The 71933-nt window shown below is 37.9% G+C and overlaps 4 protein-coding genes across 7 annotated transcripts in view; 2 read left to right on the top strand and 2 right to left on the bottom strand.

Annotated features, from left to right (window-relative positions):
* The window catches only part of LOC121950000 (S-adenosylhomocysteine hydrolase-like protein 1), an 11710-nt gene extending 7214 nt beyond the window's left edge, over positions 1–4496 (top strand). For 2 of the 3 annotated variants that reach the window (XM_042495895.1, XM_042495896.1), the window contains exons 7-17: positions 82–188; positions 503–619; positions 707–770; positions 863–951; positions 1077–1147; positions 1228–1322; positions 1412–1510; positions 3415–3483; positions 3980–4058; positions 4147–4267; positions 4359–4496. In XM_042495895.1, coding sequence (XP_042351829.1) covers positions 82–188; positions 503–619; positions 707–770; positions 863–951; positions 1077–1147; positions 1228–1322; positions 1412–1510; positions 3415–3483; positions 3980–4058; positions 4147–4267; positions 4359–4365 — 918 coding nt within the window. In that variant the 3' untranslated portion in view covers positions 4366–4496. Of the gene's footprint in view, positions 1–81; positions 189–502; positions 620–706; positions 771–862; positions 952–1076; positions 1148–1227; positions 1323–1411; positions 1511–3414; positions 3484–3979; positions 4059–4146; positions 4272–4358 lie in introns of those variants that run through there. The other variant, XM_042495894.1, reaches the window with a different exon arrangement.
* Positions 4497–19879: 15383 nt separating this feature from the next.
* On the bottom strand, positions 19880–33019 carry LOC121950399 (ubiquitin-conjugating enzyme E2 H-like). Of its 2 annotated transcripts, XM_042496386.1 has the most exons (7): positions 32743–33018; positions 27083–27159; positions 26395–26469; positions 26267–26306; positions 25456–25508; positions 23128–23256; positions 19881–22437 (listed from the first exon to the last, which is right to left on the bottom strand). In XM_042496386.1, the coding sequence occupies exons 1-7, from the start codon at positions 32793–32795 to the stop codon at positions 22313–22315; spliced, it is 552 nt and encodes a 183-aa protein (XP_042352320.1). In that variant the 5' UTR covers positions 32796–33018; the 3' UTR covers positions 19881–22312. The 2 variants fall into 2 exon arrangements, with proteins under 2 accessions (XP_042352321.1, XP_042352320.1); XM_042496387.1 differs by lacking the exon at positions 26395–26469 and having other exon boundaries at positions 19880–22437; positions 32743–33019.
* Positions 33020–38366: 5347 nt separating this feature from the next.
* Positions 38367–46937, top strand: LOC121949898 (kelch domain-containing protein 10-like). The gene is made up of 10 exons (XM_042495732.1): positions 38367–38578; positions 40601–40693; positions 41316–41537; positions 42735–42889; positions 43025–43173; positions 43791–43875; positions 43960–44026; positions 44125–44172; positions 44274–44413; positions 46413–46937. Exons 1-10 carry the CDS (start codon positions 38494–38496, stop codon positions 46620–46622), a joined length of 1254 nt encoding a protein of 417 aa, XP_042351666.1. The 5' UTR covers positions 38367–38493; the 3' UTR covers positions 46623–46937.
* A 61-nt stretch (positions 46938–46998) lies between these two features.
* LOC121949897 (low affinity vacuolar monovalent cation/H(+) antiporter-like) lies at positions 46999–66487 on the bottom strand. Its single transcript, XM_042495731.1, has 20 exons — positions 66335–66487; positions 62183–62344; positions 61638–61744; positions 61435–61543; positions 58333–58449; positions 58189–58250; positions 57490–57642; positions 56529–56720; positions 56323–56422; positions 55852–55993; positions 55510–55693; positions 54402–54501; positions 53641–53774; positions 53508–53539; positions 53175–53287; positions 52944–53089; positions 52764–52858; positions 52610–52688; positions 52418–52526; positions 46999–50299 (listed from the first exon to the last, which is right to left on the bottom strand). Exons 1-20 carry the CDS (start codon positions 66402–66404, stop codon positions 50226–50228), a joined length of 2280 nt encoding a protein of 759 aa, XP_042351665.1. The 5' UTR covers positions 66405–66487; the 3' UTR covers positions 46999–50225.
* Between the last annotated feature and the right edge of the window lie 5446 nt (positions 66488–71933).

The following is a 71933-nucleotide window of genomic DNA, read 5'->3' as shown; positions in this document are numbered from 1 at the left end:
AACTTGCCTCTCTTGTCTGTGTTTAACTACTGCAGTTAGAAAGGTTGCACTGATGGAGAGTTTATCTTGTGTTTTTCATAGATACTCGATGATGGAGGCGACCTGACCCACTGGATCTACAAAAAGCACCCGAGCTTGTTCAAGAGGATGAAAGGCATCGTGGAGGAGAGTGTTACAGGCATCTATCGGTAAGTTTCACACAAATTTTAAAGCTTGGGTAGACAGAAATTTGGAAAAGATAAAAAAAAAAACAATATCCCACATGTATACTGTGACTGGACAGGGGTTTATCTGAATGTATGATGTCTGTGACAGTGTTTGCTGGAGGTGTATGGTCATTTATTGTTTAGTCTTTGTGATGACTGCTGGAGGGCGACCTTATAGATTTTTTTTGTGTGTGTTGTTTAAATTGTTTTTATGCTATTTTGTGACAATGACACCAAAATTAAAGTGCCTACCCCAGCTTTAAAAGATTTCCCCTCTCCACCTCTGCCTGTTTCAGGTTATACCAGCTGTCAAAGGCAGGAAAGCTGAGTGTCCCGGCAATGAATGTGAACGACTCTGTGACCAAGCAGAAGTTTGACAACCTTTATTGTTGCAAGGAGTCCATACTGGACGGGTAATGAAGTCTGTTTTGAACATAAACATGTAAAATGGCTGGTTGCCGACAGAGCGTCAGTCTGACTGTGCTGAAATCTTCCGTCAGGTTGAAAAGAACCACTGACGTCATGTTTGGAGGAAAGCAGTTGGTGGTGTGCGGATACGGAGAGGTCAGTAAAAATATGAATGTTCCCAGTGCCGCTGTGCACATGTGACATACATTAATGCAGATTTACTGACCTCTTTTTTTCTTTTCCTGTAGGTTGGCAAAGGTTGCTGCGCTGCCCTGAAAGCATTGGGTGCTGTCGTATACGTCACAGAAGTGGATCCCATCTGCGCCCTTCAGGCCTGGTATGAAAGGAGGAAGCTTTTATCAGCAGCACATATGTGAAGTGTGTTTAACTCTTTCAGTGGCACATTTAGCAAAACATGAAATATTTTTAAAAAGTGTGACGCCCTGTCTCTCCTCCTCTTAGCATGGATGGCTTCAGAGTGATTAAGCTGAGTGAAGTGGTCAGACATGTCGACATGGTCATCACCTGCACAGGTAACTGCTGTCCTCCACCATAAAACATTAGCTTTTTTAATAGTATCAGTACAGTCTGCTTCATCTCAGTTTCCCTTCAGGCAATAAAAACGTGGTGGGGCGGGAACATCTGGACAAAATGAGGAACGGCTGCATAATCTGCAACATGGGACACTCCAGCACTGAGATAGATTTGGTATGAACTGTGTGTTTGTGTGTGTTTATGCATGTTTATGTGTGCAAACTTGTATACATGTATGCTTCTGTGTGTAACTCTTTCTTTAGGCAAGTCTGCGGACTTCAGAGATGAGGTGGGTGCGTGTGAGGCCTCAGGTGGACCACATTATCTGGCCTGATGGCAAGAGAGTCGTCCTGCTGGCTGAGGTGATCATACTGTTGTTATTGTTATTATACACCAGCTTTAAAGGATAATGTACAGAGACCTATTTGTAAATCACAGCCCCACAGTCTACTAATCTTAACTACCCTGAGGGGCCTCTGATCGGGGGTCTGATATTTAGTCACTTACAAAATGCATGAATCACTAAGATTTTGGAAGGTTTAGTGGCATCTAGTGGTGATTATTGAGGATTGCAACACAATAAAACTTCTCCTGGTTGGACTTCCTTTAGTGTTTTTTCCAGAACCGGAAATATCCACATCCTCCACATCCACATCCTCTCCACATCAAACTGATCAGGTGATTAAAACTGCTGAAAACACTGAATAAAGCAGTTTCACGTTCAAAAACTATTTATATCGCCACACAGTTGTTTACCTCTGCGCACCAGACAAGTTGCACTTACAGTTTACATCCATGTCTGTGAAAATCAGCACAGTTTTACGATTATTCTTTAGGGTTCTTTAGCCAAAAACAAGTTTTATGAACACCAGATTCTAATGAGGTCCTTCTTGAGTCCAAGTGGATGTTTGTGCCAAATTTAATGAAACTCCCTTAAGCTCAAGTCAAGTCAATTTTATTTATAAAGCCCATTATCACAAATCACAGTTTGCCTCAGAGGACTTTACAGCATATGACATCCCTCTAACCTTAGACCCTCATCTTAACAAAAATTAAAATGGATGCAAGGTCATGGAGACCTTGACCTTTGAAAAACAAATTCTGATCAGCTCATCGTTGAGACAAAGTGAACATTTGTGCAAAATTTGAAGTAATTCCTTCAGGGTGTTTTTGTGATGTTGCTTTAAAAAAAGAATGAGACAAATGTAAGGTCACTGTGACATTTGACCTTTGACCACTAAGATTTTATCAACTCATTCTTGAGTCCAAGTGGACATTTGTGCCAAATTTGAGGAAAGTCCCTTGAGACCATCTTCAGATATTTTGTTCACAGAAATGAGTCAGATGCAAGGTCACAGTGACTTTCACCTTTGACCTTTAGCCACCCAAATCCAATCAGCTCATCACTGAGTCCAAGTGGATCTTTGCTTTAAATCTGAAACAAATTCCCTGGAGTTGTTCCTGAGATATCACATTTACAAGAATAGGCCAGATGGATGTAGGGACGGACAACCAAAAAAAATGCCTCCGGCCATGGCTATTGCCGACACGAAGGCATAAAAAAAACAAAAATGAGAACGTGAGTCAAATTAAACAAACACCTATCTTAAAAAGAGTAATCTATGTTATCAGTTAAACTAATCACGCATAGGACAAACTAAAGACAAAGATACTCTGCTTACCAGCACTGCTGCCTCATGTGATCACCAAGAGGGAGTGAGTAAAAAAGTATGGAGGGTTTTAAACAGGGAGCGCACAGGTGAACTCAGTGAGGTGAACAAAGGGACCAATCAGTGCTGAGGAAAGGATGCCAGATAACTGAGGGAAAAAAGTGTCAAAATAAAGGAAAAAAGGAAACTTTGCTACACTAATGAAAACATAATTCTGCCAATAGATGCCACTAAATACTTTACACTGGACCTTTAAATACACACCTGTCCAGAAATAACAAGTCCTCAGATGCTGTTTTTGTCGGATGGGAAGTGAGTTTTCAGAGCTGTTTCATAACAGTGTTTTGCATTGTGGATCTACTCATAATGACAAATTTAAAGGCTTAATATTGACAAGTTGAGCACCAGGAACAGATTTACTGTTGAAGTAAGCAGCTTTTAATTGCATCAGGACAGACAGAGGAGTACTTAAGGATTATTCTACGTAATTATTTGCGATAATAAACTTAGTAGAAGTATTGAGGTTATCACCAGTGGCTGCTGCCACATCACGTTAATCACTTAATCACTTCCGTTTTTTTATAATTTTCTCTCAGGGTCGTTTGCTGAATCTGAGCTGCTCCACGGTGCCCTCATTTGTCCTCTCCATCACTGCTACAACTCAGGTATGATAATATGTTTTATGTTATTTACTTCAGAGCATAGGTGTATATTACGGCAGAGGATGCAGGGGACACGTCCCTCTCTATATAGATTTATCCCCCCTAATAAAAACATGAAAGAAGGAGAGGAATTGTATTTATTTATTTTATGAGACTTTGACAAAAACGTAGGCATTTATATAATAAATGAATGCATAAACACTCACCAGAATGCAGAATATGAAGTGACGCTCAGAGTTGTCCCATTAGCTCAGTTGGTAGAGCAGGTGCTCCGTGCACAGAGGCTACATCCGTACTGCAGCAGCCACAGGTCCAACCTCGGCCCGTTGCTGCTTTTCATGCTCTCTCTCACTCCCCCCTTCACATTTCAGCTGTCCTATCAAATAAAGGCAGAAAGCACAAAAAATAGTCCCAAAAAAAAAATCAAAAGAATTTTCCCACAGAGGACCGTGTTTCATATGTGCCAGATTTACAAATTCGATTTAACTTTCACCGTCAGGCTCTGGCCCTCATAGAGCTGTACAGCGCTCCAGAAGGACGATACAAACAGGACGTCTACCTGCTGCCAAAGAAGATGGGCAAGTCCTCAGCTTTAGTGTCCTAAAACAGTTATCACCTTCGTTGTTTTATTCACATGTGATAAACCCTCTTTTCTCATCATTTCAGATGAATATGTGGCCAGTCTTCACCTGCCGACGTTTGACGCTCATCTCACAGAGCTGACTGATGAACAGGCCAAGTACCTGGGCATCAGCAAACACGGACCCTTCAAACCCAGCTACTACAGGTGAGCATGCTTTTTATTACACAAAATCAACATATACATATGAGTTTTTTATTTAACAAATGTTTTTCTGTTTGTTTGTTTTTGTTATTAGGTATTAACCATCTGGACATCAAGCTGAGAAGCAACAATAAACCTCACAGTCCTGCAGACAGAACGCTGATGCCCTCTGCAGTCTTAATCTAACCCAGACTCAACAAACTGTTTTGACTCTGATTTATCTGTTTTATGCATTAAACTGTCCCTGGTTATACATGTTCACAGTATGCAGGCTGTAATAATAGTGAATTCTGAATTTAAACTATTAAACATTAATACTAAGAGAACGGAGAGTTATTTATTCTTCTGCTTGAAATAATAACACTGTTTATCAATCAGTAAAACATATGTAGACTTTAAGCTGTCTTCTTAAGGGATTAATTGTCAAATGAATATCTGCTGATTATCAGTAAGGGAGAAACACATTTGTACATATTAGATTATCACATGCCCTGTAGTTCTGATCTATATCTAACATTACTGCATTTACCTAAACATCACTGTAACCATAAATGAATCCTAAGAGTCTATTAACAGTCGATTCTAATTTGAACAACTGTACCTGACTATCAATCATAAAAAATGATGTAATTAAACAGATTTGCTCTTTCTCAAAGCTTTTTCCTGCATCTCTGTCTCACAAAAACAGTTTTAGATTTGTGCCTCCCGACAAAAAATGTAAAAAAAAAAATGAATGAACAGTATTTTACTTCCTCTGTGCTTACAGTTTTTCACACTTGCTAAAATACATTTTTTTTTAAATCTTCCACCCTTTTCTCAAACCTATAAGCACAAAATCCAGTTTTCAAACTACACAACTCTTCTGGCAAAATCAAATAATCAATTTAAAACAGTTTTATCTGTGCTCAAAATAAATGTTTTCAGATCGTACACACACCAGTCGAAATAAAAACACAGCTGAGCTGTCATTTCAAACTGCATCAAAACACAGAAAACAGTGTTCAGGAAATGTAGCTCCAGAAAAAGAGTTTATTATTTATGACAAAATAAATGCATTTTACATTTTTTTCTGAATTGCTAAAACACTAAACACCATTCTCTGAACCAAAGGCTCATTGGCCCAAACCCATTTATTGAATCAATCACTCTTTTGACGAAATTTTAAACAATTTTTACTTCATAAGACACAATTTGCTGGGCTTTTGCCTTTTTACTATTTTACACTTGATGACGTCTTTTTTTTTTTAAACCATATTTAGCATATAGAGAAAATACATGCTATTTCCACTAGGTGCACTGTCACAACAAATTTTGCTGCAAAACATTGACATGCCCAAGGCAGTGATAATAAAAAATAAATAAATAAAATAAAATCATTTTTTTGTTTTCAACTAAAAACACTGTGATAAAAACCTGGCATTAAAAGGCTTAAAATCCTGAAAATGAATGAATATTTGATATTTATGATAAGGACTGATTACCTCAATGAAAGCAGAAAATCGTATTAATGTATAATATTTTTTAAAGCTTGATTTGCGTGTGTAATATTAAAGCAGACCCTAAGGGTTAATCAGTGTCAGCTCAGATGCAGCTCCATCTAACAACATGAGACTCCACTCACACTATAATCATTTCTAGAGCTATAGTTTGGATATAGTTAAACTACTTTATATTGTGAAGTTGATGGTAGTTTGGTAAACTACAGTTTTAATGCCAACATCGGCTGTAATGATTAAATGGGTAAAGGCAAATAATAGAAAAGCTAGAACAGTAAGACCAGAAAATTACATAATTTTCCTGTCATGCAGACGTTTAAACCACGAGAAAACAACACTTACCAAATCACAATATCCAAAATCTTAGTGCAAATCTAGTCTCACATCGTGTTATCGATATAACATCAATATATTGCCCAGCCCTGCTTTATAGATTCCCGTTAAACTATAAATTGTTCTCAACAAACAACCTGATGGTAAAGAAGACCAGCTAGACTGCAGAGCTTCATAATTAACTGTTTCATCACTAGGGGGCGTAAGAGCACTGTTGTCTCTGAGTGATACTGGCAATGAGTATAATTGTTTTTAGTATGAATCAATTAAAAAAAAACCACAAACACCAAAATGTGATTGTTGTGTCCAAGAGATGAAAGGCTGCAGTGTGTTTTCTAATTTCTAACTCTACTTCACTGTCACAGGTCGGGCTGGGTTTCCATGCTCTGAAATAACTCAGTACCAGTAATATTGAAACTTTTCCTGTTAAACAAAACCTGGGGAGGGATCTCTCCTCAGCTGCTCCTCCTGAGGTTTCTACTTTATGTTTTCTTTGGGTTTTTTTGCCGTTAAAAGGATTTTTGGGGGGAGTTTGAACCGCTGTGAGGGTCAAACGGATGTTGTGTGCTGTGAAGTCCTCTGAGGAAAATTGTGATTTCTGATAACAGGCTTTACAAATAACACTGACTTGATAAGAACTGCATTCGATCCATTTTGTATCCTTTTTTTAAAAAAAAAACAAAACACTATTTGTATGGTTTTGCTCACAGTCAATCATAGCAAGCGTCCTCTAACTTAACCCCTTGAAACCTGAATCAACGTAATTTTTTTCGTGCTGTTTTCAAACGCGTTTTACAGATATTTAAACCTTTGCACCCTGAGAACCCTGAGTTCGATTTCTTTATAAAAACATGGGAAAAACGGCAATGAGCAGCTTGGCAAGAAATGTTCCACAAAATGCATGAAATAAGTACATTAAATTATTTAAAATAAAATATAAAATACAATTATTTTTAAAAAGCTAGGGGAAAATGTCTTGCGAAAAAAGCTATGGAAAAACTATATCTATCTTAATTACCTGTTTTAAAAATTATTATAATTTTAAGCAAATTTTCTGGTAATTTCTTGTTTGGTTGTTTTTTTTTTTCTTCTTTTTTTTAATGTTCAGGTTATTATTTTATTGTACTTTCTACAAATTTCTTGTTGATTTTTGAGTTATTTATTCTTACATTGCTCGTTCTTTCTTCCCATGTTTCTTCCCAACCAATTTGCTCCGGTTTCAAAGGGTTAATGTTAGGGCTGTGTCATATCATATTGTTCACAGTAATACTACAATAATTTTCAATATGATAAGAAAAACTAATGTTGTGATAATGGCAGTATTACGCACTGTAACAACAAACATGACTGAGAGCAGAATTGTTACTGGTTGTTCTTTACAGTTTGACAAAATGAGAGATAATTTTTATATTTATATTTTAATATTTTTAACTGAATATTTCAAGGCAAACTGTTACATTTATGCTGACATGTAAAACTATAAAACATTTTGTTGCAATTTTAAATTCTTGAAATTAATAATAATGGAATGTTTTATGTTTTTCAGTATTTTGTTATATCATCAAGAATATTGTGAAATACTCTGAATTATGGTGATATTATTTTAGGGCCATACCGCCCACCCCTGGTCAATGTGACGTGTGATTGGTCCACAGCAGTTTTAGCCCACACAGTCTTTGGTGTGGTAAAGGTCGCATTTTGGCACCTGTATCCTTCCATTTATAAGATGGGTAACAAATGATGAAAAAAAATGTATCAATAAAGTTTTACTGGTTGTAATCAGTTATAGCTATAGGTATTGATATTGATCATCACGTATAGTGTCAGTCTATTTTCATCCCCTGTAATTTGTTTTTTCTTGTCAGACGATTATAGCATTTATCTGTAGTTTCTTCCTGCCTCATTTTTGTGTGTAGTGTCCTCTGTCTCTGCAAAAACTGAGTTATAACTATTAGTGCCATTTTTGTAATAAATATCTTCTTTTACTTCATGCAGTCATGGTCATAATTAAAGGCCACCGCATACAATATTTGTTTTAATCCAATTATTAGCTCATAATATCAGATTTCCTTGTATTTTCTTTAAGTTAAGTTTGGGGAAAAGTTTTATTTTCATATCAGATCCTCTGATACTTATAGTAGCTTCACTGCTAAATTAGCCATCCGTATTAGTTTTGCTTCGAAGACGCTACGTAATTAACCCTGTTCAAGATAAGTCCAGCCGGTCATATGACAATCATTATCGGTTTTCCTCGATAGTTGCATCCTGTCTGTCTCTGATCATGAGTCCTATAAATACCCCCCCGTCCCTGGATTACTGTAATCCAGAGTCTCCCTGTGTTTCCGTGTGTGTGTGTGTGTGTGTGTGTGTGTGTGTGTGTGTGTGTGTGTGTGTGTGTCCTGGTTGGATCTTGTTGAACTGTGCACTGTTTCTTTGGGGCAGCAGACTAAAGGTCGGTCACTAATGCTGCAGGAGAGAAACATTTCTGTGGCTGCTAACAGTCTCTCCTCCTCGTCTTTGTCCTGAAACATATTAATTTATAAACATAATGAATTTAAAATGCTTATACAAATAGTAATAATGCGAAGAACTAAAATTAAAAGATGACACAAAAATGACTTGAAAACTAGCTGTGGGGAGATTATAAAATATTCCAAAAAAAGGAAAAAATGTCCATATTGGATATTTAAAATTATGTTACAGAAAAAAAAGAAAAGTTAAAAAAACAACATACATACACATATATATACATATATATATAATTTAATTTAATTTCTTGCACTTTCTAAAGGCCATTTTCTTGTGTTTTTTTTTTTTTTTTTTTTTTTTTTTATTTCCAAGTGATTTTCTTTTGACATTCTACTAATTTCTTGTTAATTTTTGGATAAAAATCAAGCCAATTTGCTCAGGTTTGAAAGGGTTAAACAGTCCATCAGTGTTCACACCTCATTTTATCCAAAGAGAATTTCACATGTTCCCTGTGCTGACTCTCTACATGCTGAATAGTGTCACTCACCATAATCTCATGTATAATAATAATAATAATAAAACAGGCAAGTGACACATAACACAACAAAAGAACAGCTGAGACAATAGCAATTAGGCAGCCATTAGAGTTAAAGATTAATGAGGAGATCCATTGACTTCCACACCCAATCTAATCTAATGACACCACTCAATCTCCTGTAGTACAAGTAACCCTGTGTGTGTGTGTGTGTGTGTGTGTGTGTGCGTGCGTGTGTGTGTGTGTGTGTGCGTGTGTCCTGAGCTGCTGATAATCCACTGGTTGATGATGCAGCTGACAATGACAGATGGCCTGTGCAGCCTATACGCTGTCGAAGCTGTGTGCTCAGTGCTCAGTTTTAAGGAGCAACCAGGAAGTTGTGTATCAGGATTGTGTGTTTTTACGTGTATGTGTGTGCGTGTGTCCTTGCCTCCTCCCTGTTAGGGATTCTCCCTAAAGAGCTTTGATGCCTTCCCTGCATCACTACATGGTACTAATCAGTTGTACCAGCTGTCAGCGTGTCGGCTTCCCTCCTTCCTCTCCGTGCGTCTGCTGGCACCACTTAACCTCACATCCTCTGCAGCAGTCGGTCATAATGGACTCTCACTGCGTTTATTTGAAACATGATGAACATATCGGCCGCTGACCGCTCTTACTGCTCAGTCCAACCCAAAAAAACCCCACTGCATACACTGTGCTGCCAGTGAAACGTTTTGACTTGTTAAAATGTGTTTGTCTCACTCTTTCCTCCATTAGAGCTCCTTTCTGTTTTTCACTTCTCTCTTTATTTTCACACTTTAAAACTAATGGCTTTTGATAATCTTCCCAAATTTCCCCAAAATGTTTGGGTTAATATTTCTTTTCCATACTGTTATACTTAAGTCACATACAGTGCAGGAGTGTGCTTGGCTATCTGTCCAGTCAGTTTGAACTGTTTGATATGATGGCCCTGAAGTGCAAAACACAACAGCAAATAAAAAAAACACAACCGCAAATCAGAAAACACAACATTAACTTCTAATGGACAGGGTAGGTATCTGCGGGCGACAAGCAGCGATCCTTGTTGAACGTAAATGTTTTTTATTTGCAGTTGTGTTTTCTGATTTGTCGTTGTGTTTTGCACTTCAGGGCCACAGTAGTTTGATGAGTAAAATGAATTTCCGTTTATTTGTGCAATTCAGTTTTAAACCTGCAAGGCAGTAATGTGCCAGAGTCCCGTCTGACTAATGTTAATGCAAATTAATACAAATGTTAAAACGTTTGTTCACACAGGCTTATTTATTAAATTTTTGTTGGCACTTTATACATGCTGTTGTACTATTGACTTTTGAAGGAACAATTTCTTTAATAAAGTAGGGATGCTTTATTTTACATTTGTGTGCCGTCGCTCTGTGTTGTGACTGGTAGGTCTACTTATCTTTTAAACTAAACTGTAAACAAGAATGTAAGACAATGCATTGTTAGTAATTAAAGTGGGTATGGGGAGTAGAGACAAAAATGACAAATTAAAGCTTTGTCAACGTGTGCACCTGCAGCAGCGCTCGTACTTCATGCCATCCTTGCATAAGTAAGTAAGTGTAAGCTATACCAGCTTCAGTTAAAGGTCCATCATGTGGGATTTAGTTTGGTTTAGCATTAAGGTCACAGAACTGAAACTTCTACATTAAATTACTTAGATTTGAGTTATTTACCTTAGTTTTCCTTTAGTTAATTGTAACTTATCTTACATAAACCAGAACGAACTTTCCCCTTTAAGTCAAAACAGAAACACCAAATATTTAAAAAGCTTCTCAATTAAATCATTTAACACCACAAAGAGGGAGGAAAAAGAAAGTTAAAGAAGTTAAGAAATATTCCCTCATTATTTAAAAAGTGTAAAATAAAATGACCCATAAAGACGCCAAGATATTTGTAGTCATCAACAGCAGGAGAGCCATGATCACCAGCAGAGCAGCTCCATCGTAAAGTGCGTATATCGAGATATATACCGTCATGTATCGCGATATAGCATCAATATATTGTGATATCATTTTAAAGCCCTATCACCCAGGACTATAAACACTTTAAAATAAATTTTAAAAAACTAATGTTGCGGGCCTGGTGCGTGGCTTGTGTGCGTAGAAACAGAGCAGTAAAATCAAACAAAGGTACCTGTTAGCTCCCTGTTCTTCTGCGTCCTTTCTCCAAGAAGTTGTCTGGTTCTCCGCTGTGCTCCTTCGTCCAAAACCTCGCATGAATGTCCTCAGTTGGCTTTGTCAGCCAATAAGTGTCCTACTGTCTGAAGACTGTCCGGTATAGCGTACTATGCTACCTAAATAGCTACACACCTGGTGAAACGGCCTTAAACGAAAAGTCCGTGTCGGAATCTTCTGCTGCTAACATAAACTTAACGCAAACTTAATCCCGTCGACGGAAACCGAGTTGACAATCCAGGAATTGGTCCACAAATTGGCATAAACGTCAGTTAAAACGTCCCTTTGTTTTTGTTTACATGCCGACGCTACCTCAATCTTGCTCTACCTGCAGCCTCGTTTCCGGATCACGCGCTCCTCTCGTGCTCACATCAACCAATGGGGACACGGGATTAGACTCGAGCTCAATTACCACAGTTTCACCAGTTAGTCCACATCAAAGAAAAAAACATGAACACTGTACAAGTACATATTTTAATCTTGTTTTACAATATGTGCCATAGATTTTAATTATGAAATAGGCCTGCATCTACATATTTTTACCTTGTTTGTGTACAACAAAACTTTTAATCTGTTGTAATCATTATGAACTCTTCGTGAAATGACTTTTAACCTGTTGTAATTATGAACTCGTATTTAAACAAAGTTGCAAGATACAAGGTACAAAGTGCAAATGTTTAATATTTACATTTACTTTTAACTGGGTTACTATTTTTTTTAATTATTTTTTTAAAATCACGTTGATCGTCGCATGACATTTCTTAAGACAACTTAAGAACTGCTCCACCTTGTCAATGAAGTCTATGAAGTCCAGTAACTGTTTTTTTCTATATTATTTTCTTTATTTTCTGCAAAGGAGATACAAAATACATTTTGTGGCAAATCATCAGCCTTACATTGTTTTTATAAATGCATGTAAATCACAGTCATGAATTAGGAACTTTTTGTTGATAGATGCCATGTTTTTATACTGTTGGTGTACTTTTTTTTTTTTTTTTTTTTTACAAAATATGATTAAAAACATGACAACCTCAGCATATGAGTCCTTTCTTTGTTGGATAAGGCCATATGTGTTACTAAAGCAGCATCAACCAAACAATAGCTATCACCACCAGAAAATAATGGAATGGAAAACATGTTTTTTAAAAATGTGATTAATCATAATTAACTATTGGAAATCTGAGTGCGATTTAAAAAAAAATAATTCGACAGTCCTAGAAAGATATCATTTACATTAAAGTATAAATATAACAAGGCTGTAACATGACAATGGTGTATTTTCTTGGGTGGTAGCAGAGATCAGCAGAATGACTGCAGTGAACAGAAAACTGGCATTGAAACTTTCAAATGTTGAGAATTGCTGTTTGACAACACTAACGTGTAGAATGCAAACTCTCCTCAGGTCATTAAAATACCTCAAATTCACAGAAGAAAACTAAAAACATAACCTCAGCATAATCAATGGAAGCTGCCTCCCTGTAAAGTCTTGTATGATGAATGCTGTGCATACACAAACATAATGAGTTTATGTATTTATGATGTATTTTCCAAAGTGTCTGTGGGGTTTTAATGGTTTGACGCAGCACTAACGGTGAAAATCTGCAGCTGGTTTCACACTCAAACACATGAGCAGCATTGATTTATTGACCGGGGCAGGTGATAGTAAACCCGCTGCTTAATGGACTGTGTTTGTATTAATGGGTTACGGCTCAAAAGTTAAAAGAACCCTTTGGTTCATACCTTCAGTGTTTGAGGTCGAAGATTAAACTTTGATGTCATGATCAGCTAAGTGCAGCCAAGATGACCCCAAAGGGACATCTGAGGGAGGACAGGAGAGAGGCGGGACAAAGACGGTTAATGAGAATTTGAGTATGTAGTTTCTTCTGTTGTTGTTCTTCAAAGAAATGGCCACCTTGCTTCGTTGCAGAGTTTTTGGTGTTCTGAGACCGCAAGAGCGCTCAGGAGGGGATGGTCCGTTTGAACCCCTCACTGCTCCGCCTGCAGTCACTCACATACCCAACAACCCTCACCGTTAACCCTTTAACACCTTTATCAACATCAGTTTTCTTGTGCTGCGTTCCAGCACCTTTCACAAACATCTAAAACATGAGAAAATTGGTTTTATTTCTTTCCAAACCATGGGAGAAAAGATAATAAGCAACTTGGCAAGAACTGTCTAACAAATTAAAGAAAAAATAATATAAGGTGACAAAAAAAAGGCCCATAAATTTGCTATAGGGGGGACTGTTGGACATTATTTAAAAAAAACAAACAGGGGAAAAGTGTTCAGAAAACAAATCATAATTATGGTAACTATATTGTAGAAAAAATACATATTTATTTTTAGCAGTTTTGCAGTTTTGAGGCTTTTTACTTCTATTTTTCGTGTGCTTATTTTCAAGCAATTTTCTTGTTACTTTTTAATAATTTATGCTAATTTCTGGGCCAAATTCCTTGTCATCTTCTTTACATGTTTTTAAAAGAAATCAAGCCAAATTGCTCTGGTTTGAAAGGCATAACTTGCCACCCTGTGACCTTTTGCTCCTAAAATGCACACGCTCCTGAACATAAAATAATCCTCTTCCTGTGATGATTCCTGGGATGGATGATGGAAGTTAAAGCTCTCGGTCAGTTGTTGGCAAGTCTAGAACCACCGGATCCTTCCAGCCCACCAGAGTGAGTTCTACCATTGCCAAACACTGTGGGAGAGAGCACCGTCACAGCCACCAGATCCGAGTGACGAGTCGGCTTCGGGTTACACGGGGCAGCGTCTCAGAGATGGAGCCTCCATGGCAACCAGTGATATCTGAGAGCAGTCGATCAGATCCATAGTTCATCCTCCTCGTCCCTCTCCTCTCTTTATATTTCTGCCTCGCACATAACAGAGTGAACAGCTGAGCATCTGTCTCGTCTCATATTGGCACTACACATGATTGCTCAAGCAACGAGAAACAAAGCAAAAATGTGCTAGTGCCAAAATGGGCAAAGAAGATTTGACTTTTGTTAAAAGTGGACCTGTCTACTCATTTTAGGTGTAAAGCGGACGGGGACGCAGGCAGCGTGGTTCTGTCTCTACTCTGTTTATGGCCCTATGGTAATTCACTGATAGTGTGCTGTGACAGTGAATTCTACCAGTGCCATACACAGAACAGGAGGAGATGTGTGCCTTCTCTGCTTCACATTTGGGGTGTAATTGTCTTTAATTTTGTCAAAATAAAAGCCCTCTGCCCCCATGTCTCCCCCAAAACTCTACCTATGTACATAAGGCAAAAACTTGACCATCTTTTCCTCCAAATCTGTATCCTTTTGTTCTTTCTGTTCAGAGAGGTTAAAACTATGATAGAGGAAAAATTTATGAAATTATGAAGTAGCAGGTAGAATTTAAATGGGATAATTTTCTTAACAATAAGAGATTTAAACTTATACTGTAATTGTCATTATCTATCTTTATTTATACAGTACTGTGAAAAGGTCCTAGGCCGCCTTATACTAATTTTAGCAAGGTTAAAATGATCAAACATACTTATTTCTCTGTAGTCTCTTTACTAAAATACAACCAGGACATACAGGAAATATGTAGACAGTATTAAAAATGCAAATATATCAGAATAAAACAACTTCAGCAGGGTAAAGTTGCAAGTATTTAGTGATACTCCCTTTCCATTTAATATGTCTTAAACTCTCTTGGGTCGAGAATATGAGATTTAAGTGCTGATTCACTGGTGTATTTACACCAGTTTACATGCAAGACACAACCAAGGCTCAGTATTGATTGTTTAGGCTACCTTTCGTCATGGCTGTGTGATTCCATGTTTCACACTAAATATTGACTTCAGTCTGAAAAAAGCCATTTTGTTATGACTCTATTTGTGTTTTAATGTATTGCACATGTTCTCTGTATTCTTTGTTTGTATCTTAATAAACAGACTGAGAAATAAATATCCTCAATGTAACTTTGCTTAAACAGCAAATCTACGTTGGCCCAAGACTTTTGCACCATACAGTAGATTGTTTGTTATTCTGATTAACCACTGGGTGACACCTATTTATTTTTTATTTAAAAAAAGAAATGTCATCAGCACGTGTAATGAGTAAAATAAGTGAAATGGTATGATGACAATAAAAAATAAAAAGTCAGGTCATTTCCTTGTTTTGTTTGTTTTAACTTTCTTTTACATGGGTTTTTTTATTATTTAATTTACTTTTATGTTTTATTTTTTAAATAATTTTTAGATAAGTTTAGAGTGCAAATAAGCAGACAGCATCAGAATCAACCACTGCACAGGACTGGGAGTAAATCCAGCCACGCCACCTGCTACTGGGGCCTACAGTGGTTCTTTTGCCAGTTTCTTTAAGCAAGTCTTCACAGAAGTTGGCATGCATGTATCTTCTTAAAGTTATCATAGGATTATTGTTAGGTTTTGGGACGTTTCTGGCCTCCATGAAATCCCTCCTGATGCTGGTGGAGGAGCAGGTCTACTGCTCAGATTGATTCTGGCTGTAGGGAATGATGCGCTAAGTGATTTTTGAGATGCTCCAAATGGGTCCCAAAGCAGGGCTCATCTTCCCGTTTCCGGGAGAGATCAATAGAGTAAAAAGCTTCAGAGAGAGAGAGAGCGAGAGAGAGAGCATAAACAGAAATCTCCTGGAGTTGCTGCGTTTAGTCGCTCCTCATATCTGGTTACTTTACTACTGATAGTCATAAAGAACAACATTACTCACCTCATTCAATAAAGTCTTTTCTCATTATAATAAAGTCTGCGGTGAAGGATGAAAACTTTATGTAATCACATATTCCTTTTGTGAAATCTTCAGAGGATCACATCTTACAGAGGACAAAAGCTTTAACTTGTGATTTTCAAAGAGCAACTCTTTCTTCCTTTTTTTTTTTTTTTTGATTTGTGATGATCATCAGTCTGGCTAAAGGTCAGAAATACCTTCTCAGTTTACACAAACTCATTATATTAACATGTAAGTGGCATTCGTATTATTATCACTTTGAATGGGATTGCATGCATTTACCAAAAAGTTATCTTGCAACACATATTTGCAGAGGCCTACGCGTGTTGTTTTACACCCAGTGTTGGTCTGATTCTTACCTTATGAAGATAATCCAATATCCTCACAACAACACTTTAGTTATAAAAAGACAGGAAGGAACATCTTTGTTGAGCCAAGCCTCCTCAAATCACCCAGTAGAAGAATATCTTCCGCCTTTCCATCGTATCAAAGATGAGAAAATAGTCTTCGGCTGGTCTGTTGGAGGATAGCTGACTTTTTTTGTTTCTTCTTCAGTCCGCTGGTCCACACTGTACCAGTTAACTCTCCACGTCTCTCCGTCCCTCGCTGCTTGTTTTGCCTGCATGGTAGGGGATTTTAGTAGACAGGTAATTAGTTGCTAAGCATCTTAACCCAGTGGCAGTATAGTAATCCACGCCACCCTCCTCCCTCTCCTTCTGCTGCTTCAGGTCCGCAGCGCATTTCCTCTGCGCCTTTTACGCACAGGACGCGCACTGCAGTGAAGGCGATGAGGGACGCTGGAAACCCCGGTTGATTGGTAATTTAATGTTGCCCAAAGTAGTTTGGTATACTTTAAACAAAATCAGTATAATGGGGACCAAAAATAAACCACAAGCAACCATGCAAGCCTAAATTAAAGCAGGTTGTTGCCACTCAAAATTCGCAACTTCAAAACTTATTATAATTCAAATTTAGCAAATATACGATACAAAAAAATCCTAACCTAAGCCATTTCTACTCATATGCAACACGCCACTTAATAAAATCTTTTCACCAGACAGCAGACCTACCAGCATCCCCCGGGTGTGGCACCCTGCTGCAGCCAGGCCGCTCCGCTCTGTCTCCGGGAGTAAAGTTTCTCCAGGCCTCCTCTGCTGCTCCTCCTTATATATGTGCACCCAAAGGTCCATGCAGGGCTCATTTACCTGCTGTCGGTGATTATTAGACAGATTGCAGGTGGAAAAAGAGGCATCATCCTTTCAGCTGATGTGAATCCGTCAGAGCGGGATAGGGCAGGTTTGGGTTACGGCTCTTTCAAAGTTGACGCTGAAATCCACCCGTGCAGCCTTTGTCCTCTCCATACATTATGAAGGAGGCGCAGCCGGCCGGCAGCGTCTCTGCGCACGCTGCTGCTGCTCGCGTTACTCTGAAATAACTTCACTCATCACCGGCTACAAGTTTATATTTAAATGTAGTATTTAAAAACCGATCTCTCTGTTGAATTACTCGTGAAACTCATCATTATGCGCTTTTTTAAAATGCAGTTGCTGATCTTAAAAAGTAGCTTCACACTCCAATTATAACCCTCAAAAATTGCATTAAAATATCTTTACATCATCCTTTAATGGCTGAATTAATAAAATGATATTCAGTGTTAGAAATCCATCTTCAATTTCTTATTTTCTGAGAATTTCCCCCCTTTGTCTTCTAATTTGAGCTCCGGAACAGAACAGAGAGGAAAAATAATCTAATATCAGTCTCACACAGGAGCTGCACCAACGTACTTATTGTAACTATTGCATTTAAAGTACTTCTCAAACCTTCTGGAAAAATAAGCACAATGGTCAAAAGCCGTTACGCTCCAGCCCTCCAGCAGCCAAATTAAACTGATGTTGAAACAAGAAACCTGAATCTGCTCAGAGAGGCTGCATGGCCACACAACAATGAATATTTCATAAGATCATTATAAGCTACTGTCGGCCTGTGTCTGTTGATGAGCGTCATTCTCCAGCATTTTTACAAGAGGATCACCTTCATTCATGCATTTATTTAAGGTTATCCATATTTGAAACTAGTGACTGTTTCATAAGAAAAACTCCAAATTTAGTTTAAAATGACCTGTAGGACTTTTCATACATTTTCATAATAAACAATGTGTGAAGAAAAAGAAATCCTCCTAATTTCATCCAGGAGAGAAAAAAATGTATGAAAAAACAGTTCTGAGATTATATGTAAAAATCATGACATACAATGTAAAAAAAGGTGATTTACTGAATCTAAACAATGAGATAAATCCAGTTTTTCAAAATGTGTACTTAACATGAGCATTTCATGCGTAACTTTGCATCTATTTTTTTCTTTTCATGGTGCAAATGGGCTTCCACATATGCCCTTTTCACAGTAGAAATTATACTTGACAGACATTATAACTTGTCCAGACCTTTTTCAAAAAAGGTTTTCTGCTGAGTTTTTACTTATCTGCTGTGCGGGTCCAAGGACAGAAGGATGTTGTATGCTGTAAAGCCCTCTGAGGCTAATTATGATTGATGATTTTGGACTTTACAGAAAAATTGGATTGAAATTGAATTGAAATTAGTTTGGCCCTTTGGGGCATGCTTTGTGATTATGCTATAATGACCTTTGACTTGATCAATCTGTACAGCACTTCAGGTTGTGTTTGGGTATAAAAGGTGCTGTATTTGCCTTGTCTTGTCCTAGTGGGAAAGCGAAGGTGTTACTGATAACATTAATGATGGCTCTGTCCTATTTAAAAGTCCCAGTAAGTCCTGACAGTGAGTCAGCGGGCACAATGCAAGACCCTGAAACTGAAGCAGCCAACATAAATAATTGTATTATTTACACCTGTCCTGTTCCTACTGTGACATGTCAAAAGGCCTAAAACAACACTTTCATTGATATCTAAGAAGGTCTAAACAAAAACAACTATGAAAAGAAAAGCAGCAAATCATGAAAAGTGACTATATTATGATAGCCTATATAATTTCACAAATGGTTCATGTAAAACATATAAGCAATGCGATTTAGCAGTTTTTCCTGACCCCCTACTTACACTTTAAAAGTCTGAACAAGGGGGCGTTTAAAAAAAGAATAAAATAAAAATACATTTTTATCTAATTATTGTAGCCCTCCTCCTTCGGACAGGTCAAACGCGCTTCTACAGTCTTTAAGACAGAGAGGCAGGACTGCCATCTAGTGGACAGATAAGAGACCAATACTGGAATCATGAAGTGACTGTTTCCAGAATAAAAAAAACATTTTGATTTTACATAAATGATGTGATTAGTCCCATGTCCTGTGAACAAATCAATTCAACAAATCATACAATTTGAAGTATGGAAGCCCATTTCTGACAGTGTGAGGTGAAAAAAGTAAGTCATTATATAAAAAAGTTTCTTGAAATATGACATAGTAGCCTGTTTAAAAATAATGACTTACTTATCTCGAAATAATAAATAATAAATAATTTTTTTCAAAGAAATTCCCTACAGTAAGTCACAATACTGATTAGATTCTCATTATTTTGAGATATTTAGCCACTATTTTGAGATACTAAATTATTATTTTGAGACATTAAGTCATGATTTTGAGAAATGTTCTTATTATTTTGAGGAATTTTCTTAATATTTTGAGATATTAAGTCATCATTTTGACAAAGACTAAAACTGTAATGACTTTGGGGTTCTCTTTTTATCACACTGGCAGAAATAGGCTCATTTTAATGAAGTGGAAATCTTAAATTAGGAGTTGTTTCTTACCGCAGCACCTGAATCTGACACTTAATTAACACACAAAAGCAAAATAATTTTCTACTAGTTCTTTTTTAATTTTTTTTTTATTTCTTTCTTCAAGTTACAAGGGAAGCACATTTATTCATTTTTTGCTTTTTTAAAAATCAGGGATATCTCAACTTGTATCCTGGATATAGGGTTTAAAAGACAAAAATAAAAACATTCAAACACAAAATTATAGGCATCAAATATATGTGTTTCATTAATAAAAAAAAATACACAATTCACTGATGAATCCAGATGATCCAGCCTGGACAGTGGTTTGTTTTTTTTGTTGCAAATGACAAATGAGTGTGACATCATGTAGTCCTAGGACCTACTCCAACATATATTTGGTTACCGAGGCAAATTAGAGCCATTTTAATTATAGGCTGTTCAACAAATACATTTTTATGCCTTGTCAAAAAAAACCAAACTGTGACATGCTAGTTTTAGCAACCTATGTTAATTCTCAAATGAAGGTAAACCCTTTTAAAGACACCATGGAAGAGATTCCTGATATCACTTTGGAAATTATAAAAGGGATATTTAAGTCAATTTTTGAATATAATCAATTTCTCTCCAAACAAGAAGAAGAAGAAGCCCATTTTAATGGCGGTAAAGTAAGTTTTAGATTTCCTTCCAGAAATAACAAACAATACAAACTGATCTGAGCATGTCACAAACATGCATCAAGCTTCAAGCCCGTGCTTAGACACATACCAGTGTACCATCACGAAATTTAACAGTAAACTGTCACTGTAACGCCTCCTCTGCATGGGTGCGAACGAGCACACGAACCTCTCCGGGGTAAACTGAAGCTTTTAAACTCTTACGATGAAAAACTAAAATCTGTCTGAATTTAAATTTAAACCAATCTGCCACTCTAGTGTTTGACACTCTAAGGGACATTATTCATTTATCCTCTAACCTCCATGAAAACTCTTCATCCCCAAATCCAGTGTGAGGAGGATTTCCTTTTTTTCGGCGGGGAAACAATTATGAAACTCAGCTTGTAGATCCGCTAGATTTTGGTCCCACTATTTCTGAAAACAACAGGCCATCAACAGCATGAAAAAGTAAATGTGACATTGTTGAATGGCTGAAAACAAAGAGCACTTCTGTCTGACGACGTACATCATCTTTGATGGACACATTTTCATTAGAAGGGGGGTGCAAGTGGAGCAGGGGTGCAACACGTCTCTGAAGGATTTGATTCAACAAAGAGTCATCCCACAGACAAAGATGTATTAATGCTCCTCATCTTTACAGGACAATTAGTCTTTAAACTAGTGTGTTATATAAGTATCAAACAATACATTATGATAGGATTCACCACCCGCAAGAAAAACAAAACAAAAAAAACTAACTATCCCTACGCAAGTCAAACACCTATTATAGTTCAACACAAGCAATAGGCAAAGTTAATAAGTTCAATAATTCAACAAGGACCTGGATAATCTCCACCGAACCTCGCCCGGCTCACACGGAGGCTGAGCGCACAGGCGTCCCCCCCATTTCTACATCTCCACAAAGCCCTACACAACTTTAGTTCTGTGTCATGCCACAATATACAAAGATACTCAGAGAATGACAAACACTTTCCTAAAACGGAGAGGAGGAGGAGGAGGAGGAGGAGGAGGAGGAGGAGATGGATGCTGAGGAGGAGAAGCATCAGGACTGCGAGACTTCTCTTATGATTTCTGCTCTGGGGTCAGTTCGACACAGGTTTTCAATACGCCATGATTCTCCCTGCATTACATTCATGCACACACACACACACGCACGCACGCACACACACACACACACACGTGCTGTGGCGTTGTTATGGTTGATGCATCGAGTGTGATGTGTCAGCAGGTTTGCACAGAGGGCAGTCCTGTCACAGAGGCCGTCTGCAGTCTGTACACGATGAGCACATGATCGCGCTGCGGCCTTCAGCTCCTCAGAGGTGATGATTGTTATGGCGACGCCTCAGGGCGGCAGTGTCAGAAAAAACGAAAGGAGACGCTTAAATGGAAAACAAAAATTCCACGCTCTTTTGAGGTTGACACTGCTCAGAAATCGTGGATTGTCATCCTGCAGTCCTCTGTCGGCGAGGGAGAGATGTCCGATGATGTAGAAACGTGTTCAGTAAAGAAAAATATCAGTCTTCCGTCCTCCTGCGCTGGTCTCACTGCTCAGTCTGGACTTGGTAAAGCAGCGTGAAAGCCTCGACTGAAGCCACCAAAGATCGCGGAAAAGAACGATGATCTCCTCTCTGATCTATACAGGCTCTCGGGGTTGAAGAGGAGGGTGAAAGGGCAGGTGGTCATGAATTCCTAAGTAAAGGTTATTATTCTGCAATATCGTACTGCAAATCCTTGTGTAGCAATAAAAATCCTTGTGTTGCTGTAAAAAATTGTCTTGTTTAAATATGAATATAGTGCTGAGTTTCTGCTCTTTAGGAAACGACAGTCTGTTGTGAGGCGAAACGGACAGGACCTCCCCCTTCACTACAACTCCATGTCCTGAGCCTCGTCCTCCGAAAAGTCTGACATGGAGCTCTCGGAAGAGGAGTCACCCCCTCCCTCCTCCTGCTCCTTTAGAGCCTCCTCTGTGGCGTACTTCTGAATGTACTCTGAAAAAAAAGACACAGAAACTCACTGTGACTGTGCTCTCAACTCCAGGTCCACTTACTCACGTGTTCAGGCGTTTTGAAATATATCATTAACGTCAGACAATAGTGTGCTATTAACTTGGATATCTGTATAACTGATGAATTTAATCTGCTGGGGAAAATCCCAAGAGGAGAAGTGGAGGTCGGGGATGTGTATCTCATTAGAATATTAAAGAAAACTGCACTTAGACATAACAAATAAACTGACTTTAATTAATTAAATTAATTTAATTCCTTGTGTAGAGAGGTGGAGAGAATTAGTAGAACTGATAAATGAAATGGAAAAAGGTACATATAACATAAGAGGGAAAGGGTATGAGGTGGTGGTCCAAGTGGGAGACAAACAATGCGATAATAATAGATATTAAAGTCAACAGCCAAAAGAGGGAGCACATTGTGTATGTGTGTATTTTCTCTTTTCTCTTCTTCTCTCAACATTATTACCATTACTATGTGGATGTTCTTAGTAGCTGCTGTCAGGGTTTTTTTTTTTTTTTTACTGTTTCTTTTGTTTTGGTTTAGTTTGGTCTGCTGTTTATTGAGAGATTTATTATATGTTTATTAATGACTTAAATATGTATCACTGTGGCGTCTCACTGTTTTCAATTCAGAAAAATAAAGTTTAAAAGAAAAAAGAAAATGGTGTGCTACCTTTGATCTTGTGTTTATAATCCTCTGGCCGGTGCAGGTACATGGCAGCTGCGTCCCCGTTCAGGGGGTCGATGGGGTTGGGGTAGGCGAGCAGCTGAGGGAGGAATGACTCAAAGATGTTGGTGAGGTCTGGTGGATGTGGAGATAAAGATTGGTCAGTACAGAGAACAAAACTCCAGAGAAATATCAGCCGGCTGGATGAGCTCTCATTACTCTGACTCATTCACTCATGTGCGTAGTTACAACATGACCCGCTAGAGGTCGCTATTGTAATGAAGTGTTGATTTCAAACAGATCAGGATGAGAAATAGAAAAACTTGACTATAAAACATATAATTATAAATATGTAAAATGTGTTGAACATGTGAAAAATATAAAACTGTAAGCGGCTTTCCACTACGGATCTGTGCAAATCTTTAGCGATATTTTAAAATGTTGATTAAACGTAATTGTGAGATGACATGAAACACGGGGATGGAAGTATAAAACATTATTGGGTTTATTTCTATTGCAGCCACCGCACCAGCCGTCAATATTTCAACTAAAGACGACTTATTGCGAGCAATTATAAAAAGGCAAGCCCCTTACACGGGAGCGACCACGTATGAGGGATTTCTGGGAGGTGATAGTCCACAGTTTCACAGAAGAATTGTGGATCCAAAACTTTCGGATGATCAGCTCAACTTTTTAAGAGTTATGTGATGCATTAACACCTCTTGTAGCTCCTGCTACAACATGCCCGAAGGAGCCTAAAAATGCAAAGCTCTAGCATCATGTGACTTATAAAAGCCAAAAAAGTGTTATAAATTGTGAATAAATTTTTTTCCCAAATTTATGTGTTTCCATTAGGCATATTTTATATTCGCAGTTCAATTTCTGCAATTTATGGGTTAATGGGAACCGGCCATATGTGCCCTCTGCTGTAATACAATGTAAAAATCAGATAAACCACCAGGCGGCTGTAGATGCCCTTACAGGTTACATCCACGTCTGTGAAAACACGAACACAAAAGATCTATACAATCAGCACAGTTTCAAGGTGGTTCTTGAGGGTTCTTGAGTTATGGCCAAAAACCTGACCTCGAACCTTTGACCTTTGACCACCAGATTCTAATAAGTTCATTCTTAAGTCAAACTGGACATTATTGCTAAATTTGAGGAAACTCCTTCAAGGCCATCTTCAGATATTGCGAAAATGAGACGGATGCAAGGTCACACTGACCTTCACCTTTGAACACCAAATTCTAATTAGCGCATCATTGAGCCCAGTCTAACATCTGCACCAAATTTGAAGAAATTCCCTAAAGGTATCTCGAGTTATCACATTCACAAGAAAAATTTGAATGCAAGGTCAGAGTGATCTTGACCTTTGACCACCAGGGGTATCTTGAGGTATTCTTAAGATTTTACCATTATTTTTGTGTATCTCGTTATACACTCAGTTACGGAAGAGCTCTTTTGGTCCGTCAGCTTCAAACAACTTTCAGATAATACAAATTTGCTATATAATTAAATATTTGCTAGAACTAAACAATTACCGATTAAACATCAATTAAATATGCTGAAACTCACTTCATTCAATATAACGTTTTAATAATTCCGTAATAAAACCCTGAATCCTTTTTCAGTCAGGCTTCAAATAAGATTACTGACTTCATTATTTCATTTGTTCAGCTGCTCAGTCTGTTAGTCATCGGAGCTAACGATTATCATCTGTGCTAACTGCTCATCACTCCAGCGTCACACCACCCCCCAAAATAGGCCAATACTTATCAAGGTGTTTTCAAATACACAACAAGTGTCTGGCTGAGAAACAAACAAATACACACAATTGTCTCTCTTCAGCCGTGATAAATCTCGGACCTCTCGCTCTCTCCGTCTTTAAAACGCGGATGGTTTAATTTTAAAAACAGATGTAACCCTTATCATGAGGTCCACTTTTTAAAGACGTACTGTTGCGATCAGTTTGTCTCATAACTTAATCATAATAACTATGAAAGGCCCAAACACTAAATCTGGGCTCTGTTGGACAGACGTTTGGTAACACTCACAGGAACAAACAGAAACAAAGTGAAACAAAAATCCCCTCCAGGTGAGTTTGTTCACCAAGCTGTGTTTAGAGTCCTCTCAGCTTCAGGACCTTCTTATCTATCACTGAATGACCTCAATACATGCCGCAGTTATCACTGAAGTGTAAGCTGATTAATGCGAGATGCTCTGCCTAAAGCCGCACTGTTTTTTGGTTGGCTATCACTGTCAGTCAATTTAACCGAGTGACCGGTGAAACTGCATGAAGGTATCACGGTGAAAGCTGTAGCTGTGACTTACCGTAGAGAGCTGTCCATGTCTGGTTAATGACGTCTAAACACACGGTTCCTGACCTGAAAAAGACGCAACGCTGAGTACAAATGTAACAGCCCAGCATACGTAGTCAGAGCAAAGCAGGGGAGTCTGGGGTGAAACGAGCAAGATAAAAACATCAGCTTTTCCTCCACAGTATGAATCATTTCTTAAATGTCAAACAAACATGAGGATAAGCTTCAGGCAACAACATTCACAATTATAAAATTGTTTCTATGCAACTCTCAGGCTGTTGCCATAAAAATTAGTTCAATCTGTGCCATGTTAACTGCTTAAACGTGTAACTACAACTATCATGTCTTTCCTATTTTGTTACATTACAACCTGTAATTTAAATGGATTTTTATTTGGATTTTTTTTGTAATGGACCTACACAGAAGTCTAAATTGGTGAAGTGACATGAAAAAAAATCAAACATTTTTGCTATGACGTCCCTAATTAAGACCTGGAGCTACCAATCACCTAAAAAAGTCACATTATTAGTTAAATAAAGTGCTGCATGACCTTAGTTTATATACATGTAAGTAGCTCTGAAAGGCCCCAGAGTCTTGGTGCGTCATAGCAAAGGGGTTGAATAGATATGTACGCACCATTTTTAATTAGTGTATTTTCTATGAGGGTCCATTACAAAAATAAATAAAAACCCATTTATATTACAGGTTTTAATGCAACAAAATGGGAAAAACGCCAAGGGGAGTGAATACTTTTGCAAGACAATGTACACTTCATGAAATCAATCACTGAAGAGTGATATCTAAAATACTGAAGGCTCACTTACGCTTCATCGATGTTGGGATGAAAGATTTTATTCATGAATCCTGTAGAAAAAAAGAAGGAGCAGGATTTAATAATTATAGAGTCAAATTTAATATGGAGATTTTAAGACTTCACCACAACATTTTGTACCTATTGATGGTGATTTGAAGGGGTATTTATCTGGTAGGTCCACTCTGACCTTCCACACACCTCCTTCGTACGCCGCTGGAAAGAAAAGAAATATCTATATGCTGGACTGAAACACACAAAACTGTTTTATCCAGGATGTAAAACAAATGTTTAAACTTTCAACAAAGAGTGTACTCTATGCCGATTAAATGTCCACCGGGTACAAGACAGTTAAATGTAGTTCTTTTCAGGATATTTATTAAACAAATTTATTACTCATATTTGGGAAAAAAATATCTTTTTCTTATGCATCTTTGCAGTTAAGTATAACAGTAAGTATATGTGATCCCATGCAGAAGTAGGTTTTATATAGAAAAATGGTTATTAAGCGTGAGTTTGGTTAATCTACATTTTGCCGACAGGTAAGTGTAAGTATAGTATAACGTCAGTATTAGGTTCAGAGGTAGATTTAAAGATTTGTAACATCAGAAATGTGGGATTTCATACATAAGAGCCTGACTCATTTATACAAAAATACATCAAATATTGATAAATAACAAGCTTGTCGATTACGAGCACAGAAATTTAAGACTTTTTAATGAATTTAAGGCCTAAAATGTATAAAACGTCAGACATTTTAATGACCTGCAGATGGTGAAAAGCTGTTTCATGAGAAGTCAAATGTGAAAATCGATAAATTCAAACTCACTTCCAGGTGGACCGTGGAACTTGACCACAAACTCGTTGAGTCCACTGAGGATGGTGACCTCATGCTTGCTCTCGATGCTGACGTCTGGTTAAGGAAAAGGCACACCCGAAACAAACGGGACAGGAGAGGCAGGGAATTCAAACGCATGTTCAACAAACAAACAGGCTGAGAACTTGTCTGAGTGGACGTCAATATAGGATCAATAACACGAGCCGTAGCTGCGAGATCAATAATCCAGGGTCAGACAAACTTGACCACCAGACAACACGAACACTTAACAGCAACAATGTCACACTCAGCAACACGACAACAACTTATGAAACATGACGACAGCTGTTAATCATACAGTGGAAAAAGTTCACAAACAGCTGGACTACAGATGATATTAAAGGATCAGTGTTTAGGATTTAGGGGAATTTGATGGCATCTCGTGGTGAGGACTGCAGACTGCAAACATCTGAAGCTTCTCCCAGTTAGAATTCATTCGGGGTTCATTGTTCAGGGTTTTTTTAACTGGGAGCCAAATTACCCGCAGAGGTCTCTTTCTCTCCAAAACAAACCGACCAGGTGGTTAAAACCAGTAAAAACACTGAATAAAGAAGTTTAATGTTATAAACCAGTGCTTCTCCTAACTGTTAGGCATGTTAAAGAAGGACTGCTCACCTGTTAATCTGTGCTCACCTTTTTTGTCTGACAACTTAACATCAGATGTTCAGGGAGTTTTTACCGGGAGACAAGTTATCTGCAGAGGACACTTTGTCTCCAAAACAAACCGAACCCATCATTTAAACTGGTATAAACACTGAATAAAGCAGTTTCACATTAAAAATTCAGTGTTTTTCCGACACTGCTCATCTCGAAGGTCTGCTAACTACAGTGGTCAACACGAAACTGCAAACGCCCCAATCTAGAGCCAGTTTTTGGTTTGTTCATTCTCGGATATTGTATTATATCTCAGTGGACAAGGACTTGATCTGTATATAGATATATATATAAAGCTCATTTTAAGGTAACAAAAAACACAACAGTTCTTTTTTTTCAGGTGATTATACACTAAAGAAAACATACTTGCTATATTATATTCCATTTCTGCCAAAACATACCCTAATTTCTACAGATTGGACCTTTAATAATCAAACCTTCATATTCCTTAAAAAAAAAAGTCAAGACTAAAACTGATCAACTCTATCTGTTATCCCCTATAATAAACACTCACAGCCAGCTGCGCTGTGAGGGAGACTGATGAGATCTTTCATCTGTTTTGCAGGTAACTACAGCCGGAGAAGATGGGAGGTGACTTGGGTGGGGAGGATGTGTCATAATCACAGCGTGTGGCGACAGAAAGAGACGACACTGAGTCAACTGTCTGACAGCGGCACAGAAAGCTTGGGCGTATACCGTCTGTGTGAGCCTGACATGATGACAGACGAGGAAAAAAATTGCTTAAAAACCACACGAGTGAACTGTTCATCATCCCGTCATAAATCCTCTTGTCATCTCCATCCCGACAATCTAACCAAGGTAACGCAAGGATGCTAATTTAGCCAAACTGCTGGAGCACAATAATAACTCCACAGAGCTTGTCAGGAGGCGGAACAACTGTAAAACGCAGGAGGAGGTTTAAAAAGCTCATTCACTCAGAAGAAAAAGGTTTGCAAACCACTGAGCAAGAAGACCGAGTGGCTCCAAATGTGATCTGAGGCAACGGGTCCTATAAATAAAATCTGTTATAGATGTAGACTTGTAAAAAATGTGCATCTCTCTCTTATGCCTTTCCCCGGGGGTTTTCCATAGAAACCCAAGCATTTGCTCACTCAAGAGTAAAGTAACTACCCAAGGGAAAGCCTTTAATGCGACGAAAAGCTCACAGAACAAAGAGACGAGTCCTTTTTTTATTATTATTTTTTTTAACCTAATTCATAACTTTAGTTCTCATGGCATTTAGTTTTCAGCTCTGAGCATATCTTTTCATTTTAACCATACATTTAAAAGACAACATCTGCAGGAGACCAGATACAGCCGATCCTGCCTGATGTGTTCAACTTACACTGATGTTTTTTCTCAATTTGTGAGGACAGTAAAATAATCTGCGCTCTGTAACGGTGGTTCAATCTAACGTGTTTGATTTAAAGCCACAACATCTGAATGACATCGCCTGTTAAACAGTGGTGCTACACTCAGGATTAGAAACTGCTGAAACAAGATCCACAACATGAGAACTGATGGATCCTAACATGTGTTTCCCTTACTGACTCCTGGTTTCTATTCTTAGATTCCTCATCCATACTTTATAATCTCATTAATAAAACAAAACAATAATAACAATAGCAAAAAAGCAATAAGTTTCCTTTGTATTTTTGTTTTTTTTAGCATCTCTTTGTAGACATGACTGTCCACGATCATGCATGTGGTAAAAATGTATGTTATTAATCACCGTGCAGCACTGCTCTTATATTCTCAAAATGACATAAATAAGAGAATCATTTTACCAGCAAATCATTAAATCTGCCTGCACTTGAGTACATGTTTATTATGGTTCTTACCAGCAGTCTCAAGTGCAGGTTAACAAACACCAGTGTTATACTGAATTATTAACAGGCTCGATGATTGGTCATTTATTAAGATTAAATAAATTATGCAAATGTTTTATTATTAAACTGACTGTGTATAAGTCTTAAAAAAATGTTATGTAAAACTCAAACTGTTTGTCAGCTCTTAAAAAATGACTTTAAACATATTACGCAGCACATTAGTTTTTATTCATTCCCAGCATCTGAGGTTAAAGGTTTATAAAAGCTGCAACCTTAACATACTCAATTATAAAGGACTGGAGCTATTCTCAATATCTTTGCTGTCTGAAGCTGTCATTATTTTCATTTTTCATAACAATTTAAGTAACTTTTATGTTATTAATCAATTTACTGTTTAGTCCCAGGGTCTTCAACAGGGGTCCGCAACCCCTTGGTGGTCCTCAGAGTAACTGCAGGAGGTTGCCAAATTGCTATTTGATAGTCTTTCAACAGTTTTTTTTTCTTAAATTAAAATATGAATTTACCATATTTTGCCTTTTACAACAACTTATAATTCCCAAAGTGGAGTTTCGTCTCTCACCTGCCTGAAAGGCAAATATAGGTCAAGACTGCAGCCTGAGGCAGATATGCTCCTCCGCCTGTCAACCTCCATCCACCTGCTTTAATACGCAACGCAAGTTTACACAATGTAGTAAGTAGGGTTGCAACAATATACAAGTTTTAAGGTATACTGTGATATGACAGTTTACTGTTATCATACCGTCTACATTTGCTTAGTTACAATAATGGGAAAAAAATGCAGCTGGACGGAGAATTTCACCTTATTTTAATTCAAAAAAGGGAAACTCTTTAAATATACTTCCATTTGACTGATAACAATGAGCTAATAATAAAAATAAGTTTAACTGCAATACTTTCTGAGACGGTTATTGTTTGTATTGTGTGTACAGCTGAGGGGTCCTCAGCCTGTAAAACACTTAGGATCCCTAGTTCAGTCTATAAAATGACAGATAACGGGGGGAAAAAATCGCAATTACTATTTCCTAGAGTCCAAGGTGACATTTTTAAATAGCTTGTTTTGACTGAAGAATGAATGCAAAACACCAAGAAATTTAGATTACAAATAAATAAATAAATAAAAACTGAGGAAAAACAGGAAATCTTAACATTTTAGTCACTAAAATCAGGGAATGTTTGAATATTTTTGCTTGATAAATGACTACAGGATAATCAAAATGGTTGGTCATGAATTTTCTATTGTTCTCTGACTTAACTGCTTTGCATTTTGTTTTGCACCTACGCACCGCTGCACCTCTTTAAAATGTTGTATTTTCCTTACTTTTGTGCATTTTATACACTCTATTTTTAGCCTTTTTTAAAAATCTTTTTTAACCTCACTGGATTTTATTTTCCACCTTATGTTATGCATCCTGTGCATTCTATTTTTATCTTTATTTTTCTAACTTTTATTAGTATTATAAAGTGAGTTTTATGCATTCTTTGTATTCTATTCTGATCTTTTTTTTTTACATGAGGGTCATATTATGTCTTTACGTCTTCTGTCTTTTCGTGTGAAGCACTTGGTGCATACAATGTCTTTGTTGTAAAGCATGTTGGGCTGCATTTCTTGTATGAAAGGGTGCTAAACAAATAAAGTTTCTTCTTGTTATTATTATTATTATTAGCATCATCATTATTATTGCTCAACTAATGCATTAATATAAAAACTGTTTCATCACTAGCTCTCTGTCGGTTCAAGAAGCCCTTGTTCTGTTGACAACATGTTTACCTATTAAGCGTCAGTACAACATAGTAATATATCGACCCGTCCTGCCATATAGACTGGATGCTCCCAGCCCCCATCCCTGCTGCATGTGCCCCTAAAGCACGCTTGTTGTTCCTCGATCAGCTGTGTGTGAAGCCCCGCCCTCCACCATATTCCGGATGGTAACAGGCTGACCAATCAGAGAGCAGCATCTCGCTGCAGGACAAAAACAAAACAATTCAGCTCACGCTGTCAGAAATCCCTTTCATGCAAACTTCAGCTGATAACTGCAAATAATTTGCAATAATACAACAATATATTCGATGATTACTTATTGCAAGAAGACAACAGTAGGCAGATATAAGCACACTGAAACATAGCATCATGTCACATTAATCCTCAAAGAGTGTTGAGAAAAAAAATTAAAATCATTATTTATTATTTGCCTTTTTCCCTTTGTGAAAAAATGATCGTTAAAATTCGATTAAAATTATTTGGCTTCATATTTTTATTGTTTGAAGTGAACACGCCAACCGTGACTTATTCACTGTTATGTTTTGTTTAGCAGCAATTTGCGAGATGTTTTTGTATTTGAGCAACAATTTAAAACACACAAAAACTGGTTTCTATGTCCTCCAACGTTAAATAACGCAACATTAGTTAGCTGTTGACTTTGTCATTTAGTCAAAGATCGTCTCTGTTACGCTGCATCGACCTTATTTGTTTTCTCCTGGTGATAGCATGCTACACAGCTAGCCACCTTGACGTTAACGTCACTAAATCGTGAAAAAAATAAATACGTCTTTCCAAAACGCGTTTTTAAAATGTAAAATAGTCTTCGCTAATCCTTCACGTTGTGTTGTCAGTCCGGTGGGACTACATATTACTGGCCAAGAGGCTAACTTATCGCCTCCGAGCTAAAGCTAACAACGTTCAAAGCTAACGCAGAGTTTCCAGCCAACGTTATATTGCGACAGTTTCCGCTGCTAATTCTGGCTTTTGGTACAAACAAGAACAGCGCTGCTAATGTGTTAGCAAGCCGACGATGGCTAACAGACGACTGAGTTCACACAAATAACGCTGAATGTGAACTAGCTTCCTCGCTATCCTGCTAACTTAACACTGAGCTAGTTAGCTAACCAAACCGCAGAATCTGGTGTTAGACACAGAGCTAAACAATTTAGTGTTTAGCATTACACACTTTTAACAAAATCTATTAATATCACACAGCTAGCAGCAGCATACATCCTCACAGCGGCTATCGGGAGTAAACGTGTTATTAGTCAACATTTGAGAGGTGACAATTATTATAAAACAAGTCGATTTGATGTGGCTACATGTTGTTTATGTTCAGAAAAGGATACAGTTTCACCACGTCGGTATCCATTCGCCTCTTGCCCGGACTTGGAGACGACATTTTTGTATTCCTTTCAGAAGTGATCTAAAAATACTGCGGCGATGAGGCTACCTCAACCTTTCAGTCTGAAAATACCTACAAGCCCTCCGGACTGTATCTACAGCCTTCCCACAATGTCCGTAAACAAGATCCTAGCTGCAACATCGCCCACTTTTCCTCCTCTCGGCGGGTCTCGAGTGTTTCTCTGACCAGCTCTACCTAGTTGTGTCCTGTCCTGAAGAGACTCTCTGCCAGTGACATCAACCTCCAGCGACCAGACTGACGAGAGGAGGGGCGCAGCTATAGAAACACAGCACACAGAAACACAACCACACTCTCACTCATTATTTATGACAGTCACAAAGATGCTGTGATCATCCCTGCAAAAAAAATAAAGTCGGAATTTAAATATAACATGTATTTCTGACTTGTTTTATAAGGCTGGTCCAATAGTGCGTAAAGAGCAAGTTTGTGCTTTTCTATCATGCGTACATCTATGATGAAATTAACTTATAGATAGAAATAAATAGATAGTAGGACCAATATCGGCCCACAACCGATATTTGAACCGATATGCATTTACAATAAAAATGAAAATCTATCTGTCAGTATTTAAAATTTGGAATATAACAAACTCCAACACAATACTTTCTTTTAATGCTTTTAGCCAATATTTAATCAAAACTGTTACTTTCAACATCAAATACAGCAAATTTCCAGCAACTTTGTTTTCTTATAAAATCATGTGAACATTTAAAATAAAAAGGAATGAATAAAAATAGCTCCTTGAGGCTTTACAAAGTAAAAGTTCCTCCCGTGCTGACACTTTCATTGCACTTTTTAATTAGTTAATTTCATCAGTGATCATTAAAATCAATTGCTGATACAGATAATTGGCAAAATGCTGAATATCTGCCCCAATAATAGGCCAGGCCAATAATCTGTCGGCCCCTAGTTAGTAGGTAGGTAGGTAGATAGATACAGGGGCACATTATGGATGTTTTGTAAAATTAGTATTTATTTGTTAAAACATGTTTGTAAAACTTGTTTTCTCATATTGGAAAATTGTGTGTAACGTTTTCTTCTCAAATTATGAGAGATATATTCTGACTATTCTTCCGTTAAAGTGACTTTGTATGTTGTTGTACGTATATTTTTTATATCTGAAGTCTATGTTGAGCTGCAAAGTCTTTTTAAAATTTTGTTCAGTCAAGTCTAAAGTCATTACATTTGTGACTTGATTCTGACTCAAGCTGAGGTTATGTAACTCAGGTGCTCACCTCTGGCTACAAGTACACATATAACGCAGTACTGCAACACATCAAAATAATAACACTGTTTTCGGATTAAACTGTTTACAAAGAGATGTTGGTTTGACTTGTCCATTTTCATCATACATTTCAATTCAAAGCTCCACCTCTCATGACCGAAAACATAACAAGTTACACTTAGTAAATAATATAATCATAATAAAATCAAAGTTGAATGTTTCAATATCAGATGGACTGAAGGCAAATCAAGAAATGCCATCAAAATCTCATTGAAAGATGCAGGTGCGTGCTTCTTGCTTAATATTTAATATTAAGCGTTTTATATTGTTTATCCATGTGATGTTAATAGTTCTGTTTGCTCTACACACAATACAACACTGTTTCTCCTCTTTTCTACCCGCTTTCATCCTATTTTCTTCACTAAATCAAGGGATTAAACACTTTGAGGCAAATTTGAGATTCTGGACAACAAATACACTACTAGCCTATATATAAATAAAAAGACATTGACTTGGTAGTTCATTTTAGTGATGTGCAGAAAGAGGTAAACCTGATAAAAGAGGTACTGTAATACTGTTAATCTATTGTCTTTGTGATGGAAAAAAAAATCTGCCTTCCATTTAACTTACATGTATTTCCCTATGACTTTTGGCAAATAGTGTAAACATAACGGTTTACAGTCAGTGAGTTCAGGTCACCCAAACTCCTTTAGCACATTCGTCTGTTTGAAAGAAGATCTGCAAGAGCAACTAAAATGTGTCCGTGTCTGCAATAGTGAATGTGTGCAAATGTTATCACCATGACATGCTTGTGAAAACACACTCATAACGAGTAAAAATCTTAATTTAGTTGAGATCCCAAATCACATGGACTTTGAGATTCATGGCTCTTCAGTGGTCATATGATGACCTCCTCAGGTCATGGGACCCTTGCTTGTCATATGATAACAACAGCAAGTACACTCCCGAAATTCTTTGTTTTGCTGATGTTGTTAAATGTGTCACTCCAACCATCTGGAGCAAAGTAAAATGAATGTGACTTAACCCTTTAAAGTCCTCACCATGGGTTAAAAGGGTCTGCATTTTTTATTTTCTTGGGGCTACGATAACAAAAGTAAATGTTTTTTTTTTTAAACAGGCTTTTTTAATATAGGCCAAACTGTTGAGATGGTTGGTCATGGTAATGGTAAAACAGTCAAATGACAAAAAAGTCATAATTACAAATCATATACTGTAATAATGCTTTTAATATGTTACTCTTCAGACAAATACCAGTACATTACTTCAAAAATGTCTCAGAAATTCAGAAATTTCTTTCACCAAATATATAATGGACTAACATTAAATATATGGTATTAACAACAGTGAATATCCATCCTTTTTTAATTTGTAAAAATGTAAATGCAGCAGGGGGGATTGAGATTTTTAAAGCAAACTCAAGATCTACATTTTTAGTCTGGCCTTTAATTGACCTTTACCTATTTATTTATTGATCATTTAAACATTTTAGTCTGTTTGACTGAATGGTATATACTATCATTATTTTAAACATATTTATATATTATTCCACTTTTATGCTGTTATCCTTTCCTTTTCCTTTTATGTGCTCTTTGGAATATTTTATTCTATTTTATTTTAGTTTTTCCATTTTTTTAGTTTTATCTTTTTATTTTTCAGTGTTATCCTGCCTCTGTTGTTCCCTTCTTTTGGTAGCATTTCCTCAGTTATAATGAGCAATCTTATATTAGTGCTTTAGTGGTTTTGTTGTACGAAGCACTTTGTGTTACAGTTTTGTTTGTAAAAGTACTTCACAAATTAAGTCTGATGACTGATATGTTGCAGACTTACACTTAAGTTCAAGTCAGATCAATCATGTCATGCCTTCCATTTTCCAGGTTAAAACTATACTTTGTTAGAACCATTTTACATTGTATTTCTGAATAACATAATTTCGGGTAATTTATTTACACCTTTTTTAATCTCTCATGCGGGAACAAACAAAGATCATGAAAGTAGTGCATCTCCCAGCCAGACTAATCACTTTGATGAGATGTATCATGTGAAGACCTCCATGATCTTATGAGTAGATCAGTTAAATGAACCAAAGCTGTCAACTCATCTCCTGTTTAATCTCATTAACACCGCTGCACCTCATTGTTCAGGAATTTCTTACCACCAGTGGCATTTCATACACTGGCTTCATTTTCTACGCACTCTCAGAGGCATTGTTACATTAACTGTTTAACTGAGGCTGAAACTCTTCTGACAAATGACCCGTGTAAACTTCTTTTTATTACATGGCAAAGTCAAATTTCCAGTGAGAAAGAAACTCATTAAAGGACACAGTGGTGGACATCATAGATCTCAAGTTAATAGACTGATGTATTGTGGACAGCAGAAACAGATCAGTGCAATACAAAAACATAAATGACAATAGTGTCTCGGCAGGCAGCAAAGACCTTAAATGTTAAATATTAATATGACTGCATGGAAAAACACCCCTGCCGTGGAGTGTTGTCAGTGAGTGTAAACTGCAGGGAAACAACACTGTTTGATCCAATCTGTTCATGATCTGCTCTGTCACAGTCACTGATACAACTCTTGATTACAATACTTCACAATACTTTGTTTATTTTCACCCAGTCTATGCAGAAAAAGCCATATCAGCTTCTCATGGGATTGATCTGTTTTGCTCCGTCAGCCTATCCCAACAAGCTTCAAATCCAGATTACCTCATGTCAGCAAAGCAGCCCCTGAAGATCTGGGCGAAAGGTTAACTCTTGGTTCAGTTGAACAAAAGGAGCCACTCGACCACTTCTTCCTGTTTGAAGGACTGAAAGGAGGATTTCACTCTCAGCACCTCACATTTATGGATGTGAAATTTAGCCAACAATAATAAGGTTGCACAAAAGGAATTCATCTTCAGATTCTCTCCTATAATTGGTAAATACAAAAATTATATCTTTCAAGCAAAGCACAAAATCATAAACATAGCCTAAGACTAAATGACATGCTTATTTCCTTGATCATTCGTTGCTTTTTGTTATAGTTTCAAACTTGTATTATTGGGCAGATTTATGTCAGAAAAGCTTGTCAACTACTATCAATGCCCGGTATAGACTGATTAACTATAATATTCTACATCAGTTATACCTTACCCCAGAAAAATTACATTCATTCAAATCTGACCTGTCAGAGATGTGCTTCAGATGTGATACTGAAGTTGGTTCCTTTCTACATTGTACCTGGCACTGTACCAAAGTGAGGCCTTTCTGGCATGATATCTGTTGCACTTTAACCAGGATCACAGGAGTTAGTGCTCCACTGGACCCAGAACTGTGTTTATTGGGGAACTTTACATGTATTCGCGGTTCTCTAAACAATGCACAACTCAAGTTTATGGAGGTCGCTCTATGTGTGGCCAAGAAGTGCATTGCTGTGTCATGGAAATCTGATTCCTCTCTTTTTATTGACAGGTGGTCTTTTGAGATGAATAGTTGCATCCCCCTGGAAAAAATTACATATTGTCTCAGAAAACGATACAACACGTTTTTGAAAATTTGGCAGCCATATTTAGACCATATCGGTACATCTCTTACTCCAAGTACTTAATATAGTTGTTTGTATTGCCTCTGCACACTGACTGTATGTTTGTTTGTTTGTTTTTTTTGTTTTGTTTTTTTGTTAAGGTAAGGAAGCTCACCCTTTACGCCTTACCTTATGTTATGTCCATATACTAAACTAAAGAACTCTTTCTTTCCCGCTGCAATCAGACTCCTAAACTGCTGACAGGAGCTCACACAGCAACTACCTCACATACACGACCTCATAACTGTACCTGACAGTTTACTATTATTATTCCATTTGCACATGCACAATTGCACTGTTCTTTCTTCTATTGTAAATTTCTAAATTTCTTCTACTGTAAATTTCTAAATTTCTATTTCATATTTCTTTTATATTTGCTACACGTTAGGCATTCTGTGGACAGCAAAGTAAGAATTTCATTGTACAGGGAAACATGTTTCCATACTGTGCATATGACAATAAACACTTTGAATTGAATATACCGTTGGTATAATGGTATGTTTGTAAACATTGCAAAACTGAAAATAAAATAGTCCAAAAAAAACTTGTATTATTAAAGCTGAATTGAATAGAAAATAATAATAATAATTAAGAACATTTAAGGCCATTGCAGTTTTCAGGACGTAAACATCACCGTGTGACTCTTGAACGCGACATGAATGTCTCCCGCTCTCTGATTGGTCGGTTCGCGCCAGCTGGCTGTGACGCTGCAGGCAGCAGCAGGTGAGGACGGTCCGTTGTGGGTTTTTTCTTTATTTTGGTGTGACTGCGGGAGCTCGCGGGCTCATGCCACTCCGTGTGGGTAAAGCGAAGCGGGTCGTGGTCCAGGTGTGAGGCCTGTCTGCGCGGATCCCTGTCGAGATGTCGTCGGCGGAACATGACGGTACCTTCAGTCAGCTCAACAAGTTTGAGAAACTGTCGTGGAGGCCCTCCGTCCGAGACTCAGGTCTGTAAACAAAACCTCTGCGAGAACAAGCAGCCCGCTGCAGTCAGCAAAGCTAACCGTGAACTGAGAGTTAATCCAGCTCGTGTTAGTTTATTTTGTCTCACACACTCATGTGTGTGAGTTTTGTCTGAGTTAAAGATGTGGTGTTATCACCGCTGCAGCACACAGGCCAAAGCTAGCTAACGTTGCTACGGAAGCCAGCAGAAATAAGAGTGAATGAAAAGCAGCAGGTATCTGAGCCATACTGATAAAGTTATTTACTTTACGGGTTTATTAAAATATTGTGCACTGATAGAAAGAGAGGTGGGGACGAGCATTATCTTCATGGAGGGGGATGCTAACAATAACGGTCAACGTTAGCATCACCTCACTGATACAATTAAATATTATTATTTGGGGACTAGAAAAAGTTTATAATAGTTCAATTCTGTATGTTCAATGCGTCAAAAAGCTTTAACCCTTTGAAACCTGAATCGACATCCTCTTTCTCGTCTTGTGTTCAGACACATTTCACAAGCAAACTGATCAAAATGCTTTGATTTCTTTAGAAAATATAGGGGAAAAATTAATGAGCAATATGGAAAAAAAGAAGCATAAATAAGTAAAAGGTGACAGGAAAAAAAGGATATAAACATATATTTATGTTAATATGATAATTAGGATTAAGCACTTATTTCATATAATTTTCTTGTTTGTTTTTTCTTTCTTCTTCTTAGGTAATTTTCTTTTTCTTTCTTTTTTTTTTACATTTCACTTTACTTAAGTTGCTCATTGCCTTTTTCCCATGTTTTTGAAAGAAATCAAGCCAGTTTACTCAGGTTTAAAAGGGTTAAACTCCACAAAAGGTGTGCCAATATAATTTGACCTAACCATGGGTGGATTACAAAAGGCCCCACCTCCTCTCCCACATAAGAGCAACAGGGTTTCCACGGTCATTAAAAAAACAGGAAAAGTCATGGATTTTCACAAACACATTATCCAGGCCTGACAGATTCATGGGATTAGTAAAAATTGAAAGTTTGGAAAAGTCATAGAATTTTGCTGTGTTAAATGAAATTGTTAAAGTGATGTTTCTTTGGATAATATCCATATAACGTCACAGCAACTTTATTTTCTGCTGCTGTCAATTTCACATTGCTGAGTGTGTGACATTTATTTACCTTCACGTATGCTTTGTCATCTTCTCCCTGCATTTCAAGTCTCCTTTTATGAAAGCCCCCTAGCTGAAATCATGTTTGAAAGATATCCGAAAAATGCCGGCACATGGGTCAAGGACAAAAATAAATGTTGGGTCCTGGAAAAGTCATGTAAAAGTTTTGAAATTTTGTCAGAACCCTGGAGCAAGAAACACAGACTTTGTTGATGGTTTTGCCTCTTTTTCTTTATTTTTTAAAAATTAAATATGCTTTATTTTGGACATTGATAATAATAATGATAAATAAAATACTATGCATATGAAAAAAAACATAGTGAACATATATGGCAGATTTTAATAGGCAACATTAACTTAAATTTCTTGTCTGAAAAGGAGTAAGAAGAAACAAAATGTTTGCATCCCTCTGTAATTGTCATGCATCTTTTTGTGGTTTTGTGTGTCTTTATTGTAATTTTGTGTCTCTTTGAGATCATTTTGTCTTTTTTTGTGTTTCTCTATGTAGTTCTGTGCATCTTTTGCAGTCATTTTGAGACTCTTCCTGGTCGGTACCCAAGAGGTTAAAAAGAGGCGTAATCCATCAGTAATCCGTCCATGGTCATTACCATTAATAATAAGTGAAATATTAAGATTGAAATTGAGTATCAACAACCAAAGTGCCACTCTTAATGGGACTTTTAGTTCTGATGATAAACATTTTAACCAGAGACTTTAAAAAACTTTCTCAAAAGAAAATTATCCTTAAAAGGTAAATTTGACAGATTTCGTTTGTGTCCTCAGTCCAGCCTCAACATACAGGCAGCACATCTACTGAACGTGTCTTTGTATCTGTCTTCTTCTTCTCGTACTTGTTGTATGGTGACTGACAGGCTCCAAGAAGCGGGCACGGTGGCTTCAGGCCCGGCGCATCTTCTCCCCTTCCTGCCCCAACCTGCGGATCCCCAACAGGTTTCTGAGAGAAGGTGCTGAAAGTACACGACATTTTCATCATACTGTTTCACCTCAGAGCAGGAGACAGATAAACTGACAGTGACTGAGTTAAATGAATACTGTCACGCTGTAAAACCCACCAGTTGCCATCTCTTTCACGTACAGCCAAACACTGGGTGAGGACAACACAGGGTTCCCACGGCTCCTTAAAACCGCTTAAAACACATTAGATTCATCGATCAAAAAATGAGGTCTTGATTGGTATTAAATGTATGAAATCGATCTTTGAAATTTTATAACTGCTATGACGTGGGGAGTAGGATCGTATAAATCATTGCATTGTAAAATCTCAATTATTGGTAACATTAATCGCCTGATTGCATTTAAAGCACCAAAAATGTTTTGTGTTAGAATAAATACTTGGGAAAATTCTCCTTATCTTCAAGTTATTTTTTTTATCAATTTTGTATTTAACATTAGTCTTAAATTTCATTTTTAAAGAAACCTGACTTGCCTTAAGCTGTAGGAGCCCTGCAACACGATGCACATGTTGTTGTTTGATATTTTAAGATGTTCTCTGGTGACAGCATCTCCTTTCACATCTACATGAGGGGTTCTCACGTTCTGCCTGTTTTGAATCTGTTCCTCCCACAGGACACTGTGTACCCCCCGCCCGCAGCGGACACCGCTGTGTTGCAGACAGCACCAACCTGTATGTGTTCGGAGGCTACAATCCAGACTTTGAGGAGGCTGGCGGGTCGGAGAATGAAGACTACCCTCTTTTCAGGGAGCTTTGGCGGTTTCATTTTGCCACAGCCACCTGGCAGCAGGTCCGCACAGAGGGCTACATGCCCACAGAGCTGGCCTCCATGTCAGGTAAGGATTGATATTTTGGAAACACCCACATGTTTTCCTTTTAGAACCACCTACTGGTCTTATTTAAAGGTAACCTGTGGAGTTTCTGACCACTTTCTGTGGAGCATCAGGTTTTATGCAAGGTTCCCGGGGACCCTTCAAACATCTTAAAAGGCATTGAATTCATTAATCTAGAAATAAGGCCTTAATTTGATGTTAAAATGTCTTTGATGGGGCGTCCGGTGGCTTAATGGATTAAGCAGGCACCCCAAGTATAATGGCACTGTCGAGCAGCAGCGGTCGCAGGTTCGAGTCCAGCTCGCGGCCCTTTGCTGCATGTCATCCCCTCTCTCTCCCCCATTCACACTGCTGATCTGTCCTATCTAATAAAGGCAAAAATGCCAAAAAAAAAATCTTAAAAAAATAAAAATATCTTCAATCAATCTATCAAAAGTCTAAAAAATGCTAAGACATGGTAAGTGGGATTTTATGAATTGCTTTCTTTGACGTTTTTTAATTATTCACCAAATCCCACATAAAGAGTGAGACACACAAAACCACCAATAAATGCCAGTTATTTCCCACTTCTAATGAGATCTAACGTTTTTTTAACCATAACAGAGCACGATATTATCTATGAAAAGATCTGAACACTACGAACACTTTACACACTTTACTTTGTTCTGCTCATGCTTCATTAATGAGACCTGAGCGAGTTTTGGTGAGTAACTCTGAATGTAAACAAAATCTTGGCTGCAGCGTTGATGTCCTCTGTGTAAGCTGTCTGACAAACAGTCAGTGCGCTCTCATACACTGCTCTGACCAGATTACTGTCAGCTCTCTGCAGGAGTCTGATTTCTGCAGTGACTTAAAGACAAAAGCACACTGTCTGGTTCTGATGAGTGTGACTTCAGTTACGACTAAAAGAACCAAAATGAAACACGCAAACACTTTTTTATAATGTTGAATGTGTTGTCTACATAAATGGTCTTTGTGTCTCTTTTATTGACACATTTCCTCTTGTTTACCATCACGCACGTTTCTTCATGTGCGCTCTGTTTCTCCGATCACGTGTACCAGCGAACTTAGTATGTTTGAATACGGTTTGAATCGTCATTTTTTACAAAACGTTAAGCAAGAATCTGTCTCGATGGGGGTCCTTGAAAAGTTCCGTAATTGTGTTGTGACTGATTGTGTTGATGTCCGCCTCGCTCTCAGCTGTCTTACATGGAAACAACCTGCTCGTTTTTGGTGGCACTGGGATTCCGTTTGGTGAAAACAACGGCAACGACGTCCACGTTTGCAATGTTCAGTACAAACGATGGAACCTGCTCAACTGCAGAGGAAAGAAACCCAACAAGATCTACGGACAGGTAACAGTGATGCCTCTGAACAGCCAGCTTAGATATAAAGACCCGAAATATGACCCAGTCTCACCGTTTATAAATAACTCTTTGAGAACTGTATGTAGCTTTCAACAATCAGCTCTAACTCTCGTCCGTTTCCAGGCGATGGTCATCATAAATGGCTACCTCTACGTGTTTGGCGGGACAACAGGCTACCTTTACAGCACGGACCTGCACAGGCTGGACCTGACCACTAGAGAGTGGACCCACCTGAAACCCAACAACTCGCCCTTAGATCTACCTGAAGAGAGGTCAGACAGCGCACGCACTGTTAAAGGGACAGTTCACTCCAAAATCAAAATTTTTTCCTCTCGCCTGTATTTCTACTTAATTTCTGCTGCTGGGTTTTTAAATACACACAAGAAAATAGGCAGCGCAGCTCTTGTTAAATTAAGCTCCAAAATTATGGAATACCCCTCCAAAAGCTGTAAGAGAAGCAGGCTCATTTTTTAATGACAGCTGAAAACCTATTTATCTAGACTGGCTTTTAATTAATGGAATTCTAAAATTATTATTTTATTAATTCTCTTATTTTACTTACTGGTCTCCATACTTATTACTTTGACTTTTATATCTTGTTTATCACCACCTGTCTTTTGATTATATGATCTTGTTTTTTGTGTTGCTTTTTTAAATTATTTTTATTCTGAAGATCTTTGAGCTGCATTCCTTTTATGAAAAGTGCTCTATAGATAAAGTTAATAATTATTATTACTATTATTATTAGAAATAGCACCACAATAAGAGATTACATGTATTTTTGATTTTGGCTGGAGCTGTCCCTTTACAAACTACAGTATTTGTGACTGATAGTAAATCACTAGAATATTAATAAAACTACACTGACAATGAATGCATGATTTCACAGGTACAGACATGAACTAGCTCATGATGGACAGAGAATATACATTTTAGGAGGTGGGACTTCTTGGACGTCATATCCCCTGGATAAGGTGAGAGGAACAAGCACATACACAAAATCTGACAGAAAAATAGTGTTCTACTCCTTTATTTATAATACTGTTTGTCTCCATCAGATTCACGCATATAACTTGGAGACAAATTACTGGGAGGAAATAGTCACCAAACCCCATGAAAAAATAGGTTTGTGATTTATGTTCAGCTTTTTTTTTTTTTTTTTGCTGAATGAAGTAATTGAAGCCCACACATTGAATTTACTTTATTTGTCATTATCATGACAGGATATCCTGCTGCCCGCCGTTGTCACAGCTGTGTGCAGGTCAAAGATGGTGAGAAGTATTTCACAGAGCATTATCTGGACACACATCTCTGAAATATTTGTGGTTTTCTTTTTATTTTAAACCGTGTCTCGCCCTGTTTCTTGCTCCAGAGGTGTTTATATGTGGGGGTTATAACGGAGAGATGATCCTGTCCGACCTGTGGAAGATCAACCTGCAGACGTTTCAGTGGACCAAGCTGCCTGCCGCTATGCCCGAGCCGGCCTACTTTCACTGCGCTGCAGTCACTCCGGTTAGTAAATTATCATTCATACGTTTGCATCTAACTCGGCCAGCAGATTGTTTCTGTGCAGCGGGCGAGAAAAGAGATGAAAACGGAGATAGAAACCAGTTTTATGCTCTGTAGGGCTGCAAGTAATCATTATTGTCATTGTCAATTAGAGGTTGATTCTTTTTGATTTTTAGTGCTTAAACTGTTGCCGTTTGAACGTTTCACAAACTATCATTAGTGGCTGAACTTGGGTTTCATAGTGGCCATAACTGCGCAGCCTCAAGCAGTCACATGAGGACATACGGGGGGTTGTGTTTGATGGTCAGTGGGTACAGCTCCAGAGAAAGCAGGTCCCCTCTGCTGTGTGACTGCAAAGAAGTGTACTGTTTTTCATTTTAACAATATGAAACCTGGATCAACATCACTTTTCTTTTGCTGCATTCAGATGCCTCTCGCAAGCATTAAAACACTTCGGCCCTGACAAATGGTTTGATTTCCTTCAAAAACATTGAGAAAAGGGCAAAGAGCAACTTGGAAAGAAATGTCCTATAAATTAGTAAGTAAGATATTGGTAGATTTGGAAAATAACTTTTAAAAAAAAAGCTCGTAATAATGCTCAGGGAGCTATATTTATAATTATCAAAAAATATTTTAAATCATTTTTCAAAAATACTACAATTTTAAAGCGGTGTTTTGGGGTCATTTCCTTGTGTGTTGTTTTTACTTTTCCAGGTTTTTCATTTATTTGAATTTTTATTCTACTATTTACTTTTGCTACTTTCTAAAAATTTCTTGCTTATTTTTGGGTGATTTCTTCTTAAGTTGCTCATTGCCATGTTTTTGAAAAATATCAAGCCATTTGCTCAGGCTTCAAAGGGTTAACAAGTATAAACATGACATTTTTTGCTGAGCCGCAACAACAGATTAATCACCACCACATGCTGGAAGGAGAATAAGTTGGTGACGGAGTAAATGCCAGCACATACTGTTTCAAATTTAACTCATTGTATGCATGGTCCAGTCATGGATGTTTTTTATGTTTTATGAACCATTAAAAAAATATTTTGAAAATACGAAAGGACTCCACTTAAACGTATCTTGTTTCAAATAAGAAATAGAATTTTCTCAACCCTGTCAAACAATATGTCAACTTGAAATTGGCCAGTCAATTAGCTATCAGCTTTTTTTATTCCAATCATTATCATTATATTGGCCTTTAAAAATCCATATCAGTCAAGCTCTTATCAATTAGGCCGATTGTTTCTATTAGTGGATTAATTGTTGAGTCTTTAAATATCAAAAAATAATTACAAAAAATGTCCATTGAAGCTTCCAGGAGCCCAGGGTGGCATCCTCAGATGTCTTGACTAGTTTCACCAATATCAAAAATAATCTGTTTACAAAGATATAAAGTAAGCAATTCCTAACACAAAGGATTCACCAATTGTCAACATAGTTGCTCATAATAATAGAATAATAATAATAATAATAAATAATAATTAATAATAATTAATAATAGTAATAATAGTTATTATTATATATAAATAAAGATATTATTCTTTAACAAAGTCTATCATTGTATGGATCCTTTCAGAAGTGTTGACACATCATAATAATCTGAGCCTGTCAGTGGCAAAAAACAAACACTTTCAATGGACGATAATTGACGGTGTGTACGTGCTGCCCCAAAGTTGTTACATTGCAGACAGATTCACCGCTGCCATCTGCAGCCCTCTCGCTTAGTACTGGACCGATTTGAAAAACATTTTCCGTCATTAGTTATTTAGATAAAACAACGACAAATAGGGTCCAGGTTGAAAAAAAAACAAAGTTAGCATTTACTAGCTGATCTAACAGAATTAAAAATAAATCTGAACATGTAAACCATAAAAAGATTCAACATTGATCACAATCATTCCTCTTAACTTTGAAATGATCAGTCCTCTGAGACAGACTAACTAACTAATGCAACTCACTAATTGTTGCAGCTCTAATTTCTGCTTCTTCTCTCCCCCGTCAGGCTGGCTGCATGTACGTCCACGGCGGTGTCGTCAACATGTCCGGGAACAGGAGGACGGGCTCTTTGTACAAAGTGTGGTTGGTGGTGCCCAGCCTTCTGGAACTGACCTGGGAGAAACTGCTGAAAACTTTCCCTCACTTTGCCCAGCTGTCCACCCTCCAGCTGCTCAGCCTGGGACTGACGCACACACTAATTCAGCGGCTCAAATAGACGCAGCACACAGACTGAAGGAAACGGTATGTGATGGAACGGCACTGACTCTAAAAATACTGATGACGAGGCAACAATTTCTTGAAAGGACAAAAAAAGTCTATGAAAAACTTTGAATGCCTTTTAACTTAAGTTTTACGTTAATGTGCACGCTTTGTAAAAGAATACTTCACCAGAAAATGACAGTTTGTATATCAAATATTCAACCACTGCTGAGTTGAATTTGTCTAGGAACTGTTTTTCTTGCATGCATCCACGGTTTACAGAGAAAAAAAATGCAATATCCTCCATGAATTGAAGTAAATAAGACATCAATTTACAAACTCTCCCAAAATGAGCAGTATAATCCAAGTCTATGCAACTGTATGCTCAGTACTTAACAAACAAATGCATTTTCACTGAAGTATTGCAGTTTAAAACACGTCAATACAAACATGCACTCTGCTGAAGCAGAGCTCGTATGCATGCACCTGCTCAGGCACGCTCAGGGTGTGCTACTCATAGGAACAAGTGTTTTATATTGTAATGTTTTAGTCAAAATGAATGTTTGGGAAGCACTGAGCATACACCTGGATAAATGAGGTTTGGATTATACAGCACGAGTTGTGTGAGAGTTTTTAATATTGTTTCGCTATTAAACATGGTCTAGTTTTACTTTAATTTATAAAGAATGTTTTACAAGTTTTCTGCATGAACTAAAGGTAACACACAACAGTAATTGATACACAAGTTGTCATTTTGCAGGCAAGGTATTCTTAAGAAAAGAAGCAAAGTACAATGATTTGAGTCTCTGTATGCAAATGTGTGAGATCTGAGTTTGCATGCATCCATCAGAAGCCATGTATCAGTGTGGACACCAGGATCACCGTTTGTGCTTTGCTCTCATCATTTTGGGTCCAATATGTAGTGCATTCCTTATTTGTTTTTTTTGTAGGTGTGTTTGTTTCTTTTTAGCCACATCACTGTCACAGAAATCTGTGGGGCATGAGCAGGAATAGCTAGATGTTCCAAAGACCTAAAGGACAATGCTAAATGAATGTTGCTTCTGCTCGTGTAAATTTAGACTTATTTCAGAGACTGAGATCAGCTTGTTTCAGGCCCACTGTGACACAGGTTAGATAGAAAATAACTTAAAAAAACAACGTGAAGGGGAGCTACACCCATTTTCAAATTTCTGGTTATTCCAAGGGTCTAAGACAGTCCAGAAATATGAGTAAATATGAGCAACTTTCTCCCAAATCTAAAAACTAGAGAGCTGAAACTCAAATTTGTGATGTCCTAAAGTCTGGAGTTGCACCATTGATGATGAATTAGGAAAGATGTTCTAGATAACATTGTTCTGTTTCAGTACATTTTCTGTTTTAGAACTGAAAACACTACAATGGATAATTTGAAACCGAAAACAAACGATCTGTGGTTCCACAAATTCAGTCTCCCATTCGTCGTCTACAGAGCAGCTTCAGCCTTTATGACATCGCACGTTTGAGACTTATCTCTTAAAGAGTAGCTTGTGTTCACAAATATTGATTAAACTTTCCTAGACCATGGAAATAACGTACTGAAACTCTTAATTTGGGTGGTGTTCCCCTTTAAATTTACATTTAATTAGTTAGAGAACAGCCAGGTTCTGAAAAGAGGCCCACTGCTGATAAAGCATGGACACATTATAACTGTCAACCTCTCAAAAGTCTAATTAGGTCAGTTTTTTAAGGCATGTTTTAGCCTAAAGAGCTTTTCTGATTGCATGCTGATAGTGACTTATGATCATAACTATACAGTTAAAATCTAAAAATGTCACCCTCACTGGTCCAATTAAGCCTTGTGAGAAAAAAAAAAAAACAAAAGCTGCTTTAAAACCCCCGCGACATGATGGCATCACTGTGACTCTTCTAGTGCCTCTTTCATTATTCTTCCTTTTCCAGGAGAAATTAAGCTTAAACTAGAAATGAATTTATACACTTGTAGCTCCACAGTGATTCTCAAGCTTTTTTAATTTCTACATTTGGTGCCTTTTGAATTTCCAAAATGTCACACACATTATTTAGTCTTTTTTAAGATTTTGATTTGTTCATTACTCTCTGAACTGTGCACACGTCAAAGCCTTTCCCCCCTTTGGTGTTCTCCACATTAGCTTTTTCTTGCTGAACCTTTCTGGAGGTTTTTTATTAATTTAAACACAGAAACATTTTTTTATGTATTTATTTTACTCACTCTGCTACTGTTTTATTATATTGCAGAACTTTGAATTGTAGCAAAACGTGTAGCTACATTTCTTTTTCACCAGATTTTAATGTCATTTCACTCCCTTTTAACTTTTTATACTTTAACGTAGGCTGTACTGTCATTTTTTAAACTTTTGTTTTTTTTGTCTGGAGAACATTGTGCTGTAGTGTTGTGGTACTTTGAAAACAAGTGGCATCATGGGACTTTTTAAACTAGTATCAAGGGAGAGTATGTAAGATGTGAAGTACTGCGGTCAGACTCGATCTGTTGAGCCCCGTAAACATACTTCATCGCCAGGATGTCAACAGGCTCAGTTTTTCTTGTGAAAGCAGATTTACACCAAGATTAGTTTGATGATGACTTTTGGGGATTTCTGCCGACTGTTATCTTAATACTGTAGTAATACTCCCAGCTGCTTGTACTGAGTCGCACGTTTACCTCTTTTTTCACCTGTTTGTTCACCTCTACCTTGATTTTGAATATAAACATTTTGTCTTACACATAGCTATTGGTATAATACTATATAATATTAAGCAAACCTTTTTTTTATCATGATCCCATTTTCACATTTTTATGTTTAAAAACATGTTACGGCCTTATTTATATCTTATGAAGCTGCAGCTTCACCACGTGCTCGGCGTCGATAAATGTACTGCATTGCTTTGAATGAGATATTTGTATTTGCATCATTTTTGATGTTAACGAAAGTTAAATGATATCTTTTGCATGTCGGTACGGTGTGCATGCCACGTTACATAAACTCTCGGGAGGAAAGGTGAATGTCTCCTCAAAAGCAATTATGGCTGTAATGTACATTTGTTTTGTAATTTCTGTCTGTACAAACAATAAAAACAGGCAGCCAGTTTTTCAAAAGGTTGTATTGACATTTATTGTTCTTGCTAAGCACATCCAGTGTTTTATCTAAAATAAAGTCACTTATATTGTTATTGCAGACAGTTAACATTTTGGTGTTAAAAAGTATACAAAATATAGTACAACAGTACCTTAAACAAAATAGCAGTAGTGCAGATACTTTACATTATAATATTCATTTGTTTTGTAAAAATACTGTTTCTCTTTCCTTCATCATTTCCACAGTTTACAATCACAATAAGAAGTTACGAGTGTGAGAACACACAAGTCAGTATTTTTAGCAAACAAACTACAGTAGTAACATATTCGTGCAACAAGTACCCACCTGAGATTAAAATATTCAGTTTTGTTATAATTTATATGTATAATTTAAGAAACGGCAACAAAAACAAAATGCTTAAGAAAAGGCTCATGTCAGGATTCACACAATACTTTAGTCGTGACCCCATCAGGATGAAATCTCATCAACAGCGAGTGGTATTGAAATTGCAAATTGGAGTCCCACAGTCAGCAGCCTGCTGGAGAAGGGGCGAAGTAATACAGAGCCAGCAGAATAAGGTAGACGACCACCAGAGCTGTACCTGGAAAAAACAAGACAGGAAATAAAATGTCAGTGCATCAAACATTATGTAAAAAAAATATAGCTTTATCTATATATACCTCATCCCTGGAGTTGAAAATTCAGTTGTTGCAGCAGAAACAAATACCGCTATGTAAAGAAAGTAACAGAGATTCATAAAAGGTATGTAAACTAAAGTCAGAATAAAACAAGAACAACCTTTTTCATTTTCTAAACCAAAATTATTTCATAAAATAAACTTATATTTGTAATATTACTATTTATTCTTGTGATTTCTATGTTTCAAAGCAGTGCTTTTAATGCTAAGCAAAAAGAAATATATTGCACAGGCCCATATGTTGCATATTCTTTTTTTTTTTTTCTTTTTTTTTACTTCGTCTCTTCCTTTTTACGTAAATAATGCCGGAAACGCCTTTGGTTGTCCATGTTTTTTCACTACAATACATCCATCGCTTTTTCATTGTTTGTTTGTTTGTTTTTACGTAGAATCGAAGTGCGCAGGTGGATTTGAACGTCATTACGTCAAAGCTTAATGTAGCAAAAAACGTGCTAACGGTGCTAACCGTTGTCAACATCAATGTTATCATGGCGGCGGCCGCGGACGGCTCAGAAGTGAACAATTCTGCAATACTAGATTTTCAGAGCAAAAATATAGTAGAGGAAGGATGACCTCCGCCTTAATCTACCGGCGTCAACAACATCGAAAGAAAAGCGTTTCGATCGGACTGTTACGAACTAAAGATCGGCTGTAGTGTATGTGGCTATGCTAGCAGTTAGCTACATGACCGCCGTGGCTGATGTTTTCACCGGGAAATATCAACGGATGGACGTTATCTAAAAGGATCCAGGGTCTACAGATCGGTAAGTAAGTGTACATTCATGATTGGCTTCATATCAATTTAACGTGTGTTTTATTGTCGCTAACATAGTTGGCCGCTGTGCTTTAATTAAGGATATGGTTGAATTCTGATACTGAACAAAGGCCACAGGTGCTGAGTCATATTTCAGAACCATCTATTTTGTATGCCTCTCCTGTACAGTCGGGTATGTGAATCCTGTGTCATTGCTGAGGGTAATCTGCTTGATTTTGAACGGTGTGTGCGTGCACAAGCACGCGCGTGCGTACATAAAGTGAAACAAGAACTTTCTTAGCTTAAATTTGGCTTTCATAAAACAATGCCCTAACCTGTTACTGACCTGGCGAGTCACGACACATTACTGTTTAACAGTAGTCAGTTTCACTACTGCTGCACCCGTTTTTCGGTTGCACTTCTCCAATTTATTCACGGGGATCTTTGCACGCTGCGCCACACCTGCACTTATAGCTGCTGCGTTCAGGTGATGTCCGAAGGTCGTTTTTCCGGGATCCTTCATGAGCATTGAGGTCATACAGTGCAAACAACAGCTATAAAGAAAATTAGTTTCATTTTAATGCTGAAGGCCTTAAAACAAGAGATTAGTAGCTGTTTCCACAGCTCAAAAATAGATTTCCTTTTCTTTAGCAGGGGTTATGCTAAAAAAAAAAAAAGGTTTCTAACTAACTCATTAGAGTCTACATGCACAGCATGTTAACATTAATACTATATCACACTTTACATGGGATCAAAATTGATATTTAATTCGTGAATTAATAAAAATGTTTCTTATCATTGACCAAACATTGACTTTTGCCCACCATGTTCCTGCATTTATGATGTGAAGTCGGCAATTTGTGCCATAAAATTATGTTCTAGTTGCTGAGTTGTTTCTCCAACATGAGGGGCCGTTCACGTTCATCTTTCACGCAGGAAAGTCGTCCTTCTGGTTATTCCAACATCCCATGAACGCAGCAAGTGTTTCAGGTGTGTTACCTATGCTAATAGGTGACTTATGATCATGTGGAATTCAGCATTGAGCACACCTTGTAAGAGCAGGTTTGGATGGTTAATAAAGTGTGGTGCATCAGAAGTTTACTTTTTTCTTTTAATAGAAATTTAAAGAAAAAAGAAAAAAGAGAATGTTGCTGCGTCAGGACCCATGTGTAAATAGCATATGCCTTAATTTCACTGCAGGTTTCCCAATGAAGGATATTTCATCACTGAATTCACAGTGAAGAAACCTTAAAACACACTAAACTTACCTTGAAAATAATCAGACTTGCCATCCATGAAGATGTAGTTTACAAGAATCACGCTGAAGATGCTGGCCCACAAGTGCACGTCACTGAACAGTAGCACAAATCCAACATCCTGTCCAAAGCAAAGATGCTTTCAGAAACTATCAAACAGCAAACATTATGTATTTTTATGAATTAATCAATAATCAAACTTACATAGAAGGCATTAAATAAGACCAGAATTGGAATCTGCAGCATGCACACCTGAACTGCGATACAGCTTCCCACCTCCAAGCTGAAAAGGACAGATAATTAAGATACAGGTATCACTTTTTAAATTGTCAGAGGACCTATGTGAGACAGGATTTACCTCAGGCTAATGTTGTTTTGGAGAGCAAACTGGATCCCATTGACGATCTCTGGGATCTCAGGAACCATAGCGAGAATTGTTACACTGATGAAATACTAGACAAAGAGAGACAAACGTTAGTACAGCCACAAGAGACGACCAAGAAAAACGGACTTAGCGTGCTCTCAAACATATCCTGACCTGAGAGATGTCGGGCTGGTTTAGTATGGGCTGGATGTGCTCCGTGATGAGATCGGCACAAGCAGACGTGAGCACAGTGGCCATGATGAGGATGACCAGAGACCTCCACCGAGACCAGTGGACCACGGCTCCATGGTGGCCAGTCACTGCACAGACAAGCAGAGAGGTTCATCAGTGTTCACTGTCTCCTGGTGAAATTATTAGAAGTTATTCGTGAAAGGAGACTCATACCTTCTCCCTCTCCCACGTGGATGTCATAAATGTGGGAGTGCGTCTTCAGAGTGAACATCAGACCGATGATGTAAGCAACTGGCAGGAGGGCAGACACGGTGTAAACCAGTGGCCTGACAATAAATGAGAAGGTGGAGAAATAAAGCAGAAACCCAAAAGACCATATGGTGGCTCAGCAGGTTTTAACTTATCTGCCTCTGGTCTCTTTAACTGTGTCTCAACTAGGGATGACCAGTATTGGTTTTTCAGGGCAGATACCAATACCGATATAAATTGCTTCAGAACTCTATTATATCATATCGGTATATACATGATAAAAATATAATTACTTACTCCACATGGTTGTGGAACAATGTACCGTTGTTCTGTTGGGGAAAATAAAATCACGATTATTTATAATACAGTGAATGAAAGTCATATATTTCTTGTTATAAGTGCTTATTAGGATGAAACTAATGATGCTGACCAGATCGTAGTGGCAGTTGTGGCAGACAAACGGCCCGCTGCTGTTGCCTGTGCTGTTTCCTCCAGTGGAGTTGGTGCAGGCGTCACACACCAGGTTCCCATACGCCTTGGAGAACAGCGTGGGGGCGAACACACCTGCCAGTGAAAGTTAGAGTCAGTGTGTGACATTTTGATAATGCTTTTACATTGTGTTTGGTTTCAGTTTTGGCAAACAGAAATAGCATCAAAAAAACACATGCAGCTTTTATTGTTGCTGCCAGGATCACCTGAGTGTCAACAAGACTCAGAGACAGACTACTCATGCATACGGCCCAGATTTTGGTGCTACAACCCTAAACAAAAGGAAAACAGCAGCTGCAAAGAAAAAAGAAAATTACTGTAACATTTGTTGCCTGCAGGTGGTGCAAGTGTCAACATTTTAACAGCTGCTACTTCGTGTGCCGTTAGACAGAAAAACGTGTTTACATCTGGACGTCTTAAATGTTGCTGATTGTACCCCGCTGAAAATGTAAAACATGCTACTGGTGGAGAAACTGTAGCTATCTAAATGGGAACAAATGAGTCTGTCAGTATGTTAAGAGACAGTTTCATGAGGTGGTTCGTGTCTAAAATACAGCTAAAAAAGAGAAAATTGTTTCTTATTTCTACTCTATGAGAAGTCTTGTAACTCCTTTTGTTGTTCTCAGCGTTAGTGTCTGACACTTCCAAACCTGAACAGCTGGATGATGGCGTACATACAGTACACAGTTATCATATACTTACCTCCTACAGAGATGAAAAGCAATGCAGAGCTCACTCCTGTAGAGCGACTGTTGAATCTTTGCTCGCTGTGTCTCAGCCCTCCAATTATCATGCAGATGCCCTAAAAAACCACAAAGCAACACATGCTATATTAGGGCTGTGTAATATGATGAAATATATTGTCTGACGGGAAAAAAAACATCTATCATTTCATATTGTTCTATATCGTTTATTTAGTTTACGTCATCTGATAACACTTTGCATCCATCTGCGTGGCAAAGGGGGCATCTACACATGCATGGCACCAAAACAAATATGGAATAGCTGGAAAGCGATAATGAATGTGGTGATTCAGCATAAGATACTGTCACTTGCGTTTCTTTTTTCCCCTATCTCTCCTACAGCTCCCTGCCTCTCAGACACACACACAAAAACAGGGATTTTGCAGAGCTCCAGACTTTTAGTCATATTTTGCGACCATGGAGCACCAGTGCGACTTGGAAATCTTTGCAATATATGAACTGGAGAGCTGTTAGTTTGTTTCCAGCTCGCAGTGGATGAATCCTCATACCGCTGTTACAGTTTATTTTTCTGCAAATGCTAATATCCAACTGTTGACTGGAAGCTTCAAGTCCGCAGCAAAAACATCAACACTACCGGGCCGAGACGAGCCAAGTCCTTCTAAATATTAACACCATACCACTTTGATTTATTTAATTATAATGGCACTTTATTTAACTTTACTGTAACAGTACTTTATTTAACTTTACAATTCACTTTATTTACCATTGTAATAGTATTTTATTAAACATTATTATAACAGTAGTTTATGTAACTTTGTTTTAAGGCAGTAGCTACTTTATTTGTAACTGTGGTTCATTTAATAATTTTGTATTTTAGTGGTTAACAATAGTTTAGAGGAGATTTAATATCAAGATATGTATTGTGTGTTGTGATAAAGCCTAAAAATATCTTAATGTTATTTTAAAGTCATATCGCCCAGCCCTATGCTATGTTACTGTTGTGTATCTGAACGTGACTTTTGTCTCCATCATGAATTTATTTTGACTTAATAGAATTCCTCAGTGAGTTTACGTGTTCTTTCAAAAGTGAATGCAGATTGACTCACAGGGATAAAGAGGATGCATCCGAGCAGCGTGCCTGTCAGTGCTGCTTTAACAACCTCCTGCAGACACGGGTTGGCAGTACGGTGACCTCTGAGCAGGGCTGTGATGTAAAAGGTCAACTCTGTGATGGAGCCGAAGGTGGCGTTCACCACTGCACCCACTGCAAAGTTACTCTGCGCTGAGATACTGCAAGTGTCAGAAATAATCAACAATTAACTTCAGAAACCACTTTGACGGAAAATCTGTTACTCTTTTAAACATTTTTGGTAAACTAGATGTAAAGGTCAATGTTATGTTCAGTTATTTTTTTACAGGTGTGTTTTAAAGAGAGGAAAGCGGCTCACCTGGCAATGCCCATACCGATATAATGAGACAGAGGTATGATGGAGCAGATTGCTATGGCGAACTTGACATTAGAGCTGGCGAACTGGTTTTCTCTGTCAACATATCCAACCACCATGGCAATTATCACCAGAGGGAGAAGGTCTGAGATGGAGTCAAAGACGATAACAGGTCTTCATACAACACATTGACTATGTTCTGGACATCTGGGGCTGACCTGCTGACTGTCCACAGAGTTAGAACCAAACATGGTGAAGCAGAGTTTTGTTATCATGCAGCACAAACCTGGAACAACCTCCCAGATGATGTTAGACAAGCTCTGACTCGGACAACTTTTAAGTTAAAGCTAAAAATGTTCCTTTTTTACACTGCCTACTCCACCCAGAAATGCCTGCATATTGGTACTTAAACTTGATTTTAAATCATTTTAAGTAGTCTTGTAATCTTTGTACCTCTTGTCTGGTAAAGGATACTGACAGCAAACACATTGATCCCATCAACGGTGTATTTGTAGTAGTACCAGTTTGCAGCGTGGTAGCAGCACAGGATTGCACTGGTCTCGTAGACTTGATGCTGAAGTTGAAGTAAAAAAATAAAGAAGCCGATGCATTAAACCAACACTGAATTATCTCATCATGTTTGTGTGCTATGGATGATAAACATTAAATCTCTCTCTTGCCTTCCTTTGTGAGCAGGTGGAGACCGAGACGTCCTCCGGAGCCAAGAGAAGAATGACGCTCAGTGTCCGAGCATTCATCTTGCAAACAGGGATGGTGAAGACCAGGATCCAGGAGAGGAAGCAGGCCAGTGAGTGGATAATTATCAGAGGAGGATATCCCAGCAGCAGCCACACGTAAGTGGAGAAACGATGCTATACAACGAGGACAAAAAATATCCTTAGATTAAGAGTACACAACTGTCTTACTTGAGTCAAAGTATAGATACTCCTGGTCAATTATTACTCTAATACAAGTCAGAGTTGCTGTGTCAAATTATTACTTGAGTTTAAGTACTGAAGTACTTATTTTTAAGAATACTGAAGTATTCAAAGTACTTACCGCATTGTTGTATATTGTCACAGTACATTTACAGAACCTAATGACTCTAAACAACCCTCTGAAAAGCTTGTTGTATGTGCTGCAAAGCCTATCGAAATGTCTACAGAAACATTATGATTCAACTAACTGCTGCTCAAAACAAAAGTCTTCTTACCCTCTGTCAAACTGTTTAGTTTTCTGTAGATGCAGCTTCTTAAAAAATAATAAATAAGATAAAATAAATAAATAAACAGCCTACCTTAACATCTCAGTAACACACCTGTAGCTCTTTAACGGTTCAAAAGCAAGTCGGCCAAATAAAAAAATCGTAATAAAAATAGTATAAATTTACAACCAAAAGTAACTTTGTTTAGTTTAAGGGGAACATCCACCAGATTTGTAAGTCAAAAAGTTAACCTCTGTTGCCAGCACAAACAATTTGTTGTGGATTTATGGACTTTTTTATTTTATAAAAAGAAAAAAGTAGTCAAAATATCAAGTTTCCTAAAAATATAATACTCAAGCAACTCTACGTAAGTACAGTACTTAAGTAAATGTACTTTGTTACTGTGCACCATTGTCTATATGTTTATTATAAGTTACCCAGTATGGAGTGTGCAGAGGTCGTCCGGGCAGCTCTGGGATTGGCACCTCTGTAGGTGAAGGCAGCAGAACTGGTGAATTATCATCCGACCCGTCTATGTTACACTCACAGTCAGGAGCTTGCTCACAACATCTCCTCAATGTATTTCCAATCTGGTGAAACACAACCAGAGGAACATGTTATTTATGGCTCATTAAAGCAACAACTTTAAATTCCAGTCAGTGTAATCACATTCAGGGTTTCAAGTAAATTATTGATTAGCATATAAAATATCAGAAAATAGTTTTAAGGTACAGTATGCCAATTTTAAAAATACACATTGCAAATGTATGTTTCTGTGGGGACTCATCTGCATCCTGTGAAGTAACAGTGTAGTCAGTGATATTTGCAAAACTGTACATAAATCTCTAATCCCTATCTTACAATGAAAACGCTCCACTGAGCGGACAAATGCCGATTGACATTTCTTAAAGCGTTAAAACCGTCAACTCCATCCTTACAGAACTATATATTGCAATAACAAGTTGCATTGGTGTTACTCAGTTGAAGCAAGATTTCCGCTGTTGTGCCCACAAGTCTGCGAGAGACTGTGAGGAAACGCCAGGATTCACTTTGCATCTTCCTCATTTCAGTTAGTAGAGAAAGTGAAAGAGACAACGGGAGGAACATCCCAAACACCAACTGAACTCAAACTGTACCTCATGGATTATCTTGCCGAATGGCCAAAGGAAGTAGCTGGACAACTTCCAGCAAAGCTTGCCTGAGGAGTGAGAGAAAAAACAAATGAGGACAATAATCAGTGAAAAAAATTACCATTAATCTCTGTTGACTGGCTCACCTACCGTATGGTACACCAGTGATGGTGAGGAACATAAGTATACCGATCAGGAAATATGCCAGAGAGACCCACCAGCCGAAGAGAAGCACATACGCCACATTTCCACATGTAATTAGATGACCTATTACCAGAAAGATAGACATCATTAGCGAGAGGCGGACAAGTTTTGCAGCAGCCACAGTAACAATTTGTCTCCATATAATTGATATATATTAAGGATAATACAGGTTTTTACAACAGGTCTTTTTCTGTCTGTTCACACCTGCCATTGAAATGCGTCTCCATATGAGTCTCAAGTGTCCACTTTTTATCAGATCAACTCCTCACTCAATTTGCAGATAAACACATGCATAATATCTAATTGCAAGTACCAAATGTGTTGTTGTTGTTGTTTTAACTGGTGGGAGGTTTGTTTGCATACTTAGAGCCTTTACTACTTAAAATGGGTAAAATCTTATTGAACTGCAAAGCTGCGCACAATGCATTGATTCACAGTCCCTCCCTGCCCCACGCTCTTTCTTTGTTTATCATGAGAGAAGCGCCATTTTAAGACTACTGCTGTGTTACTTTGAGCTCCTTGCTGGGGAGAGATGGTACGAGTCCGCCCAGCTGCACACAGAGTGACAGGGCTAACTGTTAACATCACACGGCTAACATGATAAACAGGGCAGGCCCCACGCATAGGCGGTCGCCTAGAGCACTACATGCTGAGGGGGCGCAGCTTGTCCCCCTAAAAAAAAAAAATTAAAATAAAATAAATAAATAATCATTTGCACCCGTTAGCACCCTCTCCTTACCAATAATAATAAAATCAGCGCCCCTGTTTCTCATCGTTTGACCTGGCCCTGACCCAGCCTGCACTTGGGGTACTCGGTCACAGTGTTGAAAGTCGGGGATGAATTACTGATGCGCACCTCAGGTCAGAGAGAGAGAGAGATAAGCCTGACTGACGTATATGTCAACAGGCAGGTTATAGGCTTTATATATTTACATTTCTTTTTTTTCATTTGAAAAGGTCCAAACCTTCAGGTGCGTAATTTAGAAAACTGAGAAAAGGAGGACAACAAATCCAAATATAGAGGTATGTCATCTTTTATAACATAAAAAATCAGTTTTGTGTGAAGATGTTTCATGTGTACTAGCTAGCTAAGTTCAAATGAAGCAAAGCCAGTTAATGATGCTATGATTGCTGCTAATAATCGATGATGTTGATGAATCATCTGAATGTCAAGCCAGTTATTTATTTTATGAATTGCTGCTGGCTGTTTATTGCTGCTCTTTCTATCGAGTATGTTAGACATTGTACTGAAATTAGCTGACCAGTATAGACAAATAATTACCCAAATTTTTGGGCATGTGTAACTTGTTGGGCATGTGTAATTGTATAATTGTATTATAGTTATGCAAAATCACAACTAGGTAAAAACTGTTGCTCTGCAGCACTTGCTTGTCCTAATCTGTCTGCTGTAGGTACATGTTTTTGCTTGTGCAGTAATAGTTCAGCCAATTATTACTGTTCTCTGATAAACTGTTGTTATTAATATTATTGTTATTATTATTATTGTTTGTAATTACTCAATATTACAGTTAAACCTTGTTACTGATTAAATGCAGGTCTGAGTCAAATAAAATAAAGTTTATTTGTACAGTGCCAGCTTTATATGAAGTAGAATTACACATCAGACTTAATGCAGTGGTGTAACTGTATGTATGCAGGTCAGGCCGAAACCACCACCAGTATCCCCACATCCAACACACCACCTACCTGTGACACACAGCCTGAAGCAGGTGAGTTAATTTTATGTTAGTGTGGGAAATGTCTACAGTATATAAAATCATTAAAAGATTCAGACAATGTGAGGAAATCTCTGTACACCAGGAAAACCTGGAACAAGGCTGAAAACCAGTATTGGGTGGCTGTGATCTTCAGGCCTCCCACAGCACTGCATTAAAAACAGACATGATTCTGTGGTGGAAATTACTGTGTCAATACAGTGCAACGCTGTCATTATTATAATAAAACTGGCTACGCTGGCCCTGATGTTATAACTGTTATTATCAGGTTTAAAGACAGTGTTAGAGCCATTTCTAGCAAGCCTTTATAATTTCCCATTTTTGGAGGATCACTTGAATGCACCATCTGACCTGGCATCTCAGGAGCTTCTTATTAAAGGCAGGTGTGTGAAATTAGCCAATTAACCAGTCTCAGTTTTATTGTTTGGTAAAAACTTTTTTTTTTCTCTATCCTCATTAATTTGAATTTTGTTTTTTGAACAGGATTTTTTTTAGCATCACACAGCAACTCTCCCATAACATCCTGCAATCGATTAACACCTAAAGAACCCAACATCATCAAACAAAAATGGTGAGTAACCAAATACAGCAAGTTGGCCATATCCCACGGCGTCTGTGGGGGGCTATTTTAAGCGTTTCACTGTTGGTGTGAGTTTGTTGGGACAGTTTAACTGCTGCTGTGTTAGCCTGTGCTAACCAGACAGATGTTGAACTGGCTGCTCCAGCTTTGTGTCTGTGCAACTGCACCAACAAAAGTTTTCTTATCTGCTGGGGTGTCAGATAAGCAAGGACATCTGCTGAGTAGGTGGTCCTTAAATGTGACCCAAGACACATCAGCATTGCAGCTGTGTCAAGAATGTGGCCGCATGCACCAGACCACTTGTGATCACCCAGGAGGCATGATAATACCAGGTGTAAATAGGGCACATGGTGCAAGAAAACTGCGCTGTTAGATGATCATAACAGATTTTCAACAATTAACCAGGTTAGCCAAACTTATCTGGCAAAGAAAACAAAAGTCCACTATAAAATTATTACCCACACATGGTTTGCAAACATCATCAACTTTGACCTATGCTTGCCTTGGTTGTGTGCACTCAATTTTTCTCATCAATAAGAATTTTATGCAACATTTTAGGTTGTATAAAATGTTTTCAGTTTCACCTCCAGATAAAGTTGTCAGTCATGTAGCTGAACTGTGGCTTTTTTATAACCTGCATCATCATCTCATCAATCATTTCTTAAGTTGAGGTAAACCTGAATTATCCTGCCACATAAACCTTACACACTACTTAAGCCCTATAACCTGTACCTGAATGTGGTTTAATGATGTTCAGTTCAGAGTAGAGCTCTTTCACAACCTCTGACCTGACTTCAAACGGACGCTCCGTCACATGGCTCTTCCATTTTCTGAAACCAAACTGACACAAACAAACCAAATACTGAGTTTTCATCATCGTGCACTCAAACCAAATTTGATTTACAAAAGGAAACATTTGCCTTTAGACCTCTTACCCTGTAGTTGTTGACCAGTTTGTTGGCTTCCACTTCGTTCTCTGCTCTGATGGTTCTCTTGCTTTGGATCTCCTCCCAGTTATCTTCACAGACGTGATGGCTTGGACCTAAATGGACGAACATCAAAATGACAAGTTAATGCAACCCAGGTTTTTTTATATAGCAAATTTCAGACACAATTTAAAGTGCTTTAATAAGCAAGCATTTAAAACAAAACAGAAAATAAGACCATTTTTTAAAAAAAGTCAAACAAAAACAAGCATTAAGTGTAGATTTCAAAGATTTAAGAGGCACAGAAGTACAACAATAAAACATCTATAAGCGACATCGGGAAAAGCAGACATAACATACAAGTTTTGGGGCAGACTTTAAGTGTTTAAAGCAGAATTTAGGTGCATTATTACTGAAGGCAGCTTCCCCATGTTTGGTCTGACCCTGAGGACAGTGAGCAAACCTGAACCAGATAATCTAAGAACTTTGGATTGCTTGAAACAGAGCAGTTGATAAACAAGTCTAAATAAGTTGGTAACCAAACCAGCACTCACATGCATGTGCAGGCATGCATTTGGTTGTGCACAGTGCAGGATGTGTGGAGTGATGAGAAGATGGAGTGTCTGTTGAATTAGTTTGTGGACCTCCGCACAGTCGGTCATGGATCTCTTCATGATTGTGACCGGCTGCCTGTGGATCATGATCCCACAGAAGATCTGCAACACCAAGAAAGACAAAATTATTATGATACTTAAGTCACAATACAGTTTTAATGCGATCTTAAATGTTTTATGGTATACTGAGTATTGCAAAAATATATATTGCAATATATTGTGATTTATTTTTCATTTTATTTATCAACTTTTTCTATGGTTAATTTTGCCAGGCTCCGTTTTAGCAAATAAGTAAAAGCTGTTCATCTCACTTTTATCATTTTAACTGCAGCAAAAATTTTCTTTATAATTTTTTATTCTTCTAGTAATGAAATTACTATAATGTCTGTCATTATTCTAGTAGGCTACCACGCATTTAATTTGCATTTGTAGTATTAAGAATTCATTTAATTAAAAATAAAAATCAAGCAATCATCGATGCATGGGTGCATCGATGATTGCAACTTATTGTGATGTTAAATACTCCTGCTCATACATTCACATGTTAACCTCAGATCTAAGGAAAGCACATTTTGAGGGGAAGGGGACATAAGGTCAGATGCCAGAACCATATTTAACGCAGGGGTTGTAGCGACTGCAGGAAAAAAATAAAAGTAGCTGAGGCTGGGCCCGGTCTATTGTCTGATATGTCAACAAAAAAGATTTGCCGAGATCCCCCCCCCAAAAAAAATAATTTTATTCATGAAAAGGAATCAACTTATTGTAGTGTGCACAAACTTAGAATCAGCAATCAAAAGAAAGTTCAGTCAGCAAAAACAAACAAAAAAAAAAAATACAGCTACCCACTTCTCCCTCTCTCCTGTCAACCCGACACAGGTGAAAAGCAGATACTAATAGAGTATGAATGTCACCACCCATAATGATGTGACCCAACTCCCCCAATAACCATAATCATGAAACTAATTAATAATAATATCCCAAAAACATGGAACAATACCAAAATGTTAACAATCCCAAATAAATATTTATGTTACAAAATTCTCTCCTTTCTAAATTAATGTATTAATAGTTGAAAGTCACACCTCTCCCACCTTAAGCGACAGTCATACCCCTCCACCAGTAAGCCACATTTACAAGAAAGATAATAAGACCTCCCTGCCACACTGCAATAATGAATAAAACAAGCCTTTGTCTTGAGAACAACGTCCACGAGCGCTGACTTGCCCGTCTGTGTCAGTTACACACTGTATCTGCACTCCAGCTCTTTCCTTACAGTGCAGTCACAAAGGCTGAGTCACACTACCGCCCAGAACCACACCAATATTTTCTTTTTTCTAAATGATCAACTTTTGACCCCAATTTAGCTCCACACACACACACTGCTTTCAAAATCATCACCCCTCCAAACCCCCAACCACTACTTCAGCTACAGACACATCACATGCACAGCACTCACAACAGCACATGACATTGCCATCATTTGCATTGTCTCCTCCGCCATGGCAGCCATAAATGCATCCCCACACTGACTGTGTACAGTAGCTATACGTCCACACACACGTATGCAAACAATCAATGCGTTCGTGCTATGTGTGTATTTGTGTAGATGTTAAGAGCTTACGTGTAAATGTCTTGAGTTATATTTATAGCACACTGTAAAAACTATCTTCTAGTCAAGGGCAAAAAGCCTTTCTATCTGTCTTTGGACTGATTAGTGCTCCTACTACTCCGACAGCCTGACAAAAGCTGGATTTGTTCTGCAGGGAAACCAGAGGCATGACTGCAATTAAGTGAGGGGTAAAAAAAAAACAGCCTTCGTTCATTCATTTCCAGGGTTTTTCTCGTACAAGATACAGCCTTGATTTGATGAGTGAATAAATACCATCAAACATCATGAGACAAGCAAACAGAAGAATTGTGACTTCTCCTTTTAAGCTTCTCAAAATCTTCACACACTTTAGATAGTCTTGTTTTGCTTCCTCTTTCTGTTCGGTAAGCACAAATATTAAAAAAAAAAACACCAGTGTTAGTGATTGTGCACTGACAGCGGAGATCCTCTGTAGCCTCAGTTTAAATCTCTACTTTTGTCCGCAAGTTTAGAAGTGGAAGACCTTTTAAGGTTCACAATGAATTAACAGGGATTTAAAATAAAAAGTTAAGATTGACTTTTTTTCTAACAGTTAATCACTTTCTCATAAAGGAAGCTGTGTAGACATCAGCCATAGGCTTCATCAGTAGAATTGATCATTTAAGACTGTTTTTTGGTTATTACTGCTAAATAATGACAGGGAGGACATATTTCACAATCTTACACTTGGTAATTGACGTATATAGATCTAGATTCCTCCAGATTTGGCAGTTTTTGTGACCTTTATCTGACATGGTGTGACAGAAAAGTCTGAACTTTAGCTTTAACTATTCCATTAATCACTCAGTTCGAGTTTTTGGTAGATTACCAAGCAGAAATCCACCTTAAGGATACTACCTTGGGTGTTATTTCAGAACTTATTTGTCTCTGCTATATTTCTTTTTTTGCCAGTTAAAATATTTTTAGGAACTTTAAACACATCAAGAACCACTTTCTCACTCTATTGACATGTTCAGGTAAAACGGGACAGTCATGTCAAACAACAACAAACAATGATGTTTGTTTGTAAATTATTTTATTTTAGCTGCAGCACTCTTATTACCAAAAAAAAAGAGAACGTTATCAAGCCACATGGCTTCTCTTGCACGTTCTGGGACCAGTGATTTTTTTTATTTTTTTCATTACTCTTTGCTCCGCCCATCCTGAGACCTCAGACCAATCAAAATGATGGGTTTGTGATTTTTAGCAACAATACAATAACATGTTTAGAGATTAGCTGCTAATATTTAAATAGCTCAAAATGAAAAACGTCTAATGAGGTCCATGCTAAGCTCCAATGTCCTCAAATCCGAGTACCAGCCTACCTGATTCAACTCACTATTCTGATAATCAGTTAATTATTTTCACCATTCATCAAGAAAACATGTCAACCCCCAACCACAACCCTGGTTACAGCTTCTCCAGTGAGATGATTTGTAGCTTATCACTGTTTTATATTATTGTAAAAGTGATATATTTGGGATTTGGACTGTTAGTTGGGACAAAGAAGCAATCTGAAGAAGCCACCTTGGAATATGGGAAACTATGGTTGTCTATTTTACACTATTTTCTGACATTTTATAAATTCATTAAGAAAAAAATTCATCCCAATAAAAATAATCATCAGCTGCAGCCTCAGTTTGGACAGCTACAGTCTGTCTCATAGCAGCAAACAAAACCAGTTTGCCTGTGTCCCCTTAAACATTTCTGTGCACTTTTAACCATTTGAAACCTGTTGCCTTTGCCTTTAAAAAGTATTTAAATGATTAAAACCCGAGCAGACTGGTTTGCTTTATTTTGAAACAGGCAATGAGCAATTCAGCAACACATGTCCTGCAAATTGTACAAAATTAGTAAAGGGTGACAAAAAAAAAATGACCTGAAAAAGGAAAGGAAAAGACAATTATTAAAACAACCACAAAAAAACAACATATGAAACAGAAATCCAGAAAAACTAATTTGTAATTATTATAAATATCTATTTAAAACTATATTATAGAGAGAAAGAGAAAAAAAAACACATTGTTCTATTGCTTTTTTTCAGCCCATTCCCTTATTTGTTTTTGTCTTTTTTTGCAAATTTTCTGGTAATTTTCACTAGTTTCTTGACAATATTTCGATACATTTCTTGTGAAGTTACCTATTGTGTCCTTAAAAGGAATCGGACCAGGTTTCAAAGGGTTAACATAGACATTTTAGCACCGATGAGCGGTACTGGCGCGCGCACGCAGAGGGAACTACGTCGTAATCAATACAACGTGACTGTCCGATAAGCAACATCCCTCTCCTGAGCTGACCCTGTTTACTCTGTCACTCACATGATGATAGCCTGTGGAAATACCTGCATGGTGTGCTGACAGATTAAAAATGGAGAACACGAGCTGTAAAGGACACGGCGTGCTTGTTACATACAAATAAAGTTTTTTTTCATTACCACGAGCTAAATATGTGCTTCAACCGCTCACCTTGTGTGTGTTCAGCCGGCCTCCTCCTCCGGCTGCTCGTGTCCGAGCTGTGTATGGACGACAGAGACATGTCCGCCGGTAAAAACACCTCACCGTTGGGTTTTAACGCACTTCATCCCCGTGAAGCAGTGAATGGACGCAGCTGTCGCTCCGCTCCTGCGAGGAGGTCGCACTGATTCACGGAGGATTGGACGCTTGGAATTGTGGGAAATGTAGGCTAACGTGAGTGGGCTCGTTAAAGGGAAAATCCAACATAAAATGTAGTACACTGAGCGGTTAGAAACGACTGAAGTATAGCATTACAATGCTGCATTTGCTCAAGCAGGCATACTGCAGGCTATGTAAGTAAGGAAGTAAAGAAGTAGCCTAGGTAAAGTTAATTTATATAGGACCTTTAACAGAAAGAAATCACAAAGTTAAAGTGTTAAAGAAAAAAGTTAGATTTCAAGTATAAAGTCATAATATTATGAGAATAAAGTTGTAATTTTTTGAGAGAAAAAAGTCTGTTGACCTGTGCTTTTGCCTGTTTTATAGTTTGCTGGCAGTAGGTTTATTTCCGTAATATAATATCCCCTTTCTCGTAAAATTACTTTTTTCTCCTGTAAAATTACGACTTTGTTCTTGTAATATTATGACTTAATTCTCATCAAATACTGACTTTATCTTGTTAAATTACAACTTCATTATTTAGGACTTTAATTTTTGTAATGTTATGACTTTTTGTCATTGGTCTAATAATAGAACTTTATTTAAAAAAAACTCTTAATGTGGTCCTGACACTCTGTTATAGAAAACATACACAATAAAGCAAAATAAAAATACAAAATAAAAGAGCAGTGATAAACACCACAGAACTGACAAGTAAAAAAAAAAACACAGCAACAACAAGCCAGATGAGGGCAGAGACACAGATATAACAAGGAGTAAAACATGAAGTTAATAAATAAAGTGGATGGTGCATTCTAACAAAAAACTTGTCTAAATAAAAATGTTTTCAGCTGCCTCATAAAGTTATGACATTATTGGAGGGATCGCAGCTATATGGGGAGAGCATTCCATAATTTGGGTGCAACAGCTTAGGGGGTCTGAGGGACCGCCAGTGACTGTTGTTGTGATGACCTAAGTGGCTGATAAGGCGTATATGCGAGGAGGTCAATGATGTACTATGGTGTTTGACCGTGCAAGGCTCTAAAAGTCAGCACAAGTATTTTAAAATGTATGCGGACTCTAATGGGAAGCCAGTGAGGAGAGAACAAAATAGGTACACTGTGTTATCTCTTGATGTTTCTTGTTAAAAGCTGGGCAGCTGCATTTTGGATAGTTTGGAGACAGTTCAAAGAGGTTTGATTTTACTACTTATGTCAGCTTACAACTGAATTTCCATTTTATGTTGCTTTAAATCTACCTCACTACTAAGTTTCATAATTACAACACTGTCATATCTATTTTGATGTAGCACAGCAAAATGTACTATTTTACATGTCTATGTATTAAAGTACAGCACTTTTGGAAAGACCTAGGCTATGTGATAATATGTACTCAATTACAAGCATCTCCTCTCCATTAGAGCCGGAGTTATGACTTGGACAACTCACTGGTCTAAATTTTAGTAGAACTTCTGTTTTAAGATACATTAAGATTGCACTTGTTGCAAGAAAAATTTATAGTTCTAACATGGAAATCAGATTGCCCTCTAACTTTGTCAAAATGTGTTTGAGAAATTAATAAATGTATACCATTGGTGAAAATCATGCACATCATACTCTGAGAAGCAGATATGATCAGTTTATGAAGATATAGCAAACCAATATTGACTATATGGACTATACTAACTCTGCAATTTATTGACCCAGACTTAAAGTAGACTCAGTGAATAAATAAATACAGTAATTTTCACTTCAAGTTATCATGTGCCTGCTACTCAAATCTTGAATATGACAATTTTAGAGCAGTTTGAAACATCTTTTTTTTTTATTACAATCCACTAGAGCATAGTCATTCAGTTCATGTGTTGAGAGTAGATTTACCGCCATCTTCTGTTTAGGAGAGGTATGAAAGGGGGGTCTTTCCCTGTTGGGCTTCTTCCCACATCTTCCACTATATGTTACGAATATCCCATTTCTACATTAATACACAGATAAAGAGCAAAAAACATCAGTATTGTACAGTCATCAAAATACTAATAAACTACAAAATCTAACAAGGAATTTTGACAAGTACCTGCTACTGCTGCCCAGTATTACAAGTATATGTAGTGATGGTATCAATAGCAGTAGCCATATCACTTATGTACATTGGCCACATTCTGTGTGTGTCTCACTACATTTCCTACATACTATATGGCCTGGACTGCTTATTATAGGTACTGCATACTTTAGGTACTACATATTGCAGGTAATAATAACTACAAGTACTGCATAAGACATTCATCCCGCGTGTTTAGATGTATTTTTTGTGAATGTGGCGGCAACACTGCAGGAGGAGTATAGCACACCTATATATTGCACACCTGTAGTTTGCATTGCAGGTACCCTAAATAAGAAGAAGTATGAGGAATATTATATAGTGTAACTGCCGTTTGGACTGCAGACACCCTAAAAAAAACAAATAGGCCTATTCATTTCATTTCAATGGTGTTATCGAAAATTGAGAATTGTTTAAACTGTTTGCAGGTGACGTGGATAAAACACACTTGTGTGTAGTTCTCTCTACTTAAGTAATATTTATTCAAGTTAAAGAGTTTCTTCTCTAGTCTGTTTATCAAACATTTTTTTCACATCTGATTTAAGGTTACTTTATTAAACCAGTTAGAGTTGTAGAGTTGTTGACTTCTGTTGGCAGGCCTCCCTAAATTGACCACTATAATATTATCCACTATGATACACTATAATATACAAGTTTATAGCATGTGACTGAAATGGTCCTAAAATGTAACTGCTTGTCTGAGCTATGGCAGTTACGAATACTTGGAACTACAAGAACTCTGTATTGTCACTCACCTGTGTTTTTTTCATTACGCTCCTCATTGTTGATAGTGAAGACAATGTCTAGTAAGCTGAAAGAAGGCTCAATTATGTTCTTATTTACAGTGACATAACCCAAGAAAAGCCATCTTTACCGCAAATGTCACATTCTGTTACAACAATAAAGTTGACCCACAGTTTAGCATAGTATTGCAAAACTTGATTCCTACAGGGATCTACATTTTCCCTGTCTGGTCTTTACTTCATTCTCAGTGTCATCTAAACCTTTGAATGCTTAGTCATAGATATAAGACAAACTGCTAACTAAACCAAGTCAGTTTCATCCAATGAATTGTGCACTAGCAAAATAAACATTTGGTGACAAATAAAGCTTGTGGTCACAAAGACTTTTGAAAAGGTTTTTGTGACCTTAATAGTCAATAAACAATTTAATGTCAAACTGTCAACCACCTCAGTGGCCTGATTTAACAGGGCATGTGTTTAATCCACTTGTCCCACCCATGCAACTGATCTTGTGAATTTCCAAAAAGGGTTATCCAATCATCTATCTGAACAATAAAAAAAAAAACATTACATGTACACCCTGAAGCTTTTAGTTGGCTATTGAGAAGATAGGAAGTTGTGATTGGTGGTTATTTTGCCTCAGAGGTGGAGTTCAGGCTTAGTCACGTATAAATATCGCATGCATAAGTTGTTCACTTGGGGATGTCCTGGTCAAACTCCTGTGAAACCATGGCAAAGTGTTGGAAGGTCACCTCTTTGGTGGCACTAGCACTGCTAGGCTGCTTAGTTGGTACAGAGGTAGAAGCTCAGGACTGGTCTGCACCATCGATGACGAAGGGCGCTCCACCTCCTCAGCCATCACAGGCTCGTCAACCTCCATCCCCGCCGAAGATTCAGGTTTTCCCACCACAGCCTCAGGTGTACAATCCAAGACCACAGGTTTCTCAACCACAGCCTCAGCATTCTCAAGCTCCAAAGATCCAACCTCGACCACAGCCTCAGGTGTATAATCCAAGACCACAGGTTTTGCCTCCACAGCCTGAATATTCTCAAGATAAGGTCCAACCTGCACCACAGCCTCAGGTGTATAATCCAAGGCCACAGGTTTCGCCTCCACAACCTGACTATTCTCAAGATAAGGTCCGACCTGCACCACAGCCTCAGGTGTACAATCCAAGACCACAGGTTTCGCCTCCACAACCTGACTATTCTCAAGATAAGGCCCGACCTGCACCACAGCCTCAGGTGTACAATCCAAGACCACAGGTTTCTCAACCACAGCCTCAGCATTCTCAAGGCCCAAAGATCCAACATCAACCACAGCCTCAAGTGTACAACCCAAGACCACAGGTTTCGCCTCCACAACCTGACTACTCTCAAGATAAGGTCAGACCAGCACCGCAGCCTCAAGTGTACAATCCAAGACCACAGGTTTCGCCTCCACAACCTGACTATTCTAAAGATAAGGGCCGACCTGCACCACAGCCTCAAGTGTATAATCCAAGACCACAGGTTTTCCTCCACAGCCTCACTTTTCTCAAGATAAGGCCCGACCTGCACCACAGCCTCAGGTGTATAATCCAAGACCACAGGTTTCTCAACCACAGCCTCAGCATTTCTCAAGCTCCAAAGGTCCAACATCAACCACAGCCTCAGGTGTACAATCCAAGACCACAGGTTTCGCCTCCACAACCTGACTATTCTAAAGATAAGGTCCAACCTCAACCACAGCCTCAGGTGTACAATCCAAGACCACAGGTTTCTCAACCACAGCCTCAGCATTCTCAAGCTCCAAAGGTCCAACCTCAACCACAGCCTCAGGTGTACAATCCAAGACCACAGGTTTCGCCTCCACAACCTGACTATTCTAAAGATAAGGTCCAACCTCAACCACAGCCTCAGGTGTACAATCCAAGACCACAGGTTTCTCAACCACAGCCCCAGGTGTATAATCCAAGACCACAGGTTTCTCAACCACAGCCCCAGGTGTATAATCCAAGACCACAGGTTTCTCAACCACAGCCCCAGGTGTATAATCCAAGACCACAGGTTTCTCAACCACAGCCCCAGGTGTATAATCCAAGACCACAAGTTTTCTCACAACAACAGCGTCAATATTCTCAAGCTTCAAAGCAGTTTCTTAGTCCACGAGCATATCCGGATTTTAAGTCTCATCAAGATCCACAAGCTCCTGATCAGCAACCAGATCAACCTTATGAACCATATCAGCCACAGCAATCATATGAACCATATCAGCCACAGCCACCACAGAAATCATATGAACCATATCAACCACAGCCACCGCAGAAATCATATGAACCACAGCCACCGCAGAAATCATATGAACCACAGCCACCGCAGAAACCATATCAGCCGAAGCAAACTCATCAACCTTCATCACAACATGCTTCTTCCAAACACCAGCAACCTCCTCTCCAGAGTTGTGAGGTGGCAGATAGCCAGAAAGTCCCATGTGGTGGTTCTGGTATCTCTGCTGCTGCATGTGAAGCGATTAGTTGCTGCTTTGATGGACGGCAGTGCTACTTTGGAAAAGCAGGTAGGTTTCTGACAAGACTTGCTCGTCTTCAAATACCAATAGAGTTGTATTTGTG

This window comes from Plectropomus leopardus, chromosome 11, assembly GCF_008729295.1.
Source record: "Plectropomus leopardus isolate mb chromosome 11, YSFRI_Pleo_2.0, whole genome shotgun sequence".
NCBI classification, from domain to species: Eukaryota; Metazoa; Chordata; class Actinopteri; order Perciformes; family Serranidae; genus Plectropomus; species Plectropomus leopardus.
This window is presented reverse-complemented; position numbering and strand designations above follow the sequence as displayed.

Coding starts and splice junctions, on each gene's coding strand:
- LOC121950399 (XM_042496386.1), bottom strand. CDS start 32,795: ATGTCGTCTCCAAGTCCGGGCAAGAGGCGAATGGATACCGACGTGGTG. Junction 27,160..32,742: donor GATACCGACGTGGTGAAACT/GTATCCTTTTCT, acceptor ACCAGACGTCAG/CATCGAGAGCAAGCATGAGG. Junction 23,257..25,455: donor GACATGGACAGCTCTCTACG/GTAAGTCACAGC, acceptor CACATCCACCAG/ACCTCACCAACATCTTTGAG.
- LOC121949898 (XM_042495732.1), top strand. CDS start 38,494: ATGTCGTCGGCGGAACATGACGGTACCTTCAGTCAGCTCAACAAGTTT. Junction 38,579..40,600: donor GCCCTCCGTCCGAGACTCAG/GTCTGTAAACAA, acceptor GGTGACTGACAG/GCTCCAAGAAGCGGGCACGG. Junction 44,027..44,124: donor CAAACCCCATGAAAAAATAG/GTTTGTGATTTA, acceptor TTATCATGACAG/GATATCCTGCTGCCCGCCGT.
- LOC121949897 (XM_042495731.1), bottom strand. CDS start 66,404: ATGTCTCTGTCGTCCATACACAGCTCGGACACGAGCAGCCGGAGGAGG. Junction 62,345..66,334: donor GCCGGCTGAACACACACAAG/GTGAGCGGTTGA, acceptor TTGGTGTTGCAG/ATCTTCTGTGGGATCATGAT. Junction 53,090..53,174: donor CCACGTGGGAGAGGGAGAAG/GTATGAGTCTCC, acceptor TTGTCTGTGCAG/TGACTGGCCACCATGGAGCC.